At 38.9% G+C, this 72,089-nt stretch overlaps 1 protein-coding gene across 1 annotated transcript; it reads right to left on the bottom strand.

The window, feature by feature from the left end:
* Window positions 1–50,745: 50,745 nt before the first annotated feature.
* On the bottom strand, window positions 50,746–63,081 carry LOC148019095 (putative methylesterase 11, chloroplastic). The gene is made up of 5 exons (XM_087701674.1): window positions 62,178–63,081; window positions 52,141–52,368; window positions 51,921–52,064; window positions 51,678–51,812; window positions 50,746–51,462 (listed from the first exon to the last, which is right to left on the bottom strand). The coding sequence occupies exons 1-5, from the start codon at window positions 62,445–62,447 to the stop codon at window positions 51,169–51,171; spliced, it is 1,071 nt and encodes a 356-aa protein (XP_087557800.1). The 5' UTR covers window positions 62,448–63,081; the 3' UTR covers window positions 50,746–51,168.
* Between the last annotated feature and the right edge of the window lie 9,008 nt (window positions 63,082–72,089).

The following is a 72,089-nucleotide window of genomic DNA, read 5'->3' as shown; positions in this document are numbered from 1 at the left end:
CAACGGATAGTTCCAGGTGGCATTATTGCGCGCCTACATAAGGGTGTGTCCCTAATCCGTACGGCTTTTTTTGGTTTCTTTGTGGACCTCTATCTCTTCTCCTAATACGGCACGAGAGCGAGTGTTTGTCTTCTGCGCTTTCATCTGTTCGCGTCGTTTTGGGTGTTCTGTAGAGTCTTCCTTCAGCTTGCCTTCTAAGCTCATAGTGCTCGAGGTCGGGTGATCACTGATTCTAGCTCTCTCTTCTCCCGTCCTTACGGTTTTGGCTCTTTCGTTAAGGTTCTTGCTGGAATCACCGATACGGCGCGAGGAGGCACATCCGTCTGAAGCGTTTCAGTCTTATCGTGCCATATCGGCACAAGTTGGAAACATGTCTAAACCCACAGAATTCCTAGGCTCCAAGGTTTTTCCAGGAACTGGTAAAAGATGAAGGCTTTCAAAAAGCTCAAGGGCATCAACATGTGATGAGCCTGTGCATTCTGTTTCTTCTCCATGCTCTGCCACCAATGTGAGAATGCCAAGTACATCTCGAGGGAAGCAAATGTCGGTAATGAGAGGTCAAGGAGTATCAGAGCTTACTGATATCACTCCATCAGAGAGGCTTCTTGATTTTATCCTTCAGAATGGAATGGATCTCTCATTCTATGGAGTTGTGAAGAATGTCTTTAATCCTGATTGGGACCTTGATAGTGTTTTGAAATCTTGTAAAAAATATATTTTGGAGGACTTTTCGGAGTTTGAAAATCTTGCAGGTCCTTCTATTGAAGTTGGCACAATTGAATATGTCCATGTTCCCATTGGGTCAACAGGAAATGAAAAGTTAGTGTTTACTAAGAAGTGTGGTGCCCACTCTTTGGAGAGGTTTTATTCAAGAGATATTGTGCTCCACTCATTCCAAAAACTGCAAGATGATGAGAAAATCTACTGCTTTTATTGTTTTCACCCTTGTCAAATATCCTGTGAAAGCTGATGAGCAACAGTTGGAAGGAGCAAAGTCTGCCAGCTTTTGCATGTTAGATGATCTGGTAGATGAAAAGGAAACATAGGAGGTTGTAGATGCAGATTTTGAGGCTTCTATTGTGCTGAGAATTTGGATGTTTCTCACTTCAAAGCTGAGACTATCATTGAGGAGAGCCAAGGAGATACAAACCCTCCAACTGATGAGAGTTCTCACCATACTGTTCCTTCTCTACCATCTATACCTTTCAAGGACAAGGAGTACATTTTACTGTCAGATATTCAAAAACTTTTTAATCTCAGGGAAGATTATTGTCTAGCAATTATTGCAGAGGCTTCTGATGCTGCAAATGGGATAATTGACACAGAGAATGAATCAAAGGAAGAGATACTCAAACTTGATAAAGAAACTCTAGACGATAAGTTTATTGATGCTGGTGAGGCCCTCTCTCTTTGTTTTGAAAAGGCCAAAGAAGCTGAGAAAGAGTTGAGTATTACTGATGAGGACTTCGATCGCATTCAAAGCCAACTTGGGATTTCCAATTTTGGAAGAGAGGAGTCTGAATATGTTAAAGAATTGATTAACACCAATGAGACATCATCATCAATAAATTTATGGAATCTAGTTAAATTGGAGTACGATGAAAATCAAGTGGTAAGATAATTTTGAATTTGCTTACACATTGGTAGGTTTACATTTCATGCTCATTTAGTATGGGTTTTATTTGCAATTGGAGATTGCTGATACAGATAACTTCTTGGGACGTGGCAAAGGATCGAGAGCTGGTGGTAGTACATTCAAAGACATTGCACTCAGCCACTACTTGGCTAGGATTGACCCTGATTCCTTTGTAGTACTTCATAGTAGTTTCTCAGAGGATGCAGCATGGCCCATACTTTGTATTAAAGCTCTTACAAGGCTTCTAGGTTTCTCAGGATTACAATATAATGCCCACAAAGTAATGTTTTTGGAAAATACTATAGCAATTAGGATTTTTGGCAACGGCCCAGGTTACTCTGCTTCTAGAGCAGGATACTTTTTGGCGTTCACATCCTACGCCTTGGCTGCAAACGAACTGATGTAAAATCTATAGCTGGCTACAAGAGAAAAAAATTTCTACGTTATAGAGGAAAGATTCCTGAGGAGGAAGAGAATGTGAGAGTTTTGGAAAACTAACTTTGTATATATTCTTTCTTATATATAAAAGTGTGATTGCTCATGTGTCATTGCCGTCTTTTATCTACATTCTTTGAAGTTGTTGTCGAAAAAACCAATTGAATAGCTCCTCCAAAGCATTGCTTTTTGTAACTCCTCCCCCATGCCTTGTGCTTCAAAAATAACTTGTGCGTGCTTGATAGTGGGATTTTTCCATGCCTTGGTTACTATAAGTTGCTAAGGGGCCATGCTCCTCCACAAAGTAAGGTCCATGAATATGAAGAATATGTTGCAATACAAAGTAACACTAATTTTATACCAATTGAAAAACCTGTCAAAATAAGCCCATATTAAATAATTGTTACTTTACCAGATAAAAAGTGATATCTTTTTCTCCCCATGCCTCTTTTATCGCCTGAACAAGCTTTGTGATTGATCTTTTGAACTCTTCCGCATATGTATATGTTGTCTTATATTGTCTGAGGAGTTTCAGAAAAACATCAAGGTGTATCCAGACCTCCATTCTAAGAAACGCAAGCCTCGGCGTGCTTGCAATATTTGTTGTGATCTCGAATAGCTCTCTCCAACACTCCCAAGCCGCATTCACCTGCTTTCCTGAATGGTTTCCTAAGAATCGTCTAGCTTTTGAGCCTCCCATAGAGACATCGGCCAAGATATCTCTTGTTTTTCCTGAAAGTATTGGATCCTTTCTCAAGTGAACTTGGCCCCCATGAAATCCCATTTTCGATAGTAATGCCTCGCATTTATCAATACACTCATTTGATAAAGATAATGGCTTAATGGAATATGCGTAGTCAAGATGCAACTTGAGAAGCTTATCGATTATTCTAATCTCTGCATGCAAAGTACAAATATGAACATTCTTAAGAGAGATGGAAAGAATGGGATCCCAGATGTCTTCTATGTTTTTAAATTTACTCAAATCTATAGAGTCTCTATTTGGGGCTCTTCTTACTCGTCGCAAACTACTCCAATCTTTGGATCCAATACTTTCTATGCAATAAATGCAAGGATATTTTGCATTTGCACCATTACATATTCCAAGCATACATTTGATAGTTTTCAAATCAGCACTCATATGCCATTCCACATTAAATTTACCAACCCCATCAACTACCAACATTTCGCCTTCACTTTGAGACTTAATGATATTTGGAATACCTATATGGTTGAACAACCATTTCAACGTTTGATGATTTTCAATTGGTACCTGGGCTGCACCAATCCACCAAATCTCCATCTCGGATTGGATCTTATGCAATGGAGCTTGGTCCTCACCATTGCTATGGTCCAATGCCATGTTCATGAGGCAAATGCTAATTCTTTCCATCTTCTATCCCTTTTGAATTTGTGCTTCATCCAACTTCAAGGCAAACTTTAGAACACCATAACTTTCTTCTACTGTGATTTTATACATGTGAACCATTGCAATTTGCAACTTTTTTAGATCAACCCATATATTGTTAAATGTATTGTAATAAAAAATTGCCTGTTTTTTTTTTGTTTTTCATAGGACATAGACCTTTCGATTTTGGAGCTTGCAAAGGTCTGTTGTGCGCTCTCAATTGATCTCCCTCAAAGAAACGAGATTTAGATTATGCATGAGAGGATGATTTTTTACATCAATTTAAACTCTAGTTAATTCCCACACCCTATCGTCATGACACCACCATTCATGATATTCTATTTTTACCCCTTTTTCTTTTTGTTTTCTCATGCAATTTGCTACTCCCCCCCCCCCGTTTAACTAAGTAATAATATACACACATCTTGTTTCACATTACTTTGGGCCCCAACATTTTATGACCATGCAAATATTCTTAAAATTTTAACTATCCTCATCAAACAAATTCCCTCCAAAATCCAAATTAAGAAATAGTGGAAGCACCAACCATGTAGAAGTAAAACTGAACCTTTTTTTGTACTACCAAACCATGCTTTCACGTAAATACCTAGTCTCTCATCCCATACTAATAGCTTGAATTGCACATTTTCATTTCCCTAGTATGTAGAGATTCCCAAAAGCTGGCTCACCTCAAAGAACTCCATGGGGTTCTTTTGATGCCATTTGAAGCCATCTTGACATTTTTCCCAGGATTCTTGAAAGTGATGCCTTCCACCTTGCTTGCTAAAAGAGAGGACAAGAAGAAGAGGAGGAAAATCAAAAGAAAAGAAATCAAATATCTCATTATCTCAACATGTCACTCAAGGTCATAAGAGAAAGAGAACTTGAGCTTAAGAAAACTAGAAAATTTTATTTTATGATGAGAGGGTACATATTATAGGCACAACTCAAACTTAAATAAGAGGTTTCACACAAAACTAATGCAATAGTCCCAAGCTAGCTATATATAAGGCTTGGCCAACTTATATGTGTGTGGTCCATCTATAAAACCCTTGTTAAATTTATCTAGGAGGGCATGGGAGATTGGGAAACTTTTTTTGTTTGTGAATTATTCATGCAATCTTTAAATAACTTGTGGAACCTTCATTGCTTTGTAAGCATCATGTTATTGCACCCTAGTATGTTCCTATTGACATTCCATTGCTACTTTGAAGCTCTTTCTTTAACACTTGCATGGAAGTATTGTGAGTTATGGAGTTGCATATATTGGCAAAGGGCATTGAACAATACAAAATTTTGGAAATGAAAAAGTTGTTTATCAGTGAAGTGAGGTGCTTCTTCGATTGGGAGGTGATCAATGGTGAGGCTAGTATGGAAATTGATAAAAAGAATACACACAAGCATGTAATGGATGAAAAATATGGATGGGGACAGTGGGTAGCTTGGTGAAGAAAGAAAAGTACAAAGAATCATTTTGCTATGTTTTGGTCATTTTACAGGTTTCTTTTGTCTTAAGCTTTTTCTTCTTTATCATTTTGATCTTATCAAATTTTGGTGGTAAATTGATGAAAGAGAAGCAAAATATGACATTGTTTTTTGAAAAAAGTATAAACAAGTTAAAACAAATGAGATTTAAACACATTTTGGTTGTGGTCAAGCCAAAAAGACCTTAAGGATACATTTTGTTGGGGGTTAAAGGCTGCATATGCCTAGATGCCTACATTTACTTATATATATATATATATATACCCACACACTTGTATAATATAGGTGGTGCACACCCATCATTGTCACTTTATTGTTTATTCTTTTAGTGACATAGAATAAGGGAAGGTAGGTCACACATTGTGGCTGTTGGAGTTTCCACACACTAGTCTCTCTCTTCTTGTTTGAACCTCCATAGCTGTTGCTCCCTTCTTGCTTGAACCTCCATATCTCTTATTCCCTTCTTGCTTTCACTTGTGTATGTTGTTCGTTGTGTTGAGGATAGACATTTTGTTCATTATATTTAGGATAGACCTACTATTCACTACTGTTCAATATAGACTTGATGTATATTATCAGGGGACGTATTTGATTGGTTTAATGCCCTTGATTGATGCTTATGGGGAAAGTTACGCACGGCTGATGTATTGATGCTCAAGAAAGGCTTTTAGATTGATTAAGGCTTATTTAGCTTAGTATTTGGAAGGTTATTTGTTATTGTACATTGTAGATAGCAAACTTATAGGTTGAAAACTTGTGTATTACATGCCTACAAGCACTTTCAAGATGCTACATGGATAAATTGATGCTTGGCATTGATTATCATACCCAAGTATGCTTATGTTGAGATTTAACTTGGTTTCGAGATAATTTGGATATATATTTGCAATAGATATTTTCTTTCATGGTTTCCCATTTATGAGTTTGAAGGATTATTGTGGGTATATGCTCACGGATGTATTGATTCGTGTCATTAGGAACCCGGATGTTATGAGCATTATATATTGATATTTGCTTAGCTCTTAGACATCCTGGATTCACTTTTAGTAGGAGACACTTGTATTTTTTCTTGTAGAGCTTGGTTCTTTAGAGAAAGTGAGAGCCTCTTGCTTATGTATGTGCTCAGTTGATCTAGACATACACTGTTCTTATAGATACTAACTCTTGTGGGCTTATTTTCTCTTGATAAATTGGATACCCTATAAGTATCATTGTTAATGGGTTACCATTGGTGGATTCTTGACAAGTATTGGTTATACACATCTTTGTATTTGACACTCCATATGATTTGACAATTCTTAGTACTCACAGTTGTTGCATTGCCAGTTGCATTCTATATATCTCGGTTACTTTCCAAATATTCCTAGCAGTGGGAGCTTACTCTATTGATCATTTGCCTACTAATACATGGTTATTTACTACAATTTTATGGATAATAATGTTGAATATTGTTTCAGAGTAGTTTCTTTACACACATACACCTTGTTTGAGCACTGGATTGCCTATTGTTTGTGGATAGCTATACCCTCTCTTTTTTCCACCCTCTTGCCTTATTGTAATTATAGAAGCCCATACTCTTGTACTCTATAATCCTTTGCAGTCATATGCGATGTTAGATTGCAGTTTGGTATTGGTGCTCCTTGTGTGCTTCATGATGTATGTCATATCTTGGCTTTGACGAAAAGCCTTATTTTAGCTAGACATTTGGATGATGATAGGTACCATGTATATTTTGGTGCTTCTTCTTAGAAGATCCCCCATGGCAATCTTGGATTTACTAGAGATACCAAGGTTAGTAGCCTGTACCTTTTGCTTAGTTTTGGGTTTATTAACTATGTATTGGTTGTGACAAATCTTCCACACTTATTTTTATGGCATCATCACCTTGGGCGCATGTCTTTGAAAGGAATGAAAATTATTAAAGAGTTTATAGTATCTCTTGCTAGACTCCAAATATATTTTTTTGATTCATATGATCATTGTATTTATGGAAGATAAACTCGTAATTCGCATGAGAAATTTGGTTCTACATGTATGGGTGAGCCTTTGGCTCTTCTGCATTTAGGTGCTTGTGGCTCATGCCATGTCAGTCCTTGGGTGGCATGAAGTATTTTGTTACATTCATAGATGATCATTTGCATAAGATTTGGGCCCATTCTATTATTAAGAAATAAGATGTTTTGCCTATGTTTCAATGCTTTCTTACCATGGTTGAGAACTAGTTTGGGTATAGGCTAAAATGCCTATGGTCTGACAATGGGGTTGAATATATCTCTAAGGATTTTGAGTAGCTATATAATAAGAGGGATTTTAAGCGTTAGTTGACTGCCTCACACACTCCACCCTAGAACGGTATTACAAAGTGCATGAATAGGACTATTCACAAAATAGTCTATAGTATGTTTAGTCATACAGGCTTACCACATCACTTTTAGGTTGCGGTAGTTACTACAACCATGCATCTCATTTATAGATTACCATGCATTGCACTTAGTGGTAGAGTTGTAAAGGAGATATGGTTTGGAAAAACTTCATCGTATGCATACTTGAGAGTCTTTGGATGTGAGGCCTTTTGCCATATTCCCAAAGAGAAGAACAATAAGTTGGATTTGAAGTTTTTCAAATGCATCTTTCTTGGACATGGAGATGCATGTGTGAGATGGGCTATCATCTTTGGGATCTGTAGGTTCAAAAGGTTATTCGTAGCCATGATGTTATTTTCTATGAGGAGAAGATGCATAAGTTACCTGAGCATATGATTGAGGTACGTAGGGTAATCTTCTAGGAGGAGTATTCTATTATAATATAGCCAACCCCTATGAGATAGACTATTGCAGTTTGTTGATGATGTGGTGGCCCAAGATCCACCTATTGTGCATGATCATGATGTTGGATAGAGAGGATAAATCATATGGACCCCAAATCCAATTTCAAGACGCTCGGCTAGAGCTTCACATCTTCCTAAGCATTGTGAGTCCACTATGGATTATGCCATGGTGATAGACTTTGATGAGCCACTTACATATGAGGAGGCTACATGCAAAGGTGATTCTCATTCTTATGAGTGGGCTATGCAGTTTGAGTTTGGTTCACTACAGAAGAACCATACATGGGACTTAGTTTCCTTGTTTGATGGAAAGGATACATTGCTATGTAAGTGGATATACAAGTTAAAAAGTACCCTTGGTCTCATCGCAAGCCCACATATAAGGCCATATTGCTTACTAAGGACTTTAAATAGAAAAAGGGAGTTGATTTTGATGAGATTTTCTCTCATGTGGTCAAGATGACTACCCTACTCTTTGTCTTAGCTTTGGTTGCTTGGTTGGATGAGGACCTTTATCAGATGGATGTTAAGATGATTGTTCTACATGGGACCTGCATGAGGACATTTATATACAGTAGCCCAAGGGCTTTGTGGAAAAAGGTAGGGAACACCTAGTGCACAAATTGAAGAAGAGTCTTTATGGGCTTAAGTAAGAACCTAGGGAATGGTACCATAAATTTTATGCTTTCATGCATTCAAAATGATATTCCCACAATGATATGGATCCATGTCTATACACGAAGAAGGTATGTGATGGTAGCTTTATTATCTTGGTACTTTATGTTAATGATATGCTTATTGTTAAACATACTCATGCTAAGTTAGATTCTTGAAAGACTTAGCTCAAGAAGAGCTTTGAGATGAAGGATATGGGGTAAGCATCATATATACTTGGTATGTGTATTTTCATGCAATCACTCTAAGGGACTTCTCCTTATTCCAAAAGGAGTACATACATCAAGTACTTGAGCAATTGTATATGAATGATGATAAGCCTATTGGATGTACTTCACATTCTCACGTGAAGGTTAGTCAAGCCAATTGTCCTGAATCAACAGATGATAAGATGGCTGAGATGGCCAAGGTTTTGTATGTATCCACAATGGGCGATTCGATGTATACCATGATAGCCACTCATCTTAGCATAGCATTTGTAGTGGGAGTTGTGGAACATTATATGGCTACAATTGGTAGGAAACATTGGGATGTCTTGAAGGGTATCATGACATATCTTAAAAGCACTGCATATATGTGCATTTGCTATGGTAGCCAAGATATAAGAATCATGGGTTACACTAACTTAGATTATGAAGGACGTGTAGATAGTAGGAAGTTCACCTATGGGTATGTCTCTACCTATATACTAGAGGTGCTATCTCTTGGATATCCTTATCTAATACTGAGACTGAGTACATTGTAGCCATTGCAACTACAAGAAGGCCCTATGGTTGGCCGTCTAGTTGTTGCAAATCTTGGTATTGGTATGATTATTACTCCTACATTGCATTTGAATTTGATGAGTGCCATTCAATTAGCCCATAATCTTGTCTTCCATGCAAAGGTGAATCACATTGAGATATGCTATCACTTCATCAAAGAGGCGGTAGAGGACAAGTCCATTGAGCTTATCAAGATCTTTATAAATAGGAATCCTATAGATTTTCTCGCTAAAATTCTCATAGTGGAACAATACATCTTCCTTCAAGAGGTTAATGATGGGCGTAGGATGAGATGACATATTTCCTCATCTTGTTATACTCTATCTACATGTTGTACTTTTCTTTCTTTTTTTAAAACTCCTTACTGCCACACATTTTTATTATTGGTTATTTAGAGCCATTTTTACAAATTTCTTCATCCAAACTGGATGGTTTTAGTTATGTTTTACATAACATTTCTCATAAAAAGGTAATAAAAATTAAGTCATAAAGCCATATTTGATGGTGCTAATATGAAGTTAGAGTAGAGAAGTTTTGAATATTTTAGATGAATATTTTTAGAGATAAAATTTTAGGAAGTGGCTGAAGGTGAATGAGGGATGAGATTTTTAGTAGAAGTACTAGACATTTTGAGGTGGAAGAGAATATAAGTAGAATTTAGCATGTATACGTAGAAATTAGGCCTAAGGGCTATGGGAAAGGTAAAAAATAGGCCAAAGATGTGGAAGCATACAAGGAAACACTAGTTCAAGTATGAAAGTTGTAAATTTCAAGAGAGAGAAAGAGGGCAAGAAATCTGGTGCCATCATCTAGGAGTATGTTGTAGGATTTGTAGATATTAGTGGACACTGAAGGAGGTTAAGGAGAGTCAAAATTGTTGAGCATAAAGGTAGAAGAGAAGCACCCATGAGCATTATCAAATATGGCCAATGACTTATCTTTCTTCATTTAATCGAGTACTTTCTATTCTAGTTAAAATTACACTAAAATAATAAGTTTGAATAGAAATGGTGTTAAGAGCATTGGTCTTTTGATTTCTAACTATCAAACTAGTAGAGTGGAGTTTAATTGTTGCATCATATGAATCAAAATGATAAGATGATGGAGAATAGACTAAAAAGTTCATTTTCGGCTCTAATTAATGAATTTTAAGAAATATGAGTATCATTAATGAAAAGCAAGTTAAAAGAGAGTTGAAATACATCAAACTCAATCTAGAAATGAAATCTTACACTTAAGTGACACATACATTGAAAGACATAATTGTTTTAATGCCTTAAATGATATTTTTTGCCACAATTAAGGTATATGGACTTACTTATCAATTTTTATCTATTATGGGACTCTGAATATAAAAATACATAATTTTAAAGGGTCAAAATAATAGTTTTTAGGTATTTTTAGTGCATAATTAGTGAATATTAGGAGAAAATGAGGAAATGAGAAAGTGCAAGTTATATTTACTATTGGAGTGATATCTGCTTAAGAGGGTTTGTTATTTTATGTGTCACAGTAATTATTACAAAAGTTTCTACTTTTTGGGGAGAAATAATTAAAATTTAATAACTTAAGATAGGGAAAGAATTTATGAGAAGTATAAAAAGATACTATAGTTCTTTTGTGATAAGAATATGTTGTTCAGGGTTTAGGGTTAATGAAGTTCGTTGAATGGAACTTTGTTTAAAATAACATTGAAGGAAAAAATAATAATTAGTAGATATTAGATATTATATCGAAATATTGATGAATATTAAGGGTGAATTAGAGGATTTGTGATGAATACCATCTTTGATTTAAACATTGGAAATATTAGACTTAAAAATTTGATGGTTTTAGTTCAACATGAGGAGTTAACGTGTGAAAATGGATAATTTTAAGTGATTAAAATGGATATGCAGAGTTTAGTCGGTGTTGAAATATATGTGTAATTAGTTTATAATTTACATGACCAATCATAGACCAACAAGACTAATTTAATCCACCTTTGATTCTTAATTAGCACAATGGCTTTACACATAGCCACTTTGTCCATTTATCTAGGGGTCTCTTAGGGAGCTATCATTTTTTGTGCATTTTATCGAGAGTGGCAAGCGTGTTAATTAAGGAGAAGAGGGGGTGACCTAGGTTAATTTAGTAACTTAAACATAGTTAAAAGTAATTAAATTTTTGATGGCAAATAAGTTACACTAAAAAGGAACAGAAATAAAGGAAAGATCTATAAGATCTTTCAATTATCTAAACTAAACATCTTCCAAAGTTCAACCCGCCTAGAAGGGAACACACATTAAACTACCACAAGAATGGCAGGACTAATATATGAGGAGTCCCCCCTTGAGAGATGGGGAGAAACTATAGAGTCTAGGTTTAGAATCCTACACCTATTTGACCCACCCATAAGACTTTAGGTACTTCAAGATTTGGTGAGAGAATTTATAAATGTAGGATGTATAAAGCTAAACAATTGAAATTTTCACGAGTCATTATGACATAGATTTCCTATGAGACTTCTTCCCTGAATTTCCATAGGATATTCAATGGATTATTGTAAATAAGGCTAGAGACATCAAGTTGGTGGACAGGTGTAAATAACTTGGACCCCAATTGTGGGCTGACTTATAATGACTGTGTACTTGGAATTGGATGTTCCAAGATGAAGCAAAAGGGATTATTTTGTTAGCATTGCACTTTAAATTGGTCGATGAAATCCAACTCAACATTATTAACGTAAGAGACCACTACGATTGGTTTTATAGAGAATCATACAAGTCTTTTAGGATAATAGATTGGGCCCATGTGCTTCCATGGGTGGTATTATATTAATGCATGAAATTAACATTTAACACAAAGGAAGCAAGGGAGCTGGCTGAAATATTAGGTTTACTAGAAACATTGGGTGATGATGTACACTATAGGGCTGAAGTTAAGAAACTACCTGATATTCTTATGAAGTTGTGTACATAAACAAGGGCTCTTATAGTAGAGGTTGATGAAGGATGTACAAGATAGAGAAAGCTACGAAGTGCAAGAGTGAATAAGTGAAAGCTAGAAACTTTCATGGGATGAGAAATCAAGAAGAAGATTGGAAGAGAGAGCTAAAAGGATAGTGGAGGAGTTACGAACTTGAATGTTGACTTGTAAAATACCTTGCGAGGCAGGTTGGATTTATCATTGGAAACTCGAAAAGTCACTAGAGAGACATCTTCTATTGGAACTAAGTCAAATTACGATTGGGAGAGGCAAGCAGGGAGTTGTGAAGGAATGGTACCAATAAGGGTAGCTCAAAGAAGGGGTCAATTGCAAGTGAGAAAAAAAAAGAGAATACAAAAGAAGAGGGTCAAAACAATGACGGTTTTGTAAGGTCTAATAATGATTTCACTGAAATCGTAGGATATCGGATAGAGGAAACATCCACCAATCATAGAATGGAGGATAACAATATAGATAACTTTACATAATATTAAGGTCTTAGTATACTATTTTTTGACCCAAAAGAGTGGGTTCCACTTAATGAAGATCTAGAGGAGGTACTAAGAATGTTATATATGGTTGTAAGAACATCTATGCAACTTACAAATTTCACACAATATTCTAGTTGCTAGGATGACAACCCAAATATGCATGTCTAGTGGTTGAAGTGGCATGCATAGTAAATGAGATTATTGATGATTGATAAGAAAATTCATATATTCCTAGCAACTCTTAAGTATGAAGCAACCTTGTGGTGGTATGGAAACCTTCCCATTACCACAAGGACGGCTTATGTAGTGTTAAGAGAGGTATTCTTAAATAAGTTTAGGTGACAAGGGTTAGGACCATTTAGGTTTAGAGTTTGACTATTTGGCACAAAACCCAAGAGAAACTGTGGAACATTACATTGAAAAGGTGGAGACACTAATTAGAAAGATGGAACAAAATGCCCTCTCCAAGGATATGCAAAAACAAAAATTTATTGAGTAATAATATGAAAGTATTATGGAACATGTAAGTCCTAAGCGGCCAGCAAATTTGGCAAACATAGAGATAGAAGCACGATGATGGAAGGAAGTTCAATTAGGACAATTGAGGAGGAAGGGATCATACACTCACCTTGGACTAATTCATTTAAGTGTCTTTCCATCCATGTCAATTAGCATGCCATATGTAGGAGCTCTAGTAGCTCCTCGAGCTATGTACATGACAAGTGCAGTGTGGCACCATCATCAATGCCATACTCTATATTAAATCCATACTTGGCACCCCCCCATATATCCCTCACCATCAATAATTAGTGCATCTACAAGATGGAGTCTAGATTATTCTAAGGTGATTGAGCTAATAGCCCAACATTTGGCATATATGAAAAAATAGATTTTAGATGAGGTAAACCCTAATGTGAAGGGAGTTTATAATATCAGCCAACCTACTAGTGCAATAGAACTAAAATCAGTATCTAGTCAAAGGAATCCCACACCGCCAAGGTCCAACCCCCCTAGTGCACTTATTTTAGTCATTCAACAACAAAATGCCCCACATCGAGTAGAATTGTTCCTCACCAACAGAGGAATTTTTTTTGTGGGTGTTGCTAAAAAAACAATCATGTGGAAGATTAAGCAAACTCATCTACAAGAGTGAGTAGTCCAAATGTAAACAAATTATAACGATATGGATAACGTGACTTATCCAATAGGACCTCCTAACATGCCACTTATGCCAAGAGGTATGCCTACCCAGGGTGCACCTCCAATGCCAAATAGGGAGGATAGTTGGAAATGAGAGGAGGACCTCACTATTTAGAAATCCTAATTCCAGAAGGAATGATACCACAAGAATAAGTGTAGCATTTTGGAGATGTGAGCAACCTAGACAAGTGGCTAGAATTTTTCCAAATGAGGAAAGGAGAAAGGATTATGTTCCTTTATGTACCAAGTGTGGTCGTGATGTGCAATGATAAGCACAATGAGAAAGGTAAATAAAATGTATAAGAAAATACAAATTTCACTAAGATTGTACCTAAGTCTAGAGGAGATAAAGGCATTGGAGTACAATTTTGATTATTATATTCTTACAACTTCATCTCTTCATTCTACTCACTTAACTGATGCAACATCCACTTACTCTTAATGTTAGCTTCTTAATTTGGTGGCTTCAATCCATGACCTTGTATCACCACTGGTTTCATAGCTACCATACTAGGAGATGACACTCCATTGGATATCATTGGCATAGGTAATGTTAGACTACAGTTTGATTTTCTAGGCTCCTTTTGTGCTTCATGGTGTACGTCATGTCTTGGCTTTGAGGAAAAGCCTTATTTCATCTAGACATTTGGATGATGATAGGTACCATGTATCTTTTGGTGATTCTTTGTGGACCATAACCCATGGAAATATTGTTTTTGCTACAGGTTCCAAGGTTGGTAGCTTCTATCCTTTACTTGTTTCTAGGTCTATTGACCATGTATTGGTCACTGTGATTGTTCTTCCACATATATCTATATGGCATCGTCACCTTGGGTGCATGTCTTTGAATGGAATGAAAGTATTAATCCTGTAACAATATATTTTACCCTTCGATTCTTCTTGTTTTGATTCATCTAATCATTCTTATTAAAGCAAACAAACTCTAATTTGCATCAGTAGTCTAGTTCTATAGGTGGGATGAGCCTCTGGATCTTGTGCATTTAGATATTTGTGGCCCCATGCCCTATCAGTCCTCGAGTGGTGCGAAGTATTTTGTTAAATTCATATATGATTATTGGCATAAGGGTTAGACCTATCCTATTAAGAAGAAATTGGATGTTTTACCTACGTTTCATTGTTTTCTTGCCATGGTTGAGAACTAGTCTAGGTATAGGTTGAAATGCCTATGGTCTAACAATGGGGGTGAATATGTCCCTAAGGCTTTTGAGCAGCTATGTGATGAGAGGGGTATTAAGTGTTAGTTGACCACCCCCTACACCCCACCCAAGATTGGTACTGTAGAGCACATGAATAAGACTATTCATGAAAGATTCTATATTATGCTTAGTCATGCAAGCTTAGTGCATCACTTTTGGACTAAGGTAGTAACTACTATCATGTATCTTATTAATACATCTCCATGCACTATTCTTGGTGGTAGAGTTATAGAGGACCTATGGTTTGGTAGGCCTTCCTCGTATACACACTTGCGAGTCTTTATATATGAGGCTTTCTATCATATTCCTAAATACAAGCACAATAAGTTAGATCCAAAGTCTATCAAATGCATCTTTCTTAGATATGGGGATACGATGGAATGGACTATCATCTTTGAGATCCAGAGGCTCAAAAGATTATCTACACCCATGAGGAGAATATGCATATGAAACTTGAGCATGTGATTGAGTTATGTAGGGTGATCTTTTAGAAGGAGCATCCTATTACAGTACAATCACCCCTAGTGAGATAGCCTACTATTGTTGATATTGTAGTGGCCCAAGATATGCCTATTGTGTAGGATCATGATGTTGGATAGAGAGAACATGCCATGCATACCCCATAGGCAATTTTGAGACACTCTTCTAGAGCTTTGCATCATCCTAAAATCAATGTGAGTCAACTATGGATTATGTCATTGTGATAGACTCTAAAGATCCACTTACCTATGAGGAGTCTATGCATAGAGGTGATTCTCATTCTTGGGAGAGGGCATGCAGTTTGAGTTTGGTTCACTGCAGAAGAACCATACATGGGACTTAATTTCCTTATCTAATGAAAAATGTACATTGCCATGCAAGTGGGTGTACAAGTTGAATAGTATCCTACATTTCTCTCATGTGGTTAAGGTTACTATCTTGCTCTTTGTCTTAGCCTTGGTTATTTAATTGGATTTGGACCTTTAGTAGATGCATGTTAAGACAACTTATCTAGATGGGGACCTAAATAAGGACATTTATATGTAGTACTTCGAGGGCTTTGTGGAAGAAGGTAGGGAACACCTAGTGTGAAAATTGAAGAACATTCTTTATGGGCTTAAGCAAGAACCTAGGAAATAGTACCATAAGTTTTATGCTTTTATGCATTCACAAGGATGTTCTCACAGTGATATGGATCTATTTCTATACACAAAGAGGGCTCGTGATGGTAGTCTTATTATATAAATGCTACCATAAGTTTTATGCTTATTACTGGGAGCGCTCATGCTGAGCTAATGCTTTAAAGACTCAGCTCAAGAAGAGCTTTAACATGAAGGACGTGGGGTGGTCCCCACATGTACTTGGTATATGCATTACATGTAATTTCTTTGAGAGACTTCTCTACCTTTCCCAAAAGGAGTACATACATAGAGTACTTGAGCAATTCCATATATAGCATAGTAAGCCTATTGGTTATCCTTTACCATCTTATGTGAAGGTTAGCCACGTCGATTGTCCTTGATCATCAGATGGTAAGAGGGCTGAGATGGCCAAGGTTCCATATGCATTTGCATTGAGCACTTTGATATATGCCATGATAGCCACTTGTCTTGACGTAGCATTTGCAATAGAGTTGTGACATATTATATGGCTACAATTGGTAGGTAACATTGGGACGTCATGAAAGGTATCATGAGATACCTTAAAGGCTCTACAAATGTATACATTTTCTAGCTAAGATACATGAGTCATGGGTTATACTAACTCAGATTATGTAGGACATGTAGATAGTGGGAAGTCCATCTCTAGGTATGTCTTACCTATGTTGGAGGTGCTATCTCTTGGATGTCCATGGTGCCAAAACACATAGCTTTCTATAATACTACTAGGATTGAGTACATTGCAGCCACTATGGCTTGCAAGGAGACCCTATGGTTAGGCTGGTAGCCATTGTGGCTTGCACAAGGAGGCCCTATCGTTAGGTCGTCTAGTCATAGATCTTAGTATGACTATGACTCCTATACTACGTTCCAATTCGATCAGTGCCATTCAATTGGCATGTAATATGGACTTCTATGTGAAGACAAAGCACATTGAGATATGATATCACTTGATCAAAGAGGTGGTAGATGACAAGTCCATTGAGCTGTCAAGATTCCTAGAGATATAAATGCTACAAATCTCCTCACCAAAAGTCTCCTAGTGGAATGATATTCCTTCCTTTGAAGATTGATGGGTGTAGGATGAGATGACCTCTTTCCTCATCCTATTGTACTCTATCTACATGTTACACTTTTCTTTTCTTTTTTTTCTTTCACTCCTCACTATGTCATGTTTTGATAATTAGTTATTTACAGCCATTTTTATAACTTTTTTCATGCAAACTAGATGGTTGTGATTATGTTTTTCATATTATTTTTTATAAAAGTTAATAAAAACTAAGTCATAAAGTAGTATTTGATGGTGCTAAGATGGATTTAGAAGTAGAGAAGTTTGGGATATTTTAGATTGGAATTTTAGAGATAAAATTTTAGTAAGTAGCAGACAACGAATGTAAGATGAGCTCAAGAGAGAGAAACATGGCAAGAAATTGGGTGCCATCATCTAAGAGTATGTTGGAGAATTTTCTATGGCATTTTCTTTAGATTTGCTCATCCACGGGATGCAATGGATCACTTATTATTTCTTCTTTCTTCTCATTCCATTCTTGAAGCCTATTTCTTCATGTAGAGGGAGAAATGTACAACAAGATTGAGGAAAAATTAGTAGATATTAGTGGACATCAAAGGAGATTAAAGAAAAGCAAGATTATTGGTATAAAGGTAGAGCAGGAGCACCCATTGGCATTGTCAAATATGGCTAATGATTTATCTTTCTTCATTTAATCGAGCACTTTCTATTCTAGTTAAAATTGAAGTGGAATAATGAGTTTGAATAAGAATGATATTAAAAAAATGATTTTTTGATTTTTTGACTATTGAAACATTAGAATGAAGTTGCATCATAAGAATCAAAATTATAAGAAGATGATGGAAAATAGACTAAAATTTGTATTTTTGCTCTAATAATTAATAAATATTAAGAAAAATATTATTCCAAGTATGATTAATGAAAACTAAAATTAAAAAATTGAAGTACATAAAAAAATCTTGAAATAAATCTTACACTTAAATGATGTATAAATTGAAAGATATGATCATTTTCATGCTTAAAATGGTAGTTTTGACTATGATTAAAGAAAATTAAGAGAATTAAGGGGAGATTAAGAGAGATGCATTAAAAAAGAGTTGAACCATAATTATATGGACTTGCTTGTCAATTTTCAACCATATGGGACTCTAAATATAAAGATACATAACTTTTAAGGGTCAAAATGATAGTTTTTATATATTTTTAGTGTATAGTTAGTGAATATTAAGAGGAAATGATAATATCTATCAATGGGGATTTGTGTGCAAATTTTATTCACTATGAGGAATGTCTAACTAATAGGGTTTTTAGTTTTATGTGTTAGAATAATTATTATGAATATTTTTATTTTTCTCGATTAGAAATAAGAAAAAAGTAATAAGTCAAGGTAGGTAAAGTATTTATGAGAAGTATAAAAAGAGACAAACAATTCGTTTTTTTAATAATAATGTGATGTTAATTTTTTAGTGGAGTTTATTAAATGGTATTTTTTTGTCAAATAACGTTTAGGGAAGAAATGATCATCAATGGATAATATAGATTATATCAAAATATAAATGAATGTTATGGATGCATTAGAGTTGTATGCTAAGCACCATCTCTGATTTAAACATTGGAAAAATTGGACTTAAATTGTTGGTGGTTTTAGTTCAAAATGAGTTAAAGTGTGAATGTGGGGATTTTTAAGTGATTAAAATGGATATGTTGAGTTAAGGTGGGGTTGGACTACATATATGTAATTAGGCTATCATTTACATAACCCATTATAGACCAACAAGACTCCTTTAGTCCACATTTGACTTTTAATTAGCCCAATGGCTTTACACGTGGCCACTTTGCCCATTTATCTAGGGGTCTCTTTAGGGGCTGTCACATTCACATTGAAGTGGGAGGTTGTTGGAGGTTAAAGGCCACCTATGCCTAGCCACCCACATTTACTTGTATAAGCCCCATACACTTGTACACTATAGATGGTGGGTACCCATCATTATCACTTTATTCTTTATTTTTTTAGTGACAAATAGAATAAGGGAAGACAGGTCACACATTGTGATTGTAGAAGTTTCTACACACTAATCCCTCTCTTTTTGCTTAAGTCTTTGTATCTCTTGCTTCTGCTTATGCTTCCACTTCCCGTTCCACATTTTGCATTTGGTATTGAAGAAGAGGTTCTTGGTGAAACTTTTTGGAATATTGCTTAGAACATAATAACATTGCCTTATTAACATTCTTGAAGGATTAGGTTGGGAGTGATAAGCCTAGGTTTCTTTCTATCTCTATTTGATTAGAGCCTCTTGTAAACACACAAGGAGAAACCATCTAATCTAGCATGTGCATGCACATACTCACTCTACAACGCGCATACTACATATAGATGTACATGTACATGTACATTTATTTATTGTATGCATAGTATATATACAGCCTTCTTCTTGGTGTCTAAAGGAATCGAACTAGCATGTATCTTTGAATGGTTCTAATTTGATAGCACTCAAAGGTACAAGGGGGTTTGTGTCTTATGCTTAAATTATGTGTAACAAACCTTGTGTAATGGGATAATAAAATGAAGCTGCATTTATATGTTCTCATATTGTGGTAGCATGCTTTGCTAATTAAATAACTAAAACAAACCCATCGAGGAAAGTGGGATGCTTTTTGTCCTAATGACTGAAAGTCTATGGTTGGGTGTACCAAATCAATTGGATAACTTTCCTCAACACTAGGTAGAGCTACTAGAATGTGACCCCTAATTCAATAGGATAGTTAACCAACTTAACACCATTTTAGGAGACTGGAGTGCAATTGAGTATAGGTCCTAATGGTCATGGAAGTCCAGAAGACATCTCTACTCTCTTAGAACCAAGTATGGTATTAGCCCACTCTTACCTTTGATTGGTTACAAAGTAACCCTTCTTAGGTGGGAGTTAGACTATTGTTTAGGACACTTTTGTAGTTTAGAAAGCCTCAAGTCAATCATTTAGGTTGAGGCCTTAAGGTTTCGTTGTGAGGTAGACTCAGAAACTACTTGTTGACCAACTAAATTTGTGTATCTAGGTTGGGTCCAAATAGTGTTGTTCATTCAGAGAGATGTTTGAGAAACTAATAAATGATGTTTTCCCTAGCCTCACTAGGGGGGATGTGTACATCACACATGGTATTAGAGCAAAAGTTTATCAGAGTGTAGGACTTTACAAAAAATAATAATTTGGCAACATGAGAGATAATTTTCTTGTTCTTAACTTATTAAAGTAATTGAATATGCATTTAAATTGCTTAGGGAGACTTAGTCCAAGTCGTTTCACCGAAGAGGGTTGGATTGAGAAAGTGATATTGATGTGCTATGAGAAAGGGATTTCCTAAAGTAAGGGGAGAAAAGTGATGGATTGATTTGAAATGAGTAAGTCATAGTAAATCCAGGTGTTTATATTGAGAGGGTTGTTGATAACAAAATTAGTGATTGAGTCCAATGGCATGCTGTCGTATTGCTGCGCATTCGAGGAGTGAAAACCACCCGAAAGTTGTGTGTGCGATTTGATACTTTGTGCATACTTAGTTGTTGTGATTGCATTTATTCTCTGCGTATGAGTATAGTAGCGAGCATGAAGGGTTGCTTTCAGTCTATGTTGAACAGGGCCAAGGAGAGAAGACATTACAACTATTCAAACAAATGCATGAGGAGGATATCTCTTTGGATAGTATCACACTTGTCTGTGCTTTAAAAGCTTGTGGCAACATGGTGGCTGTTGATAAAGGCCAGGAAGTCCATATGGAAATTGTAATGAAACATCTTGAAAATGACATTTTTATTGGCAACACTTTGGTTGACACGTATGCCAAATGTGGTTCCCTTTCCGAGGCGTTAAACATTTTTGACAGTCTGCCAGTCCAAGATGTTGCATCTTTTAATGCAATGATAAAAGGATGTGGCACAAATTTAGATGGTAACCTAGCCATAGATCTCTTCAAGTGTATGCAAGAAAAGGAATGTTGTCATGTTCACATGCCTGTTGGGTGCATGCAGTCATGCGAATTTGGCATGTGAGGGCCGATATATTTTCAAGTTGACGACAAATAATTACGGCATTACACTCACAGTAGATCACTATACTTGTTTGGTTGAACTTTAGAGGGAATTCTAGAAATGATGTCTTCCTCACCTTCTAAAAATATGTAGATAGGGGCTTTTTCTGGGACAGGGGAGCCGCGCTTTAGGGGAAAGGATCACGCTAATCTGAGGGAAAAGAGGAAGAAATACAGAAAAACAGGGGATCCATACTGGAGGATTTTCAGGAAAAAGCAGAGGGGGCACTGGTCTTTTTGTATGCGTTGGAGGAGGGAACATAAAAGGAGATGGGGGGGAAGGACGTCGGCCTGCCTGCCTAGACGTCTCTGCGAGCATGTTGTATGACCCGATATTGTAACAGAAACTTACAAGAGAGAAAGAGGAATGCGGCCTTGAGCAGGGGCTTCGTCTTTGAGGCCCTCTGGAACGGATGGCTTCGATCATCCTTACAGAATGACAGTCGATAACAGATACAAGAAGGCGGCGGAGAAGAGAATTCAGCTGCAAAAGCTCTCACTTGCGCAGGCAGCTTTTCTCATTCTGAAAACAATTCCTGTGATATTGATAGCTATAAATGGGGAGCATGTTCCAAACTCTACAATTGCTGCTTGTGCATTTGGAGGGTTGGCAGTTTTGTCAAGGACTGTAGGTCTCAGGTGGAGCTCATCAAAATTTCAGTGGCATTCTCGCTACTGCAGTGCCTATCACGAAAAAGTTGATGAACCCCAGGACCTGCATAACATGAAACAGAAGTCCAAATAGAAAAGGAGTATGTGTAGCCGTCGATTCACCCAACTGACGTAGCATCAGGCCCAAATCTGGCTCGCATTGTCATCGACAGCAAAGGCTGTAACTGGCATCAAAGCCCTATATCCACATTGCCAGATTTGTACACACAAAAACAGATTTTGGCACCTGAGATGAAGAGAACAGGGGGATCGAAAGCACCCAGATGCAGACAGTACCTACCCCCTCAGCCATCCATATTTGAGGCTTCCTGTTAGCATGTCGATTTCTGTGTTTCGATCGAAGAGTAGAGCTAAATAGCACCCCAGACTATTATGTGCAGTGTAAACTCGTGTAATTAAAGAAGACTACCTTTTGGCACGTTACCAAAGCAAAAAGATTTGGGTATGGAGGGATGAAACATGAATCAACTCTATTGTAGCTCATGAGGAGATATGTGTGAAGAAGAAGAACAACCTGTCCATAGAAGAGAAGAAAAACAGTCATCCTTGGGAGAATAACAACAGTAATTACAACTGAAACTTGAGCTTGGGAATTATGTTCTCTCATACGGTGTTAATAGATATGGCTTGAAAAGCTTTTGAATCGAAAAGCCCTCATCCAAATGTTGCAAAGCTTTCTTCTAATTCAGATGATGGCATGTCAATGCCTCATGAAGAGCCATCAGTTTTGTCTTGATTTAAGTACCATTAGTCCTTGAACCATACCATCAAACTAACTTGAAGAAAGAAGTCGTGCTGTCCAAATTTCTAGCTCACCGATTGTTATTTCTGCTTTTATGCCTGTGTATCATGATTGATGAGAAAACATGAGATTTCAAGGCAGATTCTAAGCTTTCCTTTGATCATCCATATTCCTCAGCAGAAATTATGTTTGTTCCTGATAAAGAGTGCCAGAAATCTGATTTTATTAGCCATAATTGATGACTATCTCTGACAATTCAGAGGCTGCTCAAGTTTCTTCTTCTTGAAACAGTGTCTTGGGATCATTTTCTCATCTTGATCATTTACCTGTTTGATCTTCTATCCTGAAATTATTCAAAGTCCTCTATGGTTGCGACTTTGCTTTCGAAACCCTTCGACAATGCTGTCTTGAGAATCTAAGAAAAAATATATTTATAACCTCAAGAACGTTCAAATATAACCGTAGCTAAACTCCAAGAGATTTTTTTTTCTCAAGCTATTAAAAGCTCCATTGGTTTCGACAATTGAGAAATAATCATTCATAGGCTATAAAACCCCTAGTTTTGCCAAGATGAGGAAATCTCAAAATTTTCAAGGGGAAGTGGATGTAATGTACCCACCTTAATACCTTAGGTACTAAGTAATGTCGAGTAATAAAGGTAATCAATGATGTTTTCATTTATTGCACATCAGTAACTTCAAGAGTATTAATGTTTAAGAGTGTTAAAGGCCTTACCTCTATTGATTTTCCTAAGACATTGACATGTGTTTCTCTTGGAAAATCACGAAGATTGAATTTTGGCATTTTTTAACTCTCTCAAAAACTATTAATGAAGTGATAAAATCCTAGAGCTTCTTGCTAGAATAGAAACAATTCAAATGGATTTGAATTCCAAGTTTTGGATCAAAAGTTATTGTCATTTAAAGTTCTGCCCAATGTGTAGGAATTTTTATGGTGAGTACAAAAATGCCATGTTTTTGGTTTTTAGGACTCCTAAACTCTTAAAACATGGATACTTTCAAATTTAAGTAAAATCTCTCTAAAAGCACTCAAATTAAATAAATTTTGCATTAGTCATCGATGATATGAGTTGCAAATACTAAAAGCAAACACACCTCCTCCCCCAACAGCTAGTATATAAAGAGGTGCAAGGTATCACATAGACACATAACTCTCTTGGAGGAGACACCACTCTTAGAGGAAGACAACCCTCTTGGAGGAGGCACTACGCTCTACAAGTGTGAGTGAAGCTAGAGGGAAGATCTCTCTCTTAGCTTCCTACTTTTCTTCTACAATTGTGCAGGAGCTCTATCAAAATCCACCCAGCTTCTCCCCTCTTGTCCACACATGCATGAAAGCTCTGCTGAAATCCACAAAGCTTCTCTCCTCTTCTATGCTACCAAAATCCACCCAGCTTCTCCCCTCTTGTCCACACATGCACGAAAGCTCTGCTGAAATTCACAAAGCTTCTCTCCTCTTCTATGCTACCAAAATCAACCAAGCTTCTCCTCTCTTCTAAAGCTCTGTCAAAATCCATCAAGCTTCTCCGCTCTTTTCCACACGTTGTTACGCGAGCAATAATCAAGAGCAAGCCTCACTCACAACTTGATAATGAAATGTTAAGGAGTGTTGGTTTAGGGTAATTGACTTTGTCAGATGAATAACACCACGAAAAAATTACATGTTTCTACTAATACCACATGAAACACACATGAAACTGAATGACACACAATGCCTCTTGTAGCTCAAAATCAACAAAAAACTGAATCTAGGTAGAATATCACACATACCTTGCACAAAGTTCGGAAGAAACACAAACTTCAAAAATCAATTGTATTAAATTCTCATACATTGATAAACCTTGAGCCGACACTCGGCACACCAACTTCTAAATTCTCCAACTTCTCAATTGGCAGGACAAGAGTCCACACTCTCACATGCGACCCTCCACTCTCCTCACTCATGTTGCAAGAAGTTTACAAGGAGTAGGGCAAGGTAAGGCCTCTCTTGTGTCTCTCTTATATAGTTTTTCAAGATACATACTCATACATTTGGTATGCTTTCTAAAGCTCTTCATGCTTGTCAAACTTAAGGTAATTTTGAAAGCCTTATAGTCACAAAACATAAACATTTAGGAGATCAAAAGCTTAAAAAACCTTTAAAACCTCAAAGGCTTTTTATTTGTTGCATGACATTAACGCCACCCTCTTGCGAGCGATCAATTACGATTGCATGATCAGGAAGTGGCCGAACCTTCTTGCCTTGTCATTAATGCCATTTTGGTCTTCGTGGACATCTCTGCAATTCAACAGTCATCGTTTACCGCGTCATATATTGCTTCTTCATTAACAACGGCAGCCGTCATTACATTGTTTGTAATAATGCCATGGCTCGTCATGATCAACAAGGCAAGACGTTGTATCACGCTGCCTACCAATATTATACCGTTGAGCAGCACTTGCCATTATATGGCGCCTGTAGTGTCGTTATTTCTGCGCCACGGATATGTCGGATCTGCTTGAAATCACATCGCATTAACGATATTTTCCATCACTTCCCGAACGTCGCCATATTGTTGATAGCTATGACTATCACTTCCCGAACGTCGCCATATTGTTGATAGCTATGACTATCACTTCCCGAACGTCGCCATATTGTTGATAGCTATGACTATCACTTCCCGAACGATATTTTCCATCACTTCCCGAACGTCGCCATGAACGTCGCCATATTGTTGATTGCTATGACTATCACTTCCCGAACGATATTTTCCATCACTTCCCGAACGTCGCCATATTGTTGATTGCTATGACTATCACTTCCCGAACGATATTTTCCATCACTTCCCGAACGTCGCCATATTGTTGATAGCTATGACTATCACTTCCCGAACGATATTTTCCATCACTTCCCGAACGTCGCCATGAACGTCGCCATATTGTTGATTGCTATGACTATCACTTCCCGAACGATATTTTCCATCACTTCCCGAACGTCGCCATGAACGTCGCCATATTGTTGATAGCTATATATGACTATCTTCAGCGTTGGGTGTATCACGTGAATCAGATTGACGCTGGCCACAGCGCTCCCCCATACAAAACTATAGCGCTGCTTCACGATTGCTAATATCTAATCTGATTGCTATCCAGACCGTAAGAAGATTTTCTTCTAACCATGAATGAATATACCCCGTGCAACGCGATCTGAAAATCTCGCCACCTTCGCTCAAAATGCATTGCGACGGCAGCATCTTACTGTGAAGCCCTAAATCACAAGATGACAATCCTCTCCACAATAGTGACAGCTTTCTGCATGTCGGCCTCCCTTCGTAAATCAACACTGCCGTATTCTCTACTTCATCTCATCATGCACTGCCTCCCCGACTATAGAAATAGATTATATTTGTGAATCGAAATGGAAATTAAAGGACCTCCAAATAATCCAGCATCTTAACTTGCCGCAATTTGTACACAACTTTCACAATCTCACTCACTGTCAAGCCAAATTTCCTATCATCAAACGATGTTGAACCCCAATGGCCGTTATGCCTTGTGTTTAATTTTTCTATTATGCCTAGTCTTTAATTTTTCTCTTATACCAAGAACAAGCCTCGCTCCTAAGGCTTGACTCACTTTGATTTTTGTAGGTTCAACTTTTTCATCATTTCTTATTTTTAGTGCTTCCACTAGTTCCAAAGATCACATTACAAGGGAATGGGGATCTAGTGACAGCAGTGGTTTCTGATGGAAAACAGCGACATCGCTATTTGCGTTGCAAATAGTAAAGCCGCTCTGAGAAAAAAAAGTACTGAAAACCTGAGCATGGCATTTTACTACAAACAATTCGAGAGAGAGCAAAAACGAGAGCGAAATAGATCGTGGCTTTGGGAGGAAGAGGGAGAGGAAGAGAGAAACAGAGAGAAGGAGAGCTTCTCGCCGACGCTGCCACTGTCACTGTACGTGAAGAAGAGGGAGAAGTGCACGAGAGAGAAAGAGGGGACGTCGCAAAGAGAAGACGAAGAGTTCATCCTCGGGCCCTTGCAGTAGGTACATGGCCTCTTCTTGGTTGGTTCTTGTGCTTTCTTCTTTTCTTTTGTTTGTTTTTCTTGAGATTGAGATACATTGAGAGAGAAAGAGAGAAAAGGAGAGAGGGATAAGAAGAAAGGAAAAGAGAGAGAGAGAGAGAGAGAGAAAGAGAGAGAGAGAAGATGACACTACAACAAAAAGGCCTCATAGACGCACTTTTAGATGCAATTTTTGAATATAGAGAAAATCTTACGAGCACATCTATCTGCCCGTCTATTTGCGCGTCTACAGCGTCGCGTCTATAATCGCATGTATAAAGGAATTTACATGCAAAAATAGACGCGCAATAGATGCACATATACACACGTGAATACAAGCGCATAAAAAATCAAAATTGTTATTTATTTAATTTATTATGTGCGTCCACCAACGCATCTATCTAGAAATTAGACGGGCATATAGACACGCCCGTTGCGCTTTTACAAGCACCCATAGACGCGAAGGGAAAATAAAAAATCTATTTTTTAAAAAGATATTTAATTTCTTTTTTAAATTTGAATTATCTAGCGTTGTGTGAGCGCGTGTACTCTACATTGTAGACGCGCTTATAAATGCGTGTTTTCTGCAATTTAAACGCGCGGATAGACGCGCAAAACAGAACTAGAAAAAAAAAACCAAAGAGCATGTGGTTGCAAAGCTGCTCTCTGGTTTTTTTCCCCCCCCCTCCCATACATCAAATTGTGCATTTGGAAAAAAGACAATGGATCTAAAAGCACGAGAATTGAAAATAAAAATCTATGTATTCATTATAGATCAAAAGCATTTACATGGGGAGTTTAAGTGCTTGCGACCTAAAGCATGACCGCAAGCAGTAGGCTCAAAGATGGATAATACATATACAAGAAAACAAGGCCATAGAGGAGGTATGGTGCTCCTCTATGAATCTGAAGAAGAAACATCTTCGCTAGCATCACCATGGCTACTAGCATCGCTATCCCCCTCCTCACTATGCTCCACATCCGGGTTCGCCTACACACACAAAAGATCAAGGTTGCTTACATAGACATGGTGGAGAAAAAGTTATAATTAGCTATACTTTTAATAGGAAAGTAAGAAAAATATACCTCTGGCTGTCGAATCCTCATAGCCCGATTGTATTGGTCCTCAGTGATGAGACTCTCCTCATATAAGTGAAGCCATGTGGCTGTGCGGTTATGGCCTCGATGGTAACCTTCCTCTCTAGGAGTAGGTATGCTACCAACGATAGTAGTCTGCAAAAAAATCATGATATATATAAAAATTTATGAGACATAATGTATTAGAATAAATTATATAAAGAATTGAAAGAAATATAAATTTTAAAAAACTAAAAATCAAAATATACTTACAAACTTTGCCTCCCACGACTCTCTGCCGCCCGGTCCGTAATGTGACGATCCCATGGTTTCCATTTGGATCTGTCGCGCCTCTGCGTGTTGGCGACTCTTCACTTTCTCTGCTGCTTTCTTATTGGCTTTCTTCCACTCTATGCGGTGGCACATAGGTGGTTAGCTATAGGCTCCACGCCCCTCCTCCTACCTCCGCAGTGAGTCCCTGGCGCGTGTCATGAGGTGGGATCTTTTGTTGTGAAGCAAATCCCTCACTTTTGTGCGTCCCCAATCATCCGAGAATCGTTGACCCTCAGGATTTGGGTACCTCCTATGGACTGCCCTCAACATCCCCTACCACAAGCCGCTTTTCTGATTTTTAAAGTAGATGAAACAATCTTTATATGTCGCATGCACGACGCTCCTTATGTACGCCATTACATCCCTTCCTTCATCGTCATGGAAGATGCCACCAGTATCTGTAACTCTATAGTACTGGCGTACTGGCTCCTCTACGTGATCTATTGGTGAGAGTGATCGCTCGCCACCTCCTAGGCAACCCCCACACAAGCCTCGTCCTCCCCCTCGACTCTCTCTTCTCCCTCTCTGTCGACTACCCTCTGCCTCATTGGATACACGTGCTTCTGCAGATGCACGTGCGTTGGCTGATGCTTGTGCTTCAGCCGATGCATGTACATGTGCTGCACGTGGAATACCTGCATGTGGAGTACCTGTAATTGGAGTTTGGGAAGTAGTGCTAGGCAAAGACATCAGAGGCGTTCGAGACATGACGCTGAACACCTCGTTTGCTGTGGTAGAGCGGCCAAGATGTATGGTCATCTCTCCCATGAAGTCTTCCCTACTAGGAAAACCTCCAAAAAATGCATTGACCCCCCTGCTGAACAAGGCCAATGTATCATTCATGCGATCCAAATCCGGGTCATTACTAGATGAACCAAGATGCGACATCTGTAAAAAAAAACACAAGAAAAAGACAAATTTGTTTGCATACAAAAAATCATATATTACCTTCATCCACACCTAAACATTTTCAAAGAGCCATAATCCTTGATCCAATCCAACAATAATTATGAAAAATCATTCAGTGAGCCTAGAATCATTATGTAAGAGAAGGCTTTTGATATTCACACATAGAAAAAATACATGGATACTCATGGCACTTGAAAGTGCTAATAATCCAGCTTTCTTTAGACATTGAGCATAAAACTTAAGTGCTAATGCTTCTCATAAACAAGAAAACTGATAAACACAAATATGGGATTGGTCACATTCATCATTGCAAAAATATATTGTTCAGGTAATGAAAATTATTTTTTATCAGAGCTAGTGCTGGCACGTGTATAATCGCATCTAAATTGCAGGATAGACGCGCTCTCAGACGCGTCCCTAAATTCAACCCTCTATCCAGAGCGCGTCTATATCCGCATCTGAGATGCAGTATAGACGCGCTGTCAGACGTGATTTCCAAGTCAATGCTCTGGCGCGTACGTGTATCATCGCGTGTAGACTGCAAAGTACACGCGCCAGGAGACATGACTCTCAAGTCAAAGCCTCTGTGTAGAGCGCGTGTATTCTCACGTCTCCGATGCAGAATACACGCGCTCTGAGATGCAACCTCAGACGCAATGAGAGAAAACATTTCTTCGCGTCCATAACTGCGTCTACACTGAAATGTAGACACGCTGGCAGATACACTCAGTCGGCTGATTTCAGTCCGACGACCACCATTCATGATTTACAAAATGCAATACATAATGGAATCAGAAATCCTAATATACAGATAGAGAGAGAGAGAGAGAGAGAGAGAGAGAGAGAGAGAGAGAGAGAGAGAGAGAGAGAGAGAGGACTCACCTTGGGTGTTTGGTGTGGCAGGTGGTGGCGCTTATTCCTTCTCCTTCTTCCTCTCCTTGGTAAGTTACCCTCCCTTGATGCTTGCTTGCTGCTTCTTCTTCCTCTTGTTCTCTCTTTTTTCCTCTCCTTGGCTTTCCTTTTTCCCTTCTTGTGTGTTTGAAATGAAAGAAGAGGTGAGTCATGAGGAGGTGAGGCATGAAGAGACTGCATGTCGGCTAAACTCGAGCTTCAGAACTGCAAAAAATGTAGAAAAGGAAAGGCGTAGTTTGAAAAGAAATGATTTAAGTATGGTTTGAATTTTGACGTGTGCGTCTATTTTGGTGTGTATATGCATGTGTAAGGTTTATGTAAACACGCGTATAGACGCGCAAATAGACGCTAATTTAGACGCGTACGTAAACGCGGATATAGACGCGCATTTAGGCTTTATCATAATTTTTTGTTTTTAAGATAAGTTTTGATAGTGAATTCTTATCATAAGTTTTAATGTATTTATGATGAGTTTTGTGTATTTAAAATTGAGATCTTAGAATAATTAATACGCTAGCTTGAAGTTTTTATGTAAACATATGAATTATAAATATTTTGATGTTGTCATGAATTAGGTTTAATCATGTCATCGTCATCACCTAGTGCGGTGCATGCTGATGAGTCAACGAGTACATCCTCAAGTCATGAGGATGAAACATTACGTCTTCATAATCGAGATGCATGGCTATGACGAAAAATTAAATGCATGTGTGATCGTTGTCGAGGGTGTATTTTTCGAGCACGTCGAATTGCAATGTCATACCTCAGCTTGTATGGAGAATGGGACTGAGAAAAATCACCGGTATTCATTGTTTTTTTTAACACTAAGATTGTTAGTCTATGTTACTCAATATATATCAACGTACATGAAACTCCCTTTTGTGGTTGAGCACGATGCGGTGCCACATCCTCAGATGCTCCCTCCCGGGCGTTGAGAGGCTGCAAAACGTTGACGCGAGGAGGCAGAGTCTTCAAGAAGAGTGGAGACTCACGACCATGATAGTAGCCCTCATGAAATGCCCCATCAAGTCGTAGAGGATGAGATTTTGGATAACATGGTACACCATCTATTTTCGCAACCGGTTCAGGGAGAAGATTACTCTATGAAGCCAGATGATCCACTATACGTAGTGTCATCTGCTCCGTTGTATGAAGGTTGTACATACTCCGTTCTTCGTGCATCCCTCGAGATACTTAACTTGCAAACAATTTATGGATGGAGTAATGTCAGTTTGGATGCATTATTGAAATATGTATCAATTCAGTTTGGCTTATGAATCATAATATTAATTGTTCTATTTTGAAATCAGACATAAATATATGTTGGTGGTTTTTTAACTCACTTTTAAAAATATATGTAGGTTATTATCACAAATGCTTCCAAAAGGAAATAAATTGCCAACTAAGAGATCAGAGTAAGCAAGACATTACTTGACATCTCTGGGAGGCCTCGATTATGTCAAGATCCATGCATGTGTCAATGATTGTGTCTTATTTCATGGGATTCATGAGTTTGCATGAGAGTGTCCTGTTTGTGGCGAATCAAGATACGAAGTGGAGATGAAGTCAATGGATGTGCCTCGTAGGGTTTTGTGACATTTTTCGATTGTTCTACGTATAAAACTTATGTTCAAGTATAAGTCTATTGGAAAGCTCATGTCATGGCATGCTAGTCATCGTTCAAGTGATAGAAAATGGAGGATCCCTGCAGACACACCGGCATGGCAACATATAGATAATTTGTGGCCCGTTTTCAAAGAAGAGCCAAGAAATTTGAGATTTGGTTTAGGTATGGATGGAATCAATCCATTTGGTATCAAAAGCACATCATATAATGTATGGCCAGTGGTATTGGTGAACTATAATATTCCTCCATCCATGGCAACTAAAAAGGGACATGTAATGTTGTCCCTTCTGATTCCTGGAAAGCACAAGGTAAAAAACATGGACATTTACTTAGAGCCTTTGATTGAAGAGTTAGAAATGTTATGGGAAGGTATTGAGGTGCAAGATACTAGCGCATCTACATCCTCTAGAGATTTCACATTGAAGGCCATGTTGTTGTGGATCATGCATGACTTTCCAGGATACGGAGAGTGTTCAGGTACATGTATATAACTCTATATTTGAAATTCAAGACTTGAATCAATTGCATTTTATTAATTCACTTGTTTGTTCAAGTTTAACCACATCAGGATATCATGCATGTCCTATTTGCAGTCACTCTCTAGTTTCCTCTAGGCCAGCACGTTTAAAGAAGGCTATCTACGACAATTATCATCGATTTCTTCCTATTGACCGTCCCAAATATGTTCTCCCTACTAATGGAATCACTCCACAATCTCTAACCATTCGAGATTGGAAGGAGAGATGGATTAATGCCGACAGCCACTCTCCACTCGGCATGAGTCGATAAGAAGTGCATTTCTCTCGATTGACTTTAAAGTATTTAGCATGATGAATTGTTTACATAGTATATTGTTTGTTTGTTAGGCTTGCTATATTTTTTCGTCTTCCGTACTGGACTGAACTCAAGATCTTGTTGGACCCCATGCATATATTAAAAAATATTGTATCTACATTATGGGATCACTTGATAAGGGCTCGTGATTTAGTCAATGTAAGGGAGGATTTACGTAACATTGGTCACATGAGACGAGCCTGGCCACGCATTGGACCCAGAGAAAAGATTGAGCTACCCCATGCACCTTGGATGTTATCAAAGAACGAGGAAAAAATAGTGAAGGAACAAATATGTAGCTTTCGAACACCCACAAGATGTATGAGATGTCTCAAGGGAGCCTTCATAAAGATAAAGAAAAGAGGTGTGGAGCAACTATCTGGTTTGAAGTCCCACGATTGGCACAAAATGATTCAAGTAAGGGTATCTCTAACCATGAATATAGTAATTAGTGGAGTAACTATGTGTAAACTTTGGGGTATGATGACTTTTTCCTCAACTAATCATTTGATCTATGAATATTGTTTACATTCAGTTCGTACTTTCTACTAGCATATCCCATATGTATCCAAAGATGTACGTGATATCATTTACAAGATGCGAGAGCTTTTGAGGTGTGTATACATTGTATTTTTTCATTATATATCTTTGAATTTCTACACAAAAATAAACAATTCTCAAATACATCCTGACAGATACGTGAGCTCGAAGGAAATTGATCCAAACACATTGCAAGATGCTCGAGTATTATCTGTTGAGGTGGTTTGTTTGGTGGAGGAAATTTTTCCTCAATCCATTTTGACTACTCAATTACATTTACTCGTACATTTGATTGATGAGATCGCACTTTGTGGGGCAGTTCATGCAAGGTGGATGTTTTTTCTTGAGCGCTTCATAAAAACCTTGAAAGATTTTGTGAGGCAAAAAGCATGGCTTGAGGGAAGCATGGCTGAGGGTTGGTTAGTGAAATCGTCCCTTGTTTATATCTCTGAATATCTTGCTGAAGTCGACCCCTCTCAACCACAACTATGGAAAGATGATGAAGACTTGATGATGACCTCTATAATACCTCAAGGAAAAGGAATGAGTAAAGTGCTAACAAAAGAAGAACTTCGTAAGTTAAATAGTTTTTGTGTGCTTAATAGTGATGTAATGAGCAAATGGGTGACACTATATAATGAAGCAAGGGCAAGAAGAAAAAGTGAAAGACAGGTATTTCGCACCAGATATGGACGTAATGTCTCATTTTCAGATCATCTAAATGCACTGCCACGTCATATTGATATAGATTGGTTACATGAGAAAATGGAGAGAATGGAAAAAGAGGAGGAAATTAATATATCTCAAGAAGAGTGGGAATACACATGAGGTTGCTTATCAAAGGTGAGACATTCTATCAATTAATTTGTTTCTATAAGTTATATTTTATATAAATAATTGGCATGTTTGATCTTTTATCTTTTACTACTAGTGCACATTGTTCAATGCTATTTGGTGTGAGGGTAAACATCTTCGAACTCAACGTATAGATGAAAAGAGAAATACCCAAGATTGTGGTGTCCTTGCTCACTTCGAGGATGCTAATGGTACCATGGAAGGTTATTGTGGCTTGATCCAAGATATTCTGAAGCTTGACTTTAGACAATTCTTTATATATGTACTGGATGTGAAGTGGTTTAAAGAAGTGGTAACAAATGGTGAGCATTGCACAATCAGACATCATCCAAGTGGTTTTGTAATCATTGACTCTACAAATTTTCACCAAAACAAAAATGACACATTAGTACTACCTCAATAATGCAAGCAGGTATATATGCAAAAGCTAATTTTTTAATATGTATACATGTGATACATATACACAATATAATAAGTATTTAAGTTTTTTACTTTTGTTTTTTAAATACAGGTTGTGTATCATCCAATGGTAAACAATAACCGATGGTGGTATGTCATCCCTATATCTAATCGTTCAAAACCAATATATGGTAATATTACCGATATGGAGATAGCAGATGACAATCCAACAATTAATGATGATGTACATGATGACACCATAATGGATGATATGCGTGATATAATACAAGATGAACCTCGCGAGGATGTTCAAGGAAACGCAGAAGAAGACAATAATGTGATTGTTGATGATAGTGATAAAGTTATTGAGCAATATAGCAACACATCTGATAGTGGGATAGACTTATTTGTTTCGTTACCTCTTGGTAACATAGACCTAGAAGTAGATAGTTTAGCAAGGGCTGATCTCATTGAAGATGAGATGGATCATTCACTGTAACATACTTAATTTGCTTAATGATTCAATGTGTATTCTTAATTCTATAGTTTTTATCATGCGCACACATGCATACTCAAGAATCAATAGTCAAGTTAAAAGCTAAATTGAATTTTTCATAATAAAAAGGAAGTATTTTTTATCATCTTCAAGTAGAGAAATTATGAGATACATATTGCAATGCTTGCTACTAATTGTATAATAAGGTTTTTGTCGCCTTGCCGCTAATTACTTATATCAGGCTTGTCAACTGGAGGAACTGCCATTCATTAGAGAGCAATGCAAAAATAATTATTAATTATGGTTTTTTTATTCAATGATTCAATGTGTATTCTTAATTCTATGGTTTTTATCATGCGCACACGTGCATACTCAAGAATCAATTTCAGGTGGTTAAATAAGTATTAACTTTGGTTTTTTTATTATATTAAGTCCAATTTTAGGTGGTTAAATAATTGCGCGTCTGGTGTCGGGTCTATATTAGCATCTATTTATGTGGATATATAGACGCAAAATTCGCGTCTATTTACACGCTCTTTTACACGCACATATAGACGCAATGATAGACGCGCCCAACTTTTGCGCGTCTAACATGCGCGTTTATGCCTCATTTCTGTTGTAGTGTGAAAGATAATAAAGAAAGAGAGAGAAAAGGAGGAAGGGAGAGAGGAGAACGAGTGAGAAAACAACGAGGGGATGGAGAGAAACAAAGAGAAAGGAAACAAAGAAATAAAAAGAGAGAAAGAAAGAGAGGGGGAAGAGAACACGAAACGGAGAGTAAAGGGAGAGGTGGATAAAAGGGGGAAGTAAAGAGAAGAAGGAGAGTGGAAAAAAAAGAGAGAGCTAGAAAGAGAAGAGGAGAAAAAGAGACAAAAAGAGGCAGAAAAAGAGAGATAGAGAAAACAACAAATAGAGAGCGAGAGAAAGAGAGAGAAAAGCGGAAACAACGAGAGAATTAGAGAGAACGAAATGATAGAAAGAGAATGACAAAGGGGGAAGAGAGGTACGAAGAGGGGTGGGGAGAGAGAGTCTTTCAATGTCTTGTTTTATGATTTTTTATCTTTGATTTTGATTTTAATGAGATGCATTGAGTGCGAGTGATGAGGAAACAAGAGAAAGATATAGAGAAAAAAAGAGAGGGAAAGAAAAAGAGAAAAGTGAGAGTGGGAGGGAAGATAGGGGGATAAAGAAACATTTATAGAGAGAGGGGGGGAGAGAGAAGTAAAGAAAGATAAAGTGAAGTAAATAAAAAAAGGAAAAGAAAAAGATAACAAAAACCTGTTATTTATCATAACATTGACAAAATGGAAAATGATGATGGTCATGATGTCCAAGATCATGAGGCGTATCTTAATAACAATGTGTCCCATGTCCTTGCTCTCAATGCAAGCTGGCAATCAGATGAAAGCACTGCTTGTCTATAGAACACGTACGACGCTTCGGCGAGTTCTAATCGGAGATCATTGATCATGCAATCTCAGAATTTGAGCGAATGGTAAGAAAAGTGTGTATCAATCATGCCTTAAATTTGCAAACTAATTGAATATTATATACAAAAACATTAGTTGTGCCTATAAAATTTATACAGGGAGGTGATATCTCATCCCAAGGAGGAATGCACCTATTATTTCCAGTTAGAAGAGTTCATGGATGTGTGGTGGATGGAGTGTTTGAGTCAATCCACCACACCTGGAAGGCACGACTCTGTCTATATCCTTGATAACAGAGGAGATAGTCAGCCTTTCAAACCTTCCTCCAATCTTGGAGCCTGAGATGGAGGCAACGATCAATGCATTGATGCCCATGGATGCCAACTCATCTAATCCGATAAGAGAGAAAGCGTCAATACTATTATATGATGGGTGATGCTTGCACTCTTGTGTGTAGGTAAAATACGGGTGGAGTGATGCGAGTGTGACCGAGTTGTTCAAGTACATTCTACGTACACTCCATTGATCTTTTCGATTCCATTATAAAAAGGAATTGTACTTTTTCAAGGTGTTTTAAAAAAAAATTTCAAGTTGCTAAAGTATCATATATTATCACTTGAAAATCCAATTCTTGAGTCTCGTGATGATGCGTGACATGTTTTACGAAAGCTTGGCACGGAGAGGACTACAATAGCATCCATGCATGCATAAACAATTGCATGCTATTTCCAAGAGTCTACGGGACTATGGAGACATGTCCAAAGTGTGGTGCTCACAGGTATCGATAGGACTTGCAAGGGAAAACTATCCCTCAAAAACTTATTAAATACTTTTCACTTATATTACATATACGTCACATGATGGATGTCTATCTCTGCCCATTAGTTGATGAGTATAAGATTTTGTGGGAGAAGGGGTCACTGTGGAAGATATAAGCAAGTGTGATGGTTGATGGTCTGCCAATATATGAGCCATTCTTATATGGACTATGCATGACTTTGCTTAGGTAAGTAGACTTCTATTCTCATTATATTGGTGATATCTAACATAGCTTGTTCAAGTTTGTGTTGACTAAATAGGGGTGTTAGGATAGGTCTGGTTACCTCAAGTTATCATCCATGTCCAATTGTGTGGGCCACAATTAGACTCCTAATGGTCACGAACCATGAAGAAGATGGTATATCAAGGATACATTGCTTTCTTGCCAAAGGGTCATGAACTGAGGGAAGGTTTTCTTGGACAACCTCCAGCACAAATGAATGCCCAAAGCTGGTACGAGTTGAAAATGGTCCACACATAGTCACATCCAAAAACAAAATGTGACGGTTCTCAGTTTTTTACGAGTTATCATATTGGACCCATTTATAGATCAACCACTTGTTGGATCCCATGCATATTTTCAAGAATATGGGAAGCTTATTATGGGACCACATCATAAGAAAGAGAGACACTGCAGGGACATGAATGGATTTGAAGGAGGTAGGCAAGATGGTGGCACTTTGGCCACACTAATGTTCGCTTGCAACTACTTTGCACTCCTTGGGTTTTGTTGTCCACTACTATAGATATCAAGGTTAAAATCCCATGATTGACATAAGATATGTCATGTTTGTAGTACTGGCCTCGATTGTAAATGGCCAACATATTTTGTTATTTAGTGTCTAGTCCATGTTCGTAATGCTTCTTCATTTGTGATAATTTGCACTACCGATCGCAATCACGGGATATCTCACTCCAGAAATATGTGGAGCAATTTACAAGTTGTTAAATTTAGTACAATGGATCTCACAGAAGGAGATCAAGAAATCCGCTATTGAATTCGCAAGAAGGGGAGCGGTGAAGACGATCCATCTCTTTGACAAGTACTTGTCCACTAGCATGTTCACGATACAAACCCACCTCCTAGTACATCTTGCAAATAAAATGGAGATTGCAAGACTCATCCATATGCGATGGATGTTCTTATTGGAGTGCTTCATGAAAACCTTGAAAGACTTTGTGTGACAACGAGCAACTAGAAGGTAGCATGGCTGAAGGTTGACTGGTATCGGAGGCGTTAGTGCATATTTCACACTGGCTACAAACGGTGGATTTAGACAAAAATATGCTATGGTTGTCCTTGCTAAAGGACGATGATAGACTGTTGATCATTGAAGATGTGGTAGTTGGAAATGGGGTAGAAAATAGGATGAATGTTGCAATGGAGGAGAAAGTGAATCGTTTTTGTATGTTACATCATGCATCCATGGGGGAGACGTGGCTTGCTAAGTACGAGCAGGCTAGGAAAGACTGGGAAGAAGTGCGATTGGAATTTTGATACGATATGCGCTATCGACCGATTTGATATCTTGAGGGCATGGAGGAGATGTCGCATTTTATGTCTATGCAATGGTTACATGGAGCTTTGATCGTAGCTTCTCGCGAAGGGGTGGAGGCCTCTACTGAGGAGTGGGAATTCTCGAGGGGATGTAGTCCGAAGGTGACCGAATGTTTTATAAGCTATCGTATCTAGATTTTATATGTGACAACTAATCTAACCATTTCAATGTACAGTACAAAATATATAGTACAAAGTGGTCACGTGGGTAACATTTTCACATCGAGTGCATCGATAAAATGCTCTCCACCAAATGGATTGTGGTGTCATAGCAAAGTTCGAGAAAGAAGAGAGTCGACGGTGAGCCATGGATCCAAACACCATTATAGATGAGATGGAGTATTTTGGGAACTTGCAAAGCCTTATCTTGATGGATAATCATAGCTTCTCCATAATCATATTCGATGTACAGTGGTTCAAAGTGGTATTGGAATGAGCTGGGACAACCGTTTGATGAGGTCCATCTGGTTTTTTGGAAATAGATTCTGAGAAAAGATGGACGGATGTGTGTGACACGTTTATCTTATCGACCCGTTGTGAACAAGTGCACTAGCTATTTTTTTAATAAAAAATTACTACATAAAACAATCACAAATGTTGAATCACTCTTATATGTAATTTTGAACAAGTAATTTTCTATCCAAACCCCCGACAACCTCGATGGTGGTATGTTGTGCCTTCAGCTCCTCGGAGTGTGAGAGTGTATGATGAAAGCAATGTTCCTAGTGCAGATGAGAAGAGTATGCAGGTGGAGGGGTCAATATTGCAATGGGTGGAGGTCGAAGAGGGCTTGGAGCATGTAGAGGAGGCAAATTCGAGTAACAATGATGGAAAGACAAGAAGCCGTGAATTCTTTGAGAACGAAGTGGACTCCTCCCTTTGTGGTGACCTATATATAGACCTTCCAGTGTATGTGGAGTTATGCTAGGAGATTGACATGGGACCATAGGCTAGGTTATACTTGTTGCATCCGCCTACTCAATTTGTTGATGAATCGCTTTTAAAGATACTTTAGAATATGCATTGTAAGTAGCATCATTATTTACAGAGGTATATTACCATGCTTCACGTGAATCTTTATATTGATTATGCTGACATCATTTTCTGTTTGTGCAAGTTACCTTTGACGATATTTAGAGAGCAATATGAGCCGAGGGATGAGCGACGAGGAGTTGTAGGAGATATTCACACGTATGTCTCCAAATCAGATGGCCCGATTCAGAGATATGGTGGACTATGAGCTATCTCGGACACCATCGGACCATTTTGTGAGATCTACTTCGACACGCTCTGATACTTCGGTTTCTAGTAGATGAGGTCGACGCTCAAAACTGGGCTTGGATGGAGGGAGTGGTTTGGGGGAGTGCTACGAAGATGTGGATACTGTGAGCCTACGGTTGGCTCTAGATAAGGATGCTACTCCTCGCTCTCGTAAAGGTTCCAGAGAGGGTGGCTTAGGTGGGTGTTGTGGAGGCACCAATGCAGTGTTTCTATCATCTTGTCATTCTAGTGGAGGCGTATCACTTGTAGGATTTGTCACACCATCTATCGAAACATCTACTCTAGTGACTCCAGCTTTTGCTCACATCCGTCCATAGGTGGCACCCCTATGGGTACTACTCCGAGAGATACTACCCTTGTGGGTACATCAGATATACAGGGGTCTCCTAGTTATGCCCAGGAGTGTGGTTGTAGGTGGGAGAGGACACACCTTAGACATACCCCATAAGGATATGGATACCTTGTAGTAGATGACAGGACAGGTGATGTAATCATGAATGATGAAGGAAGGAGGGTGATGTCTTGCGTGAGAGAGTTCTGCCACCAAGTTTTTTTGCACAATGTCTTGGACCATTGGAAGAATATACATGAGGGGAGCAAGGACTATATAGTGGCATCCTTGCACGAGGAGTTTCTAGTACATACTGCGTCAGAGAGGTTTTCCACTGGGTGGATGATGGAGTGTATGTGTGCATACATGTCACATAGACAATTAGATGTACGCAAGGCACTCAAGAGTGACACCTTAAAGCTCAAGTGGCTAAATTCAGATTTTGCTAAATTCAGATGATTGGCAGAGACTCATGGAGGATGCTATAGATTCTCCAAGACGTTGGCGACGCTACGGGAGGCAGAGAGGGTACAATTGGAGGCAGGGATCATGCATCATCTAGGGAGTGGCGACTGCAAGACTTATCGAGAGGACTTTGTAAATTTTTATTTTGTTCTTCTCGCTTTCTTATTTGCAATATCACTTGGACTTCTGTCAATCGTGTTTCTAATAGTTGTATTATGTTTTCTTTGCAACACTCCATTACAAGCCGCGATCCCACCGGCTTGGAGACTCGATATGCAGAGAGACACGGACTCACTGCACTGATCGATAGACTATACACATGTGGTGGCCCAGTAAGTCAATCATCTTTCTTATCCATAGTTACTATTTTTTTAAAATGCATTATGTATGGTGGACTGATGTGTAGTTGTTTATTTTGCATAGTCCGTTCGATGCTCCTTTGCGTCCGGATGAGTTTTCTGATAGTGAGGATCCATAGCTCGCGCTTGGATTCATGGAGTGCACGCCCTCTTCTTTTTTGGTCTTGTGATCTGTGCAAGCATCTTCCATGTACTATTCCTTAGATGTACTTATCATCCTTTATATCTTACCATAATTCCATGAGTTTTCATCAACGGTCTTGTACTTATTCTATGTATTAGTCTTGTGGATTCAAGTACATTTTGCACTCATCTTGATGACCATTATGTACCTAAGATATAATTCATTTGTAAAATATTACAAGTTGCCCTACCATTCCAAAAAAATTCTATGTAACCGTCGCTATTAGCTTTGTAAATTTACTGCACGCATTATTATTGGCATCTCAATATACATCACAAAACGTCACTATATGTGTCACTATTTGTATCACAAAAGTAACAAAAATAGTTATGCATATAGCGACGGTTTTGTAGAGACACTGATATCGACACGTTTAGTGACGACGATGGAAATTTGTGTTCGGCATCTACTAGCAAACTCTAGCTCCAACCTTTTCAAAAAAAATACCAAAATCAACCAAGGCCATCAAGTTTCCACACTCAAGAAATCAAACAAAATGACAAAACAAGTCCTAAGCTGGACAATCACATAAAACCCAAATGCAAAATGACTAAAGAAACATTCACACAAACAACTAAGCTAAAAAAAACCAATCCTAAAATTTAACTAAGAGTTTTGCATTTTTGCAAAACGCTTGACAACGTGTGCAAAAGCTCTACCGAAATCCACAAAGCTTCTCCTCTCTTCTCCACACATGTGTGGAAGCTCTACTGAAATCCGCCAAGATTCTCCTCTCTTTTTCACATGTGTGTGGAAACTCTGTCAAAATTCATTGAGCATTTTCCTCTCTTCTTCTCCATCACGTGGAAGCTCTATCGAAATCCACCAAGCTTTTGTCCAAAACCACATGAAAACTCTATTGAAATTAGCCTAGCTCTTTTCTTCTTTTCCATACTTGTGTGGAAGCTCTATCAAATTTACTTTAAATAATGGCCCCTAAGAGACATCATGAGGGAAATGAGATTTTTTAAGATGGCACTTTTCTTTTCGAGGACTCAAGGAAGACACCCCATCAAACAACATAGAAGACGGCATCAACAAGGATGTAGACCATATCATACCATATCACGATAATTGAGATTGAGTTGTTTATTCTATATAATTTTCTCACTTTTATTTGGATTGAAAAGTTGCTTCAATTGAGCTTGTTTATTGATTGGAAAATATTGTATTCCTTGCTTTGATATGTTTGTTTTATGGTTCTGCTTGTGAATTAATAAGAGGATATGTGGCTATTGGATTCATGGGAGTCACGTGTTGTTGCTACATCACCTTAGGCAAAGGAGCTTAGAGGGGCTTTGAGCCAGTAAATCCCTTAGTGGCCTATGATAGGGATGTAGAGCTTCATGATCCCCATCATCGAACAGGGGTGGATGATTTCAAATACTAGTCAAGAGGCGGAATGATCGTGAGGGTCATGAGTCCTCATGGGGGATTGGGATAGCTTTGTGGAAGTCGGGATCCTTGCATGGGGATCGTGATAAAGGAATTGAACCATAAATAGAAGAAACTGATTTTCGCATTGATTGTTTATGGATTGTGCCTAAATTATGTGTAACAAACCTTGTGTAATGGGATAATAAGATGAAGATGCTCCTATATGTTCTCATAATGTGGTAGCATGCTTTGGTAATTAGATAAATAAAACAAAATCATCAAGGAAAGTGGAAGGCCTCATTCCTTACACCTGAGAATCTATGGTTGGGTGGACCCAAGCAGTTCGATAACTTTTCTAAACACTAGAGAGCTACTATAATGTGATCCCCAATTCAATCAGATTGTGAATGGTTTAACACTATTTTAGGGGACCAGAGTGTAGTTGACTATAGGTCTTAATGCAATGGAAGTCCAAAAGACAACTCCACTCTCTTTGAACCAAGTGCAGTGTTAGCCCACTCTCACCTTTGATTGGTTTCAAAGTAGCCCTTTTTAGGTGGGTGTTAGACTACTGTTTAGGAGACCTTCGTAGTTTAGGCACCTTCAGGACAATCCTTGGAGTTGAGGCATTGATATTTTGCTAGTCTACAAGGTAGAAGTTTGTGTATCTGAGTTGGGTGTCTGGATGGTGTTATTCATGGAGAGGTGCCCAAGCAACTACTAAATGGTGCCTCCCCTAACCTCCCTAAAAGGGCAATTATGTCAAATGAATCCCCCAAGGTTCTAGAAATTCAAGACCCATGAGGATCTAAGATTTTTTATGAAGTTACATTTTCTCCTTTTCTTAATGCATTTTATGATATGCCATGAATCCAAGCATTTTGTAATGAATGCTTAAATAAGATAAAAAATATGTCAATGATATGGCTAGAAATGAATCTACAAAGAAAGGGAAAAATAGTGCGAGGCGATGATATTTAAGAATTTTTTAATGAATGCTTAAATAAGATAAAAAATATGTCAATGATATGGCTAGAAATGAATCTATGAAGAAAGGGCAAAACAGTGTGAGGCAATGACATGGAAGACAAAGCCAAAGAATAGAAATTCCATAAACAAGTTAGATAATTACTTCAATCAAATGACCATATTGAGAATAGATGGGAGAGCTTTTAAGAGAAATGCAAATCCAATGATGGTGGTAATCAAGAAAATATTCTAAGAAAGGATGCTAATTTGAATAAATATTAATAGACTAAGCACATATAAAATGTTCTTATAAGCAAAACTCACTTAAAAATTTGATGTGCAAGGTAAGAAAAACTCACTTAAAAAATTGATGTGCAAGGCTTCATAATATTAGGCTCCATTGGAAAGGTTGGAATCAAGGGCTCAACAACCTTTTTGTTTTTGCTATGAAAAAGTCAATAACCACCATGGAATATTTTGGGCTTGTGCTCTACAAGAAGAAAAGAAAGTTGTCTTGATGATAATTTGCTAATACAAGCTAAATGTTCTATATATAGGAGATTAAGTGTGGAAATGACACCAAGCTTTTATAGCAAGACTATGAATGCATTGTTGATGCTTTGTACAAAGGGAGTAGTGGTACTCTTATTCTTTGTAAACATGATTGCATCCTCACTTATTTTGTGTGAACTATATTGGCTAGTTTCTATGGATTTCTATTAAATTTTCAAGGGACCTTTTAGCATAGTGGAGGTGTATGATTAACATTTTGTTATTATCACATGAATTGTTTAAGTCTAAATATCAACAAATAGAATATAGTTATCCAAATTTCAGGTGGGATAGAAAAATTACAATGGTGATTTATGTTAGTAAGAGAGATGCAAGGAGGAGGTGGGTAGAAGAAGAGTAATGATTGCTTGTGCTACTTAGTATCAAGATGCTCTTCTTTTTGTACGCATGACTTTTATGGTGATAAAACTATGGTTAAATTCATGCAAAAGGTATAGAATTTATTGGAGAATCAGGAGGATATGCCATTTTTTGGAGAGGATCTTAAACAAGTGGTTCTCAACATGGAAAAAATAAAGTATCAAGTAGAGATGCTCCATGCAGAGCATTTATGCATGTTAATTAGAAGCTATGTAAATAGATCTAGTGCAGATGGCTAATGGCATTAAAAAGGACAAGCTCTCAAACGAGCTTAATGCTTGGATACTTAAATTAATCCCAAAAACACCAAGACTAATAAATTCTAATGATTAGAGATCACTTTACTAAGTGTGTCCTGCAAAGTATTGCTAAGGCTTAACTATGTAGATCAAGTTTATTTTAGCTAAGATTGTGCACAATAAATAGTTTAGGTTTTTATATGGGAGAAAAATCTAGGAGGCAAATTTAAATATGACAGCTATCACCATTAATGGATGTCTTCACAAACCTTTTGAAATAAAGAGGTTGAATAAGCAAGGTTGCCCTTTTAGCCCCTCTCCTATTTACTTTTTCCTCCAAACCTCTTATGTAAAATGTGGGCTTTCAAGTGAGAAATGAGGTTAGTAAAGGCTTCGTCTACCTAATGGTTCAATTTTTAACTCTCAGATGTTTGCTAATGATAATGCTAATATTGTCAAAGAGGAAGAAGATAGTATTGGTAGGTTGCTCTAGTTCTATGAAGAGTTTTGTTATGTTTCTACTTCTAAGGCTAGTTTGGATGAAACAAAGGTATAAGCTTCATTTTCAAGATGATACTATAGTGCTAGATTGATTTAATCTAACTGAATCAATTCTTGGAAGGCCTAGGAGGTATTTAAGATCCACCTTGGGGTTGGGAGTCACCACGAATCAGATATTTTAATGGCCAAAAGATAGGATTACTCTCAAAATGCAATGTTAGAAGGATTGGGCTTCTTCTTCTCTTGAATACTTGATAGATTTTAAACATATGTTACGATGTATGATTGTATTTATGGCTTATATATTTCCTCTTGATAAAATAGTATGAGAAGCAATTGACAAAATGTTATGTGGTTCCATGTAGAATAGAGATAATCAACAAGCTTGGCATGTAGTTAGTGGCATCAAAAGTAAATTTTCTATTATAAATCTCAAATAGGAGGGTATCACTTAAAATGTATCTAAAGTTTGTTGCCAAATGGAGTGATACTTTGGATTCTACTAAGATTGATTGGAAGTCTAAAGATGATTTGGCAATTTGATGTTCCTATATCTACCAATTTCCTTTTAAAACATTCATTATAAGCTATGGAAAGCATCCCATAGTCATAAGTGCAAATTTTGGGTTATATAAAGTTGCATTGGATAAACTTCCTAAATGAGGAAGGTTGGAGAAGTGTCATATTAGTCATCTGGAGAAGGAATCAGTGTCTCATTTTCTTGGAGGATGTCTTAAGATTATAAGTTGTTGGAGAAACGTTGAGAAGGACTAAAAGTGGCTAGACTACATATGACAATAACATGAAAACAAACATTGCTTGGCTATGAAGAGAAGATGAGCCTCAACTTTATTCCTTATTGTTATGTTATAAGTGCTATGGTGAGTTGATCCATTTGGGAGGCTAGTAACCTCTATAGTTTTAGATCATTTCCATGGATTAAAGGCAATCTTACAAATTAGTTTTGCTAAATTGAGTGAAAGTATTTGGAATACTCTTAGTCATTTTTGTAAATCTAAAAGTTTTAAGCCTATTTTGAAGAAACCCAACTCTATTTGGTGAGCTAGGTTATCATGAAACATAAGAGCTACAAATACTACATTAATATTTCGTATTACAAACAAAAGTAAGTGTGACTCTTGTTTGGTGAAAAAACATACTTTCTTGTAATTTTTAATCAAACTAGGTTGCACTTATTTACCTCAAGAACAAATAATATAGCATTACCTATAGATATGCTAGAAAGTATAATGGAAGCAACCACTTTTTCATGTACACATGCACACCCACACATAAAGGGAGTGGAAAAACCATAGGTGGCACCACTATGAAAATATGTTTCTTACATAGAGGACTTTTTAAAGGGGAAGATTCCTAGAAAAAGCCAAACTCTGGATACAATCATTGAGAAAGATGCTTGCTTGCAAGGATATCAACTTGTGAAAGCAACAAGTTGCTTCATTGAGTTTGTGAAAATTACTTTCCATGCAAAATATTAATTGATAAAAACAAAACTTCACACATTGGAATATGATAGGAACCTGAAGCCCATCGAAAACTCTAACCTCAAAAGTTATAAATGCATTTTTATAATAATGTTGTTTAAAGTGGGCCTTGCAATCTTTCATTGACGTTTTAAAGAGCATCTTAATGCCTTATTGTATCATCCTAGTTTATAACTAGGATAAAACCCAAATAAGGCCATGTTGCAAATAGAAGAATCTGTACTCCAAAAATAGCTAGTGTGTCTTACAAGTATTGCTTAACATTGAAATTTCATAGCAGTGGAAAATCAACCAATGCTAGAAAAAGTGTTCTTTAAGTTGGCAATGTCTACACAATGGAAGATCTGCCTATGCTTGAAAAAAGAGCATTTATTTGGACAAACTATCAAAATGCCAACAATGCCAAGCTTTTTCCACATTTGGGAAAGGTAACAATTGCATGCAATCTCACACACATATATATTTTTTTCAAACGTGTCTCTTGAAAACTTGGATCATGATTGGCAACAAAGTCATCAACTTGACATGTAACTTTACCACCACATACTTGTACATACTTTTTTACATGGGGTTTCATAAATACCCATACTTTTCCTCACAAAAAAATAGAATTAGGCAATCAAAATATGAGTTTTGTGCCAAAAACCTAAATATTAGACAATCATTATTATTTTTGGGACTAAAACATGACTCTAATTTTCACAAGATATTTTTGCGGTCCCATATTATTAGCTTAAAGGTCAAAATTACCTAGAGGGAAAACCCAATTAAGGATATGAAAAAGCCCTAGTATAGGTGGAAAATATATAAACAATTTCTTAAAGGTGGGCAATGCATCTAATATTAAAAGCCTGTAAAGGATACATTTTTGAATATTTCAAAATCTTCACATGCTTATGGTAGGAATAATTTGCATTCTACACTCGGAGGAGATGGACTTAAGGTGATTTCACATAGAGTAGATAATCATTTAGCAAATAAAGTAGCTAATTGAATTCAGGGATAGAAAGAAGGGTGTGCAGAAAGTTAGAAGTGTACCAAATTCGAGGTGGCATGTAATGTCGCATAAGGATTTTGGATAGAAGGGTTCCCCATAAATTAAACAAAGGTCACCAATTGAGTTCCTAATGTAGAATGGATATGTAAGACATACCATACACAAAAACCAATCGTGCAATTGTGTGTTGTGTGGGTTTAACTATACACAAAATTTGGAGGTCTTACCACATAGTGTGATTGTTAGACCATTCCCCAAGTTGAAGGGGTGAACATGTCATCTCAAATGCATCTAGGGGTGACTCGCCAAACTATATGCTCACTACACCAAAGTTGAAAACTTTACTTGTAGCATACTTATACATAGCACAAAACAAATTATTCATGGGAAATTTAATTTTAGTTCAAGCAAAAACATGAAGTCTCCACATTGAAGTTGACAAAGTGATTATGCAAAAAATTAGAATAATCTAACAATAGGAGCTTACATGAATCAAGTGATTGCTTTGATAATCTAGACAAAGTTCTAGGAAGTTAAAAATTAGGAATGGTGAAAATTAATACGTAACACATGCTACTTCAAAAGTGAAGATACATACACCTTATGGCAAAAAGGAGTGGGAGTGTCACATGAGACACATAAATTTTCTCAAACTGCAGCATAGCCATAATCAATTCTCAATATTTAGAAGATAACATTGATACACATTTTATGAAACAGTGCATGCACCAAAGATGATGCTTGAGATAAGAATGACAAGATGACCACAAACATGATTACCATAGATGGTTCAAAAGCCAAGTTAATGTAGTAATGCTAAAGTCTAGGATAACTCAAAAAGGGAAAACAACATCTAGCTCAAAATCCAAGTTTTCTAGTCTCAACCAATGGTAACACAGCAATTGTTTAACTCCATCCTTTGAGAAGTATCAAGAGGGCATCCCATTTCTCAACATCCTCGTGTAAACTATGAGCTATTTCAAAGAAACCCCACGAAGGGTCTTCAAGCATTCCATTACCATGCTCCATCATCATGAATTTACTATAATATTCATAAGTAGAAAAACTGAGCTATTTCAAAAAACCCCATGAATGTTCTTCATGCATTCCATTCCTATGCTCCATCATCATGGTGTTACTATAATATTCACCTATAGAGTGACACTAGACCACTTGAGCTAGATGTAACAAAAGACTAAAACTAGTATCTTGCAAGCAAACAACATACTATTTGAGAATTGTCTCATACAAAAGACTAAAACTAGTATCTTGCAAGCAAACAACATACTATTTGAGAATTGCCATGAGATAGTGCATGTTAATTTTTTTAACAATACCTTATAGCATGGCATTTTAATAATACCTTCAATGATAAGTATCATTTGCACATTCACCCCCTACTTTCAATGGTAAGTGTCATTTTAACAATACCTTCAATGATAAGTATCATTTGCACATTTACCCCCTACTATGCAAGAAATCTACAAACCCATCTCTCATCCCACTATGTTGAAAGCCTCAACCTAATAAAAGCCATGCTGTGTATTGAGCCAAGTTACTCTTTTTCCGATATTAAAGATGAGTTCAACATGTTCAATCAAGGAGATCAAACTCTGTTTAAAAAGCTTAATCATCACATGGTTTCGAAGTCCTTTTATCAACCTAATAAAAGCCATGTTGTGTATGAAGCCCACAGTCTCAAGCCTAGTTACTCTTTTTTTCAATTTAAAGATGAGCTTTTAACATGTTCAACAAGGAGGTAAATCAACCTTTACTTTAAAAGCTTAATCATTGCATGGTTTTAAAGCCCTACCTAGTCTAATTGGCAACAATCAATTTAGGTTTAATAAAGAAAGAGACCAAATCACATGGTGGAGAATCCTTGACAATTGAAAAGGCTGGAATTGAAATAGTGCAAGATTTCCTGCAACAATATTACTATATTTTAACTTTATATCTTTAATTTGTGCACTCAGGAAAGTCCCCCAATACTCTTGACTAAGTGGCACAAGGCAAACCAGTACCACAAAACGGTTATTAGAGGGTTCTGAATTCCTATTCTACTAACAGCAATGCTGAGCTTATTTTGGCAATTTCATTCCTCTGTTAGCACTCCCTATTAGGGAGTACATATGCTACTACAAGGTGGTTACAGTCTAATGGGTTTCAAATCCCCAGCACACTAAAAGCATTATGGGTTTCAAATTCCTAGCTTGCTAACAGCGATGTTCAGTGTGTGTAACTTCATTCCTTTGTTAGCATTCCCCATTAGGGCATATATGGAGCATATGCTATTAGAAGGTGATTTCTTTTTCGAAAAAATACCCCTGAACAGCTTTGATTGAGAACTGATTGAGTTTACCTAAGTTCTTTTTTGGGTCTAAATTCTTTCCTTTTTTATAGCAATTTCTAACCCTTGCTTTTGGGAAAGAGCTCTTCCTGGAAACAAAAGGGCAATGCTCAGATTCACCCTAGTGTGCACTTGTTATCTCTAAGATTTGTTAAGATTGCCATGGACCCTAACAGCTACTCATTGTGCAGTCGCCAGGCACTTGCAACTCTTGCAAAAGCCTAATGTAACAAAAGGTGTCTGCATTTTGCCAGAAGAGATTTAATTGTACGAGTGCCAGACTTCTGAACTTTTTAAAGATTGAATCTTTCCTGGCATTAGAGGATGTCTGCATTTTGCCAGAAGAGTGAATTTTTTGATTGCCACACTTCTACTAGACTTTTACAAGCCTGAATCTTTCCTGCATTATGTCTTGAGGGATTTGGCAGGGCCTGAAAATTCATTGGAATGATACGAAAAAACACTGGTTATTGCATTCTATACGAAAAAACAAGAAGACGTCTGCATTTTGCCAGAAGAGATTGATTGTATTGTATGGGTGCCACATTTCTGGATTGTTAACAAACCTGAATCTTTCCTGGCTTTCTGTTTTGAGGGATTTGGCAGGGCCTGAAAATGCATTGGAAAAATATGGAAAAACACTGATTATTGTATTCTATAACCTCCAAGAACTGTCCAAATAGTGCTTACAAATGCATAGACTGGAGTTCCAAGCATGGATTGCTTGAACAGGTATGTCCTTTTTGTTCACTGCTTTTGCATGTTGTTACAACATTATCTATTCCATGTCCTGGCCTGCAAGGTGATTCTGCCTCGAAATGGTCGAGAACATTGAAAAATGGTAGGGACAAAGTGCAGGTTGTTTCAGCAAACCCCATTAGAACTTTCAATCGATGCACCTCCATTTGACAAGAGCTTTATGCTCCCACCAAGGAGGGCTAGTCCCCCGATACATCATTCGATCAAGTACGACAACCAGTTGGAATGTTAAAAACTTGGCTGCATTCTGCTTCGAGTTATATGTAGTCCACTATAAGATATTTGGCCCAGACCATTACGTGCTTGTTGCCTTCTTTGCATTTATCTGTGCGATCTCCACAAGTAACTTGAACAACCCTTGTGGCTTCGAGAAGAAGGGAGAATGGTCACTGCCCTTCAGTCTAAACACTTGATTTGGGGGATTGATCTTTAGTAGATGTTCCTGAACAGCTGTAGTCAAGGCCCGATCATCCATTGTCTGAATATAGTAACGTGGGACGCTGCCATAACAAGGAGTAGTGAGAGAGATCTTTTCCAGCACTGGGGCAAACGGCATTGGCCTTATTGATACCATAGCCAATGCTACATCCTGCAAAACAGCAGAGTACATTTTTAATGCAGAGCAGACTCAGGTATCATTAACAATGATATTTGGTTGTGAGTGTATTGACATGTAAATATGAATAGAAATATTAGTACTGAAAAAATCATTGGCTAGAAAGGAGCTGCGGACAACTTATTGTGCATTCACAACCATGCAGTGTCCCATCCCACCCCTGTAACTTGAGAAACAGAGACACTAACCTTGGCAGGACATTGATTGAAGAGAAGATCCTTGAGAGATTCCTTCTTGAACTCCACCGAGGTAGGTGGCTGCATGTTTCCATTAGCATAGATAAATGTCTGAGATTTTTGCAGCAGATCATCTGCAGAAACAACCTGCAATAGTGTTTTTAGATGCAAACATAGTTACAACTGCAGCAACAGTGCACACAAAACAGTCCAGGTAGCCAGCTCCAGAAAATATTATTGTCACACGCAACAAACCTCAGGGGCAAATACATCAACAGCCCTTTGACCATCAGCAACCATGGTGGCTGTGACAAAGATAGCTTTAGCTATCTTCTGAGGAAATCTCTCCATTGCATAAGATATGCATGCTCCCCCAAAATCATGACCAATCAACATCACCTACAATAACCCAGGCATAAAGGGCAATTAAACTGGTGTAGTTAAAAGACTAACACAATACAAGTGCATTACACACCTTATCAGTTTCTGGAAGGTTCTCCAAGAAGTTGATAAGTGGCTTTACATATAAATCAAGACAAGATATACAGTTTGGATCAGTGGAATCAATTCCTGATCCAGCTAAATCAATTGCACTTGTCACAAAACCAGCCTCCTCAAGTAATGCTATTAACTTGTACCAACACCAAGCTCCAAAACCGCCACCATGGACCAAGACAAAATGTTTCGTTTCTAGTTTGAGATCCTGAAACCGAAAGAAAGATTCCCACAATCATTAATAATGACAAGGTCATTTGAACAAGTTTTGAACTGTTCTTACTTCACCAGTCTGTAATATTTACTTCCACAGATAAGCATTAAACTCTAGAACTGAGGTTTAAATTAAGTGCATCAATTGGTCAAGGTTTCGAGTATTTGATATGATTTGTTCATATATAATTGGGGAGGTGGAAACTGAACAAAGAGGTTGCAGGGTAGGGATCTCTATCTGAGGGGCCTGCAATATGCCATCAACTTCCCAAGCACATCCCCAAAAACCTAACAACCAATATATCGCTTTTGGTAACCCCCTTTTCTCTGCATTGACGTAAGAATATGTGACATGAATGCTACATATGCGCCTTGATCTCCAAGAATGGGGTTCTTCTCGCCCCCCTCTCAAGCCAAAATCTCAACAAAATGCACTTCTCTACTAGTGTTAGACATCCTCGGTCTCTAAAACATATAAATGGTAACCCATGGACTAGATAATGTAGCCCACGCCCACAAACAAGTGCCATACAACCATTGAATCCATCTTCCCTTGTTCGTTCCTTGGAATGTGGGCATGTGCATCACACCAAAAATCTTGAAATAATAGACATCAAGTTTAGTGCCCAAATGCACCCTAAAAGGCATCATGCCAGGAACTGCTAACGTCAGGGATCTATTAAAAATACCCTATAACTTCTGCCCAAATTGCATTTCTTTATAGATCAGCTCTAACAGAGGCAATAGCTGATCATACAACATGATAGGACAGGGGCATCAAGTCTCCTTCTTTGCCTCAGAGGCAGCGATACAAGAGCATGGCTCGCTAGTCGCATTGCTGTTTTACCCCACTTTCGAAGTTGTTGGCACCATCAGAATTGCCATCAAAGCTACCATTCAAAAGACACTCCTTTCAGCTGATTTTCTCTCTTGTCCTCTAACATTCTCTCAACAATTCTCAATGTATTCCAACCATCCATTGGAGAAGAGAAATTGAAGATATTATTGCTCAAACCCTAATTTGCAGCAGTTGTTAAGGTTTCCACAGCCGCCTTTGGATCCATGCCCAATTACTAAAGACCCAAGTACTCGGTATAGCAGCTAAAGGCATCAATTTGCAGCTGCTCCGAGGGGTCATCCATTCCCAAATTTTGCAGCCTGCATGTGAGAGATTGAAGACCCAAACTAAGCCCAGATTTTGGTACAATCAAGGGGTAAATTGTGCCCAAGCAGGGCTGGTCATTTATGATAGCCACTTATTGAAGATTGTAAGAGATCAGCCTATATCTCAATGTACTTTAACCTTATACCAATACAAGATCAAGAAATATCGGAAGGGGCACCAGCTGTTGTTGGGGCCAACTGGGTGTTGGCTGTCCAAGAATAAGTGGTAAAGTGTGAAGTTATCACCACCCTTGCCAACAAGGAAGGTTGGTTTCATTACCCTTCTTTGTGTTTGCATTTTGACCCATCGAGAAGAGATCAAAGAAGATCAAAAGCCACTATATCAAGTGGGTAGCTATGCCAACAAGGTAGCATCATCCTTCTTCTCTTTCTATTTCTTTGCATTTGCATTTTGACCCATCAAAGCCTCCAAATTCTCCTTCTATGGAAACTATGAATTAAAACATCCTCTTGATCCAACACCATGGGCACTAACTCCTACCATGCAATGGTATCAACCTGTCCTGGAAGTAATCAAAGAAGAATAAAAGCCGCCGTATTAGGCAAGTAGGTACACAATAAGGTAGTAGGCATACTTTGGAGATCACCTTCCTTACATTGAGGATCTCCAATTTGCAACTATTGTGGCTTGTTGAGGTAACATTTCACACATGCAAACTTGTTGGTTTGGATCCATAGTCTCGTTGGCCTAGGTATGAAGTAATTGTGTGCGATAAATGTGAAAGAGAGAGTAAGACAGAGGAAAAGAGATAATTGACACACAATATTACTCAATCATAAATGAAAGCCAATGTACTAAAAAAAGAGAGTGCAATGCTCAAAGAGACCTAAATGATAATGCCACAATTCTGTTAGCTGATTAGTTAATTCATGTGTGAGTCTATATGTCTACTGATTGGTGGGTGTCAAATTTGGGCTCCTGATATATAAGGTGTTTTGGTCATTTTTGGCTAACCGACCAGTCATTATTTTATTATTTTATACTAGCCCAATTTTCCTAATTTATAGCCTATTTAGTGGCCTACGCTCTCTCCTCCAATCACTCACCACTTGCAGTAAGCAAGTCTTGCTAGAGAAAGGGAGCCACTGCTAGTGCTGTTGGTGCCCACACAACCTATTACTCACAATTGTATTCAACTATCTTACATCTTGGTATATGGATTCCATTTCTCGAGCTTCTTTGCATTGTTCCTTCCTTTTGCAATCTTTCTTCTTTCTTGTGTTGTGCCATTTATTACAGCAAATTCTCACACTTCCATCACTGCACCCACTTTTGACATGGTATCAAACATCTATGTTAGGTCCTAGAGTGTTGCTTTTTGTTGTTGCAGGTCTGCAAACTGTTGATCTTTTTTTTTTCCTACTGCTGTCCAAGTAAACTGATTCTTGAACAACTTGACCTATTTCCAGCCATCTTCACCCTGCATTTGTGAACAGCAACTTGCATTTCTATTTTCTACGTTATTTTAAACCTATACGGCTGCATTTAATGCTTAGACTGCCTATGTTTTTACTACACATTAAAAGGCTTTCCTGTTTTTGACATCGTGCAGGTTGGGCAACAGTATTTTTAGGCTTTTCCCAATGAATTTTGGCTGTAATCTTCCTTTTCTGATCCTCTATTGGCTGTGTTTGATCAGATCTTGACTTCTTGCAACACTCTTTTTGTGATCAGCTGTCTCTCCAATGTGTATGAAGAACTCATAAACAATGTAGTCCACATTGAGTTTGGCTATATACTCTGGCTATATACACTCTCTCTCTCCCCTTTATCCCCTCATCCTATTCTCTCCAAATGGCACCCCTTGCTATTCCACTAATGATAAACTTCATGGCCTTGATTATCTAACCTGGAGTGTGTTGAGCTAAAAATGCATTAGCTTTACTTAAACAGCCCCAAAACATGCTTAATTAATGAAGAAACCTTGTTTATTTAAAAGAAGCGCAATCCTAGAGAGTTTTTGTGTCCCATAAGCACAAACCCACTTGGGAGGCCCCAAACTTTCTATAAATATATATGTTGCCCTCCATTCAGCCCACAATCTCGTTTTTGCAGATTTCAGGCGTTTCAGCTTGCTGCCCACATCCCGTTCGCGGAGGACATCCTGTTCGCAGAGGACATCTCAGTTGAAGCTGTCCATTGCTATCTATATCAGTTGGCGCCTGATTTTTGGTCCTCTTCACACAGTTTGGAGCTGACTCCAACCAAGCAACTACTGTTCCTGCGCAGACCTGCTACCATACAGCTTGCCACGTCATCACACTCCTGAGCCAGCTGCTACAAGCTGTCACCAAGCTGTTTTGCCTGCCTTTTTAGTCTTTCTCTCTCCTGCAGGCTGTCTTGCCTGCGTCTTTAGTCTTTCTCTCACCTGCTGCTTGCGTTTTTTGGTCTTTCTCTCTCCTCCCTGCTATCTGCATCAGATCTAGCTTCTCACTACTACGTACTGTTCCTGCGCAGACCTGCTACCATACAGCTTGCCACGTCATCACAGCCCTGAGCCAGCTGCTACAGGCTGTCACCAAGCTGTTCTGCCTACCTTTTTAGTCTTTCTCTCTCCTGCAGGCTGTCTTGCCTGCGTCTTTAGTCTTTCTCTCACCTGTTGCTTGCGTTTTTTAGTCTCTCTCTCTCCTCACTGCTATCTGCATCAGATCCAACTTCTCACTACTGCGTTTGTTGGAGTTCAACATCCGGAGACTACCTTGTTGCGATTCGGGATCCGTTCAGAGTACGACACACTCTCCAACTCATTACCCCTTCCTTGATCCTTGAGATCCAGGAGTTCGAGATACAATATTCATTCACTGCATAGTGTGTTTGCTGCTTGAGCATCATATATTCAATAGCCATATCACTTCATTCATTCACTGTGTTCATTGTCTCTAAGTTACCCTAACCCTAACTGTGTTCTTTTATCAATTTGTACTCTGTCATACGGTTTCTGTTTATGTTTCTATGTTAGGGCATTTCTTTACAGAGTGTTGATATGAAAGCATGGTTTGTGTAGAAGCGATTACAGTACATAGTTTCAAGAGCTATTGTGTGGCCCCAAACTCCAACTTCTCTTTTAGACAATTGGGACCATAACAACAATGAGGAAGTTGTGCTTACATGGAATACAGATGATGGTCTACATATTCGGCTCTTCTTCAATGCATTTTCTAAAGAGTTTCTACTGGCAATCACCTCTTGCAAGACAGCTTTAGAGGTGTGGAAGAAGCTCCAAATGTTGTGTGAGGCTCAATCAACCATGCATCCAAGCAAACCAATTATGTAGCAAATCAGCTTGTTTCTAGCCATCTTCACCCTACATTTTGTGAACAGCAGCCTGCATTTCTATTTTCTACATTATTTCAAACTTGTAGGGCTGCATTTAATGCTTAGATTGGCTGTGTTTTTACTACAGCCGCATGTGTTTTCTTATTTCTAGCATTGTGCATGCTTGGCAACAATATTTTTAGGCTTTTCTTAGTGATTTTGGCTGTAATCTTCCTTTTTGATCCTCTATTGGCTCTGTTTGATCAGATTTTCCCTTCCTGCAATAGTTGTTTAGTTTATCGCTGTCTCTCCAATACATATAAACTCATGAATAGTGTACTCCATGCTATGTTCTCTCTCTCTATCTCTCCTCTTTCCTTATCTTCTCATCCTATCCTCTCCAAATGGCACGCCGTTGCCGTTTCATTGATAATAAACTTCATGCCCTTGATTACCTAACCCAGAGTGTTGTTATGAAAGTATGGTTTATGCAAAAACAATTGCAATACATGGTTTCAAAAGCTAATGTATGGCCCCGGACTCCACTCCTCTTCCAAATGATTGGGACCATGACAACTATGAGAAAGTTGTGCTTACATGAGATACAAATGATGCTTGTGCATACTCGGCTCTTCTCCGATGCATTTCTAAAGAGGTTCTACCAACAATCACCTCTTGCAAGATAGCTTCAAAGGTGTGAGAGAAGCTCTAGATGTTGCGCAAAGGTCCATCGACCATGCGTGTAGTGACCTGTATGGCCCGGACTCCAACTCCTCTTCCAAATGATTGGGATCATGACAACTATGAGAAAGTTGTGCTTACATGAGATACAAATGATGCTTGTGCATACTTGGCTCTTCTCCGATGCATTTCTAAAGAGGTTCTACCAACAATCACCTCTTTCAAGATAGCTTCAAAGGTGTGGAAGAAGCTCTAGATGTTGCGCAAAGCTCCATAGACCATGCGTGTAGTGACCCTCTACGGTCAACTCCAACAGGTAAAGTTTAAGCTAAAGGATACTATCTAGTCTTTCTTACCTTGCATTACACAAGTATAGAATCAACTCTGGCACATGCAATCCACGCTTTCAAAGGCTTATCTGGTGGGAACTGTGCTCAATTAGCTCCCTCCGAAGGTTAATGGGGTAGCCAATACTTTGAGAGCCAAACATCTTCATAGCCAATGAGCTTCACTCATATGTCTCTGATGATGCTTGAGCATGAGGCATCCTTGAGGTTACGAGGGAGGCTTCCATCTCAACATGGTGGCCAGGATGAGGCATTTACAACTTCAAAGAGGGGTGATAGGAAGAAGTCGAAGGCCCAATATTATCACTATGGTAAGAGGAGACACCTATGCAAGGATTGCAAGGAGTTAGTGTGAGAAGTGGTGCAGCAATGGAAGCGTAAACATAAGCTGTAATAAACTGCTGAAACACAAGACAAAAGAGAAAGGGAAAGAAAGAACACAATACAGATGAGAACTCAGATGTATGCTCGGGAAATGAAATCCATATACTAAGACATGAGACAGTACAGAAGCAATGTGAGTCACCGGCTGTGAAGGCACTGGCACATGTTCCCTCTCTCCAAGAACTATCAGGTGATGAATGAATGAGGAGGAGAGAGCCTGACAATAAATAGGGCAAATAAATGCCAAAAATATGACTAGTCGGCCAGCATTAAATGCTGGCCGACTGGCTGCAAATAATGCCAAACCACAATAAATGATGGCAAATAAAATGCCTAAATAATCTCTAAGTCCAACCTGCTGTACCACAAGTATAGACTCAACCATGAACTGACTAATATACTAACAGTTAGCGGCTTCATGGAAGAAGAAAAACAAAAAGAAGAAGCAAGATCCAGACTCCTGCTAGTCATCCTCATCCTCCTCTAAGTAGGACTCCGATCCTCCAACCAAGGCCCAAAAGGGCTCATCTTCTATTGAGAGAGAGAGAGAGAGAGAGAGAGAGAGAGAGAGAGAGAGAGAGAAGGACTTGGCTGCCCCACCTTTTGCTACTTTCTAGTGTTGATGAAGCAATCATCCCTCACAACTCTCTAGTGCCAAAGAGGTAGAGTGAGCGGGCAGTGAAGTGGGGTTGATGAGCCTCATCTATACAAGTATATGGATGCAAGTATCCAAAGAGGGACTTCCCTTCCACATTGACTAAAGTCTAGTAGGTTTTGAGATCCTGAAGCAAGGATTGACATCCAAGTTCATAATGGGTTGTTTCTTGACAAAGGGCGGGATTGGCTCTAGTTCAAGCTCACATGGGGGGAAAACTTTGGCAATCTAGCTAAAGGCGGGGATCCATGGTCATGTATGTTCAGATAAGCTGGTCACATATGCTATTGCAAGGTATTGTTTGACAAGCATGGAGAGCTGCTATGATTCTTCTTTATCTTAAGGAGTTGGTATCATCATCGACATCAAGTTCTCTCACATGGGGGGACAACTTTGGCAATCTAACTAAGGACGGGGATCCATGGTCATGTATATTCAAGTAGGCTAGTCACATATGCTATTGCGAGGTATTGTTTGACAAGCATGGAGAGCTGCTATGATTCTTCTCTATCTTAAGGAGTTGGTATCATCATCGACATCAAGTTCTCTCCAAGGGACCTTGGTCGCAACTTGTGTCACCCACTGCTTGTGTATCCATGGTCCTATTCTAATGGTCATTGTTGTATATACTATGACGCGTCCTTATTATTGTATCATTGTATTGTGCCATATCACCCATGATCTAAGAGAGGTAGAGTGAGAGGATAGTGAAGTGGGGCTGATGAGCCTCATCTATACAAGTATGTGGATGCAAGTATCCAAAGAGAGACTTCCCTTCCACATTGACTAAAGTCTAGTAGGTTTTGAGATCCTGAAGCAAGGATTGACATCCAAGTTCATAATGGGTTGTTTCTTGACAAAGGGCCAGATTGGCTCTAGTTCAAGCTCACATGGGGGGACAACTTTGTCAATCTAGCTAAAGACGGGGATCCATGGTCATGTATGTTCAGATAGACTGGTCACATATGCTATTGTGAGGTATTGTTTGACAAGTATAGAGAGCTGCTATGATTCTTCTCTATCTTAAGGAGCTGGTATCATCATCGACATCAAGTTCTCTCCAAGTGACCTTGGTCGCAACTTGTGTCACCCTCTGCTTGTGTATCCATGGTCCTATTCTAATGGTCCTTGTTGTATGTAGTATGATGGGTCCCTATTATTGTATCATTGTATTGTACCATATCACCCATGATCTAAGAGAGCCTATTTGTAGATTATTCAATTCATGTGTAAGCCTGTCTGTCTATTTTTGGACTATGCATTCCTTATTAATGGACATCAATTTTTAGCCTCTAATTTATAAGGTTTTGCTCATTTTTGGCTAGCCAAACGGTCATTATTTTATTACTTTATGCTAGCTGATGTTTTCTAATTTAAGGCCTATTTATTGGCCAAGGCTCTCTCGTCTAGTCTTTTGTCACTTGCAATCTTCTCAAGCAAGTCCTACTAGAGAGAGAGAGCCCAATGCCAGTGCCCATACAACTCATGACTTACTGTTGTACTCACCTGTCTTATATCTTGGTATATGGATTCCATTTTTTGAGCTTTCTTCTGAGTTCTTCTTTGAAGTTTGTGGTATCCTTTTCTTTTGCAACCTTTTTTTTCTTATGTTGTGCAGTCTATTACATGAGATTCTTACACATTTATCACAACATCCGCTTCTAACAACTTCATGTTCTATAGTTACATAAAGAGTCCATTCATTAAAAAAACCTAACCCTAAACAACTTAATTGTCATGAGAAACCCTAACCCTAGTGTCACTAGATCCTAGAGTACTAGGGATAACAACTATTTTAATAACAATTTAAATACCTAGGAAGCTTGGAACATGGATCAAAGGGCACTCAATGCGAAGCCCATGGGATGGCCTACAAATCCACATCTGTATCTCCATAGACACTTGTCATTCTCTTCATGGGTGCCATCTTGTTATAGAGATGCTACAAGTGCAGCCATATCTACTATGCACCCTTCATATGCTTCACATGCACAATAATCGCTAATATACAAGAGAGAAATATGAATGAACAAATGCAAGCATTCAACATGTCCTAGTACACTTGTGCCCTTTCCAAATCAGCTTTCTCCAATGTAGAAAGAGTTTTGGGGTCTTTGACTATTGAATAGTCACAATTTGTTCAATCAATAACTCCACAAGATAATAGATCTCTCAAATAACCTCCATCATCACCTTCCAAATGCTAAGTTGTCTCCATCAAGCTTTTGATATTGGGGAAGAGCAAGTAGAATAAGGACCTTGCAGTCCATAATGGGCTGGAAATCCGAATCAAAGTCGCTGAACATGCTTCTCCCACCTTTAGTCGCATAGGCACACAATGGGCAATGCTGGTAGTTAGGCAAGTCTTGGCGGCCAGTCAGCTGCAGTAAGATAGGAAGCGCCACATGGCACAACAACAGCCCGCCAGTTGAGCTCAGCCAACTTGCTTTTTCTCTCTCACAACTTATTTATTGGCCACAGCCCTAGCAGTCTCGTACTTTGTGCTTTTCTGTCAATGAGAGTGAGGTTCCTCAGTGCACACTCAAACACACACCATGTGCATACCTTGCTTCAAAATTCATTCTACATTTATTCATCTCTCTCTCTCTCTCTCTCCCCGTTCATCTCTTTCACTCAATCCGTGCATCCGCTTCCACAATGCTGCGCTTTGGGATGGTATCAGAGCAGTGAAGGGCGGAACTAAGGTGGACAGATTTGAAAAGGAAAATTCAGTGCATCACCGGAGGTGCATTTTCAGAGTATGAGTGCAAGCAAGAGCTGCACACCAACCTATGGCCAGGTGGAGGAGCAGGTGAATGGAGGAAGGTTTATTGTGTTTGCTGATCAGGATGGCTGCTTGGACCTGCATGGAGTTAGAAGGCAGTGTGCTGAACTGATTCTGGTAAGGAGTCAGCAGTAGAGGTGCTAAAAAGGATGTGTTTTCAGGCTTTGGAATTTTCATTGGCTTTAGCGATGAGTAACCTCAAGGATTGGGCGGAGAAAGCCCTAGCTGGCTGCATTGAAGGTCCCAGGTAACTAATTTCAACAGCCAATTTCCTGCTTATTGAGCTGAATTTGATTTTAGGATAAGATCCAGAGGTTCTCTTCAGGCACCTGCCATGTCAGTCAGCATAATCCATCGAAGTGTAGATCCTATTCACATTGTTCAGTAGTTCTCGACATTGCTTTGGAAGTCTAAATCTCATAGATCTGTTTGATACGAATTCATGTAATGCAAATTTTCCAAATCAGGTACTAAACAGAAAAGGGAGAAAGAGGGGAGGGACAGCGTAAACCTGTGTAGAGAGTAGTTGCTGGGGTTGAAGGACGGGATCATTAACATGGCGAGAACGGGCACTGGAGCTTCGAGGGAGAGTCTGCTTTCCTGAAGCGGAGGCAGGGTATCTGAGCGACGACGAACGCTCCAACCGCATGTGATGCTGATAGAGCTGCAGGAGCTCCTCTTCTAGCTTGGCTTCCCTGCTGGATTTGGAGCTGGGCAGCAGCTTCCAAGGTCTTTTGAGCTTCTTCTCCTTGGGGGGCATACAGGAGAGCTTGCCACCCATCTTCTTCTTCTGATGTTCCTTCTTTTTCTTCTTCTTATTGTCTTGTCCTTTTCAATCTTGAAGAGGTCTAGCTAGATTCTCTCTCCCTGCTCGCACCTACCATTCCTCTCGCTGATCGACCTATCAAATTTTTCATGCATCTTCGTTTGTTAAGGCAAGGGGTGTCGATCTGCCGTCATATGAGACGCACATGCGCACGCGCACACACACTCACTTACTCACTCACTCACTCACTCACACACACACACACTCTCTCTCTCTCTCTCTCTCTCTCTCTCTCTCTCTCTCAGAGGTGGAACACCCTCTGATTGAATGTGTTCAGAAGCACGATCATCATGCAAATTTGGTCATCATTCGCGCAGAAGAGAGGGAGATCGAGAGGCTAATAAAGCCCGAGAGGCGGATGGAGGCGAAATTAAGTAGGGTAAGTAGCCGTTTGAGAGCAAATCCTGTTGGATGGGAAGGTAGTGAGTAGGTGTTTCTCTCTCTGCGTGCGCGGGTGAGACGCAGCGAGAGAGAGAGAGAGGGAGGGAGAGGGAGAAGCTCCTTAAAGAGCCGTCACACGACGCTTGTCGGAGCTTGAGCTATGGCGTTTTATCACACACGCGACGCACCTCCCGATTCATATATGATATATACAATTCGGATTCTCGGACTTTGACATCTGCCTTGGATTTGTACTCCTTCCCAAAGCCTTGGATTTGTACTCCTTCCCATAGGCTAGAAAATGGGCATTCCACACTTGGTGTGTAAAGACCATTAGACATCATCCATTATAACTAACAACAAACATAGTGAACAAAAGTATGCTCGGGAAATGGAATTTATATACCAAGGCACAAGACAATATAAACCCGATAAAAAGTCGAGACAGTACAAACTCAATAAAAAGTCATCGGTTATAAGCACATGCTCCCTCTCTTCACCAAGCAAACAACTAGGTGAATGAATTGGGGTGAGGAGGGATGCTTCCTATATATAGGTCCAAAAGATGCACATGTCGATGACTAGCCTAAATAGGGCACCCAACTATATATAGGTGAATGAATTGGGGTAAGGAGGGATGCTTCCTATATATAGGTCCAAAAGATGCACATGTCGACCAATAGCCTAAACAAGGCACCCAACTATACCAGTTGACCAGTAGAAATGTTGGCGTCAAAAATAGGCAACTAGTCTACACCACATCTAGCACTGAAAATACAAATGGCCCACTATACATATAGATACTCACATATGAGATGTCTAGCTTGCTAACACCCTCTCTCAGATCATGGGTGGTTTGGTACAATACAATATACATTGATATGACACATCACAATACATACAACAATGACAATCAAATAGGACCATGTATACCCAAGGAATGGGTGCACAAGCCACCAAGGTGTCTCAAAGAACCTAATGTTAATCTCACAATCATACTAGCCCTAAAAATAGAAAGTGGTCAAAGCAACTCTTGATACTTGTCATAAATAAGCTCTATCAAAAGCAAATCATCACCATGAATTCCTCACCTTTGGCCAACTGCCAAAGTGTCCCCTTGTGTGGGCTCTGACTTGGGGCAAAGCCCACTCTTTGTCAAATAACTCAACTCGTCATGAACCTAAATGTCAATCTCACCTCAAAGATTTCAAAACCTACTAGATTTTAATGCATTTGGGAAGCCTCAATCTAGGTCCACTACACATGCATATGGATGAGGCTCCAACTACTCCACCTCCACCATCCCCTCACACTCCCTCATTGACACTATAGAGTGGTGAGGGATGGCAATTGCTACTAGGGCTAGAAGATGGAAGAGGAGACCTTCATGGCCTTCACCTTCCTTGCAAAAAACGAGCCCTTCAATTGAGCCTTTGCCAAGGGGTGGAGGTCATGAATCAGAATCTAAGTTGAAAAAGATGATGACTCATGGGAGGAATCCTTATCTTTATTCTTCTCTCACTCCTTCCCTGTAGAGGCGACCAACTACCAAGACCCATGGACTGCTTATTGCTTCAAGCGTTCCAAATCAAGCACTAATGGCTACCTCTCACATAGCCAATGCGCCATCCATCTCTACGGGTGTAGTGAGCTTACCTCGATGCCTGATCGAGTTACCTCCTCTCTCGAGCACTCCTGTAGCTCCACAATCCAAGTGCAAGCTTCAAGCAAGCTCCATCCTCAAGCTCCTCGCTCCAAGCTCCATTGCCGCAAGCAAGAGAAGAGAAGAGAAGAGAATAAAAGAAGAGAGGAGAAGATGGAGAGCTTCTCCTCCCTGGTCCCTCACCCTCACACTCTCACACTCCTTCTCTCAAGCACTAGCTCAAGTAAGTAAGTAAGTAAGTAAGTAAGTAAGAAGAAGAAGAAGAAGAGAGCTACATTTGGCCACACACAAGAATGAGCTTCTCATTCACTTTTTCAACTTTATAGACAAAACCCTAAATCCCTTTTGAGCGGTCATCCCCTTATCCCCTTTTTTACATGGCCGGCCATAGGCATTTTTTCTCATTGTCCTCCTATCTTCCTAGCTTCCTTCCTACCGCCCATCTACTTTTACAAATTGCACAAGTGTGAGCCCGACGCTCTTAAAATAAATCATGATGCACCTTGCGCTCTTTTACAAAAGTATTGACTTGTGCTTTTCTTGTGCACCTTTTTCCTTGATTTAGGACTTTTCTGCACCTCTTGTGTTTTCATTTTTTTCCTGGCGCACCTTCGTGTTTCGTTCCACTTTTGCCTTGGCCTTGTCCTCCGCTTTAAATTTTCATGTTTCGTTCCACTTTTGCCTTGGCCTTGTCCTTCGCTTTAAATTTTTCAAATTTTCCAGCTTATTCGTTTGAGGGTTAACATTCCCTAATGTGTAAAAAATGATTTTTTTTAAAAAAATTAGACAAAATGTTGTTTTCTTGTTCTACTAGTCAAGAATCTACTTGAACAAGCCATGGGAAGTTATCCAAACAAGTAGACAACTACCAAGTAGACTACTTCAATTTGATGAGGTATTTCACAATAGAAAATTTTATAAGAACCTTCTCACTCTGACCAATGATCTTTTTGGGCTCATAAATGATCAACATGTCCTTGTCAATGGGTGGCAACTCCTCCAACACTTGAATTTCAAGTCCAACAAATTGTTTCAGTTGAGAAACATGAACTACATTATGTATACGAGTAGTAGTAGTTAAAGTCCATAAGCAAGATCTCCAACTCTTTGAAGCACTTTGTAAGATTTGTAGAGTCTATGTGCCAACATATTGTATCCTCCTTTGAGAGATGAATAGTGAGATTTTGGAATCATTAAAGATACCCAATCTCCCACTTGGAACTCCACATGCCTTCGCTTTTCATTAGCATAAGACTTTGTGGTGTTTTAAGCCTTGCAAATATTTTCTTGACATTGCTTCATAAGTGCTTCCATATACTCAAGGTCTTCTTTAGCTTGAGGATTGACATCTTCATGAAATAATGCTGAAGATACTTGAACCTTATATCCATAGAGAGCCTCAAAAGGTGACATCCCAATGCTCATGTGATAGGTATTATTGTATCAAAATTCAACAAGGTGAAACCAATGATCCCTACATGATTGGGTATCATGCCACTAATGTCTCAAATAAATTTGAAGCCATTTATTCACTCTCTCCATTTGACCCATCAAATTGAGGATGTTATGCGGTGCTAGAAGTTAGAATGGTGCCCATGGAGCTAGACAAAATCTTCCAAAATTTGACCATAATTTTTGAGTTCCAATTGGAGATAATCTTCATAGGCATACCACAAAATTTTAAAAATCCTTCCATAAACATATCCCCACTTGTTTGGCTAAATATTGGGTCTTAGTAGTAAGAAAATGAGTGGATTTAGTAAGTCGGTCAACAATAACAAAGATTCCATTCCAACCATGCTTGATAGTTGGAAAACCCATGATAAAATACATTGATCTATCCATCCATTTGAAATAGGGAAATAGACAATGGCTACAACAATCCACTAGGTGGAAGAGAATAATCTTTGTTTTGTTAGCATAGTAAGCATTGGAAAACAAAATCTTTCACATATTTCCATAGCCCTTTCCAATAGAAGCTACTGTGAACCTTGTCAAAAGCCTTAAAAAGGCCCAAATGCCCCGCCATATGAGAGGAATGCATCTCTTGAAGTATTTTTAACTTGAAATTGGATAAAGGAGTTAAGTAGACATGACCGTTGAACTACACAAGACCATTGTGCCACTTATAATTGGGAAACTCATCATCATCACTTTGTTGCAATTTTTACATAATCATTGCAACATGTAGCTCCAACAAGTACTCTTATTTGATGTCATTAATTCAATCCTTATCGTAGATAGTGGAGATGATTGATATCGAACAAGCCCACATACATGAAAGCACATCAACCACAACATTATTTTAGTTGCCATGTAGAAAATCTCAAAATCATAGCTTTAACCTATGGCTAACAATCTTCATTGCTTTGGAGAGAGTGTGGGCTGCAAAAGAAAGCACTTCAAAACACGATGATCACTATATTACCTTGAAGTGGCTACCATAAAGGTAATGGTGCCCTTTCTTGATAACATGGAGTATGGCTAATGTTTATTACTCATAGACATGAAGATTCCTTTCTTTCTCATCAAGTTTTCTACTCTCATATGTAATCACTCCATAATCTTGTACCAAAATAGCCCCATTCCATGACCACTTGCATCTACACAATTTGTGAACTCTTTAGTGAAATCCATGCAAATCAATATAGGTGGTGAAACAAGTATGTTTTCAGCTCTTGTCCATTATAACATCCCAAAAGAATGCCTCTTTCTTGAGCCAGTTGTGGTAATGGGTGTTTCCATATACACATAATTATTGATGCACCTATGATAGAAAGATGAGAGCCTGAGAAATCCCCTCAAGGAAGTTGAGTTAATTGGATTAAGCCAAACCTTCATGCATTGAACCTTCTTTGGATCCACGATAATACTTTTCTCACTTACAATATGGCCTAGGTACTCCACCTCTTTTGCTATAAAGGTGCACTTGGACTCCTTTGCAAACAACTTATATTGCCTCAAGAGTTCAAACACTTCTTTTACATGCTGCAAATGGTCTTCTTTGTTTTTACTACAGATCAAAATATCAACAAAAAATACAAGTACTATTTTATAGAGGAAAGGCTGAAGTATTTCATTCATTAAGGCTTGGAAAGTGGTGGGATAATTGGATAACCCAAAAGGGCATCACTAAGAAATGATAAAGATCTCTCTCCATGCAAAAAGCTATTTTGTATTCATCCCCTTCCTTTATTCTAATTTGATGATAGCCTGAACAAAGATCAATCTTTGTAAACACTTTGGACTCTTTAGGCTCATCCAAGAGGTCGTCTATATACGAGGGATGGGGTATTGATCATAATTGTGCTCTTATTGAGATCTCTATAATCACAATACACATCTATATACGAGGTCATCTATATACAAGGAATGGGGTATCGATCTTAATTGTGCTCTTATTGAGATCTCTATAATCACAATACACATGTGGAAGGATCCATCCTTCTTCTTAACTAGAAGAACAAGTGAAGCAAAAGGGGACTACTAACTTTGACTTAATAAACCTTGTTTCCAATAGCTCTTTCACTTGTTTTTTCACCTCTTCTCTTTCACACTTTGAGAAGAAGGGGATTGAAAAACATCTCTATATTCTTCCAACAATTTGCAAAGACAAGGATCCATCTCTTGGAAGAGTTAGAAGACTATTTTTCATCCACTCTTCATTTTAAAAAAGCATAAAAATCCATGATTTAGTATTAATCTTCTTTGGGATGACTAGCTCCAATCTTTTCTTGAAGGGGAGCTACAAGCTCTACCCCGAGACCTACGAACTGCTTATTGATCAAGCGTTTTAAGCCGAGCGGCCATGGCTACCTCTCACATAGCCGACGCGCCATGCCTACCTTACGAGTGTAGTGAGCTTACCTTGATACTCGATTGAGTACCCTCCTCTCGCTTGCACACCGGTAGCTCCACAATCCTTGTGGCAAGCTCAAGCAACCTCAATCCCTCCCCCATGAGTTCCATCCTCCATAGCCACGCACGAGACAAGGGAAGAGAAGAGAAGAGAAGAAGATGGAGAGAGGAGATGGAGAGCTTCTTCTCCACAATCCCTCACTCTCACACACTCACTCCCTCACCCTCTCACACTCCCTCACTCCCTTTCTCAAGCACAAGCAAGAAGGCAAGAAACAAGAGAAGAAGAAGAAAAAGCTTTAGTCACACACAAGAATGAGCTTCTCATTCACTTTTGAACTTTATATACATGCCCTCCCTTCTTTGGGCAGTCATCCCCTTTTTTACATGGCCGGCCATTGGCCTAAGCCCATTTCTTATTTTCCACCATTCTAATTTATCCTATTCCCAACTAATACATACAATTTGCACAGGAGCGAGCCTGGCATTCTTTTACAAGGATTCGGGAGCGCTTCCACATTTAATGGTGTGCTTTTTACTCTTTTGCTTTCTCGGGGCGACACTGAGACTTTCTAGGGGTTGTGCCCGAACATTTAAAATTTTCAGGGTCTGGTTACCGCTCAAGGTGCCTTTTCCTTCTTTTATCCTATGCCTTTTTTGCTATTTCCTTTTTTCCATTTTTCTGCTCCTCTACTCCATTTTCCCGCTCCTCTGTGCTGCTGTAAACACGATAAACATTACCCCTCTCCTAGCCAAGTGCCAGTCCCATGGCACTGCGGTGGGAAGTAGTGGGATAGTTGGGTCTGCTGCTAAGTGGAATTGGTGGGTAGATGATATTGATTCAAAGGTGAGGGTGTGAATGAGAGGTGATGGAGTTTAATGACGATGACCAGGAGAGATTCCGGCGTGCTTTAGGCTTCATGAAGATGCTCGGCATTTCTCACACAATTGTGGCTTCCATTCTGCGACAGCTGATAGGGGTTCCAGTTGGCTAGTGAAAAATATGTAGCCGGTCATCCCTTGAGCATAAAAAACACTTGATCAATAAGCAATCCCTTAGGAGGATGGTGTTGGAGGGATTTATCCTTGAGAAGCGCCCCCCCCGAACGCTGCCTTGACAAAGATATGCTTTGGCTTCGCATTGAAGATCTGTGTCTTTGATTTGAAGATCTTTGTTTGTGATTTCAAGATCTTCAGTGCTGCGTTGAAGATCTTCAACCTTGCATTGAAAATCTTCAGGCTTGTGGAATCAATAAGCGATCCATAGATCTTGAGGCGTTAGGCATGCATCTTTGGAAGATGAGGTTCCAAAATCTATGCCAATGGCAGATCTATTATTGAGTACTCCTTTTGCTTGATTTGGTTCAGTCATGGTAGCCATCAATAGGCAGATGGTTGGTGACATGAAGCATGTTGGTCCGTCCAAGCCAATGCAGAAAAGCTCCTGAAACAGCAGCAATGGTGTCATGTCCGATACATGGAAAAAGTTTTGGTCATTAAAGGATGCCGTGGATGATCTTCTTTAGCTGAGTAGCCAGTTCTTGAAACACAAACATAACCTGCAAGAAAAGTTGTGCACTCCCTAAGGGGTGTGTTTGCCTCACCGTGTAGTGCATGGTGCCCGTGGCAGTGGAACTGGGAGATGGGTCTAACCTTGGGCAAGCCCTTGGTAATGTCCCACACTTGAGGACCCAGTTCGTGTGTCGTTGGAGGTGTGGTGCAAATCTTAGGGTGACAGGTCTGAAAGTCCTGCCCTTGATGTGCCTTAAGTGTGAAGTGGGGAAGGGGCTAGGGAGAACCCTAGATGCAGTGACTGTGGTGCACAACAAGGCAAAGGGAAGTTGCAAGCTCATCATGTGAAGTCTTCTCTCTCTTATCTTTGCTTAGTAGTAGATTCATCCCTTGGCTTTGCTATTCTTTGCTATTGTCTCTTCTTTCCAGTTCACCTTTTCTTTTGTTGCCTTGTGGCTTTTTTTTTTTTTGAAGAGGTTATACATAGATGCATGTGATACAAGGGCATGATGGGAGTTTAATCCTCGTCATCCGAATGGCGGGTAGGGGGTGGTGGAGGGCGAGGGGCTTTGTTAAGGAATCTGCGACTCAACATGTAGCCCTTGAGATTGAGGCGGGTCTTGAGAGTGGTGGTGGAAAGGAAAGGGTGGTTGCACTGTGTGAATTTACTATCGCTCATATCCTCAGGCAGTGCAATATAGAAGGATGGCAAAAGAGTAGCGCGCATCATGAGGCGAGTCATGGTACTGCTATCTATGGCATTGGGGTCGAAGTAAAGGGGTGGAAGGTGGCGTTCTTGAGGTGTAGGCTCTTAGTAGATTAGGGCCCTAATTAGTCTAAGATAATTACAGGTTGTTATGAAGGTGGGGTGAGGACAGGATGTGAACTCACTAAGGAATCTATCTATGGAACTGTACAAATTAGGGAGGGCAAATACAAGGGCATCTTTATAGGAGGTGCTATTGGCATTATAGATGATAAGGAAGTCAAATCTACCGTGGATGGATGGATTAAAATCCATGTCTACTCTTCGAGGATATGGCATGAATGTGGGGTCGTTTCTCTCAGAAGGAAGGGTGTTACAAAATGCCATCCAAGCGCCAAGGTTGACATAAAAAATGCGTCTTCTCCAGGTGGGTTGGCAATTGTAGCCCTCCACCGATCTAGGCACCTGGAAGACTATATCATGCCAAAATTCGCAGTCCTCGGTTCCCCAAGCAGTTGGGTTGGCCTCTCGCTCCACTAGCCACTTGTCCTTGAGCCTTGCACCCATAGCGATTACATCGTTTACAAATTCAATGGGCATTACTCAATTTAGTTTAGTGGGAAGCTCGAAGCTCAAGTCGAAGGGGTTGCGGGCACATTCTTGCTGTTCCCAGATGATTAGCTCTGCATGGAATCCAGCGGGGAGGTCCTCAAGGCACGGTGGGAGAGGAGCAGGTTGCCTTGGGACAGGTCTAATGTTCAGCTTCTTCCTTGCCTTCTCCACCATTTCTCTTCTGCGCTTAGCCAGGGCTGCTTTCCCCTCAGTGGATGTGTTAGTGGGTTGCACTTCATCTTGTCATGGAGGAGAGGGTGGTGGGACGTAGTCCTCCTCCTGAGGTCCCAGATCAAACTCTGGTCCACCCCCTTCTGCTTGCACTTCTTCTTGCACCTTCTCTTCTGTGAAACCAAGTTCGTCAATTTCTTGCACCGTCAAGCCTACCTGTGTAAGGTATTTTCTTTGCTCCTCCAGGCTCTGCGGCGGGCCTCCTAGTTGCAGTGGTACATGCAGGCCTGCTGTTAGGGCTATGTGTGCAATGGCTAGCTTCTTCTGCAGCTGATCATTGGCCTCGTTTTCTTTTGTTTTGGTGGAGTGAAGCAGTGTGTTGAGGAAAGTGTACTGCTGGGCCATCATAGAGAGCTGGGCAGCCTCTGCCTGATTTTCAGCCAACACTCTATCTCCTTTTGCTTTGGCCAATCGGCGTGCCAGGTCTCATACCCTCCTTTCATTGTGGTCAGCCCATTCCTTCGCTCTCTTCTCCATATCTTCCAAGCTCTCCCCCTGATGGAGGGTCATAGCCATGAGTCATTGCTCTTGGTCTTCGAGCTCGTGGTGTAGGCGGGACTGCTCCTGGTCTTCATTGGCGATCTGCACACTGAGTTGATCCAGCTGCACCTGCATTCTTTGCACCTACTCTTCT

Source organism: Lygodium microphyllum, chromosome 20, assembly GCF_053477565.2.
Source record: "Lygodium microphyllum isolate KBCC chromosome 20, Lygodium_microphyllum_v1.1.10, whole genome shotgun sequence".
Lineage (NCBI taxonomy): Eukaryota > Viridiplantae > Streptophyta > Polypodiopsida > Schizaeales > Lygodiaceae > Lygodium > Lygodium microphyllum.
Note: the sequence above shows the minus strand (reverse complement) of the source record. Positions and strands in the feature narration are given on the sequence as shown.

Coding starts and splice junctions, on each gene's coding strand:
- LOC148019095 (XM_087701674.1), bottom strand. CDS start 62,447: ATGGGTGGCAAGCTCTCCTGTATGCCCCCCAAGGAGAAGAAGCTCAAA. Junction 52,065..52,140: donor ACCTTCCAGAAACTGATAAG/GTGTGTAATGCA, acceptor GGGTTATTGTAG/GTGATGTTGATTGGTCATGA. Junction 51,813..51,920: donor TTGATGTATTTGCCCCTGAG/GTTTGTTGCGTG, acceptor ACACTATTGCAG/GTTGTTTCTGCAGATGATCT.